This window comes from Nicotiana tomentosiformis, chromosome 5, assembly GCF_000390325.3.
Source record: "Nicotiana tomentosiformis chromosome 5, ASM39032v3, whole genome shotgun sequence".
Taxonomy (NCBI): Eukaryota; Viridiplantae; Streptophyta; class Magnoliopsida; order Solanales; family Solanaceae; genus Nicotiana; species Nicotiana tomentosiformis.
Window position 1 is genome coordinate 21,952,796 of NC_090816.1, and position 62,483 is coordinate 22,015,278.

Consider the following 62,483-nt stretch of genomic DNA (forward strand, 5'->3'; position numbering starts at 1 on the left):
CAATGACAAACGAATCAATATATGGCCTGAATACCCAGTTCATCAGATCCATAAACGCTGCCGAGGCATTAGTTAAATCGAAAGACATTACTAGAAACTCATAATGACCATATCTAGTAAGGAAAGCAGTTTTCGGAACATCCGAATCTCGAATCTTCAACTAATGATACCCTGACCTCAATTTGATCTTAGAGAACACCCTAGCACCCTGCAACTGGTCAAATAGGTCATCACTACGCGGCAACGGGTACTTGTTCTTAATAGTGGCTTTGTTCAATTAGCGATAATCAATACACATCCGCATTGTTTCATCCTTATTTTTCACAAATAATATCGGTGCACCCCAAGGCGATACACTCGGTCTGACGAACCCTTTGGCTAGTAACTCTTCAAGTTGTTCTTTCAATTCTTTCGGAGCGATGCGATACGGTGGGATAGATATAGGCTGAGTAACTGGAGCCAAGTCAATACAAAAATCAATATCACGATCAGGTGGCATACCTGGAAGATCTGAAGGAAATACATCGGAGAACTCTCGAACTACTGGCACTGAATCAATAGCCGGAGTCTCTGCAGTAGTATCCCAAACATATGCTAGATAAGCCAAATAACCCTTCTCAACTATGTGTTGAGCCTTTATAAAAGAAATAACCCGATTAAATGAACTAACCGACGAACCCTTCCACTCTAGTCTAGGCAAAGATGGAATAGCCAAGGTAACAGTTTTCGCATGACAATCTAGAATAGCATGATATGGAGATAACTAGTCCATACCCAGAATAATTTCAAACTCGATCATCTCGAGCAATAAGAGATTTGCTCTAGTTTCATAACCACAAAATGTAATAAAACAGGACCGGTAGATCCGGTTCACAATAACAGAATCGCCTACATGAATGGACACATAAACAGGAGTACTCAAGGATGCACAAAAAATACCCAGGAATGGAGCAAATAGAGACGACACATATGAATACGTGGATCCTGGATCAAATAATACTGAGGCATCTTTGCCACAAACAGAAATAATACCTATAATCACAGCATCTGAGGCCTCTACATCTGGTCTAGCCAGAAAAGCATAGAACCGAGCTGGAGCGCCAACTGGCTGGCCTCCGCCTGGCTGACCTCCACATCTAGGATGGCCCCTACCCACATGTCCTCCACCTCTTGGTGGTCGGACTACTAGTGGAGCAACTGGTCCAGTAAGCATAGGCTGCTGACCCTGCTGTACTGGTCTACCCCGAAGTCTGGGGAAAAACCTCCGCATGTGACTAGGATCCCCGCACTCATAACAACTCTTCGGTGCGATGGGCTGCTGACTAAGCGTCTGGACCTGGGGAACTGAATACCAACTGGGAGGACTCTGAATAGCTGGTGGGCGGTAAGAACTCTCTGGTATAGCACTGAAATAAGGTCGCACTAGAGCACCTCGAGGAGGTGGTGGTGCTGGATATGTGGGTCTGCTGGACTGCCCCCTCACAAACTGACCTCTGCCCCCAGACGGAGCACCTTTGAACTCTCCAGAGTACCTGAACCGCTTATCTCTCATAATCTGCTATCGGCTCCGCTGACACACACCCTCAATCCTCCGGGCTATCTCCAAAACTCGCTCATAAGAAATACCCATCTCAACCTCTCGAGCCATAGTGTCCTGAATACCAGTATATAAACTGGCTACAAACCTCCGCACTCTCTCCACCTCAGTAGGGAGTATCATAAGTGCATGGCGAGATAATTTAGAAAACCTCGCCTCATAATCAGTCACTGACATCTAACCCTGCTAAAGCTGCTTAAACTAAAACCGCAACTCTTCCCTCTGGGAGAGTGGAATATACCTATCCAGGAAGATACGGGTGAACCTGTCCCAAGTCATGGGAGGAGAATCTGCTGGTCTGCCAAGAGCATAAGACTGCCACCATCTACGGGCTCTGCCCTCTAGCTGAAAAGTAGCAAAGTCAACCCCATGAGATTCCAATATCCTCATGTTGTGCAGTCTGTCCCTGAAACGATCAATGAAGTCTTGTGGATCCTCATATAGCTCACCCCCAAAGACAGGAGGATGTAGTCTAGTCCATCTGTCCAATAATTTCTGAGGATCGGCGGCTACAGCTGGCCTGGGCTCAGGTGTAGCTGTTGCCACTGGCTGGGCTCCACCCACGAGTAGTGCACCCTGGGTCTGATATACAGCAGCTGCATATCCATGAGCCTGCGCGGTAGGGGTCTGTGCTCCCCCGCCCGCCTGAGATGTGGCTGGGTCTGCCGGAAATAAACTGGCCTGAGTCATATTTTCCATGAACCGCAACATACGACCCATGACATACTGAAATTCCGGTGCAGATGTGAAATCCACCGGAGCTGGCTCTGCCACAGGCACCTCACCATGCTCCTCAATAATGGGATTCTCTGCTGGACCCACTAGCGGCATAACTGGAACAGTCCTGGGACGTCCTTACCCTCTACCACGGGCTGGAGCCCTCCCGCGGCCTCGGCCTCTAGCAACTGAAGGAAAAGCTCTTCCCTGGTCTGGAACTTCATTCGAGCGCATTCTCACCATCTGTGAGAGAATAAGAGAAGGATATTTAGTACTACATTAATTGCATGATGGAATATGAAGAAAGGTAATTTCCTAACACCCTATAGCCTCTTGAAGATAAGTACAGACGTCTCTGTACCGATCCGCAAGACTCTATTAGGCCTTCTCATAACTTGTGAGACCTAAGTGAAACTAGTGCTCTGATACCATGTTGTCACGACCCAATTTCACCTATAAGTCATGATGGCGCCCAACATTACAGCTAGGCAAGCCAACTAATAAATTAAGCATACATTGATAAAATTTAAAACTAAGAAAAATATAATAAAACCCAAACTCTACCAATGTGTGTGCCAAGACCTGGTGTCACAAGTGTATGAGCATCTAGTACATTATACAAAACCTCAAATACTGTATGAAATAAAAATAGACAGAATGAAAATACAAAGAGAGACACTAGTAGCTGCAGAACGGATCAGAGAAACAGCTCACCACTATTCCCCTGGATAACGTGGGTGCAACACGATATGTCCCCCACTAGTACTTGCCTCAGTTCCTGGACAAAAAGTACAGCAAGTGTAGTATGAGTACGTAAACAACGTGTACCAAGTAAGTATCAAGCCTAATCTCGAAGTGTTAGAGACGAGATGGCCGACTTTGACACTCATTATGGGTCAATGGTAATAATTAAAATACAACTAGGATATTTAAATCGGTATGATTTACAGAGTTTAAAATAATTTATTTAATCAACGAAAATAATCAAATTTCTTCAAATGCAACAATTCTCAATATATCAATTAAATTCCTTCAATTCAAATAATTTCAAATTTATCAATTGAATATCATTTACAGGAATAACAATTAATTCTTTAACAAGCAAGAATAATAATTCATTAAATTCTAAGGATTTATTTTTCAATTTATCAATTAGCTTCGCAAGCTCAAATAAATATTAAAGTATCGTGTAATTATTAATATTATTAAGCAAGATTTTTGCCGAGGACGTACGGCCCGATCCAGAGTATCGTGTACACTGTCGAGGGACGTGCGGCGCGATCCATAGATGCATCTATCCTGCCGAGGCGTTCGGCTCGCTCCACAAGAAAGGAGGACATTTTCTTATGTACCTCCAGAAGGAGAGTATATTTATTATGGGATAAATTCAGGAGGAAGAATACTTTCTTTTAACAATTAATTAATTTAAACAGAAAATCAAACATATAAATTTTCCATCCTTTAATATTTTGATCTAACAATTCACAATATATATATATATATATATATATATATATATATAAAATATTAATTAAATAAAAAATACAATTTACACAAGTAATTCATGCTTTGAGTCCTAAACTACCCAGACTTTAGCATTAATAGTAGCTACACACGGACTCTCGTCACCTCGTGCATATGTAGCCCTCCGCAATTATCAATAATTATTCAATTTAATCCCTATAGGGTAATTTTCCCCTCACAAGATTAGACAAGAGACTTACCTCGTCTCAAAGTCCACTTTTCGATTATCGCGTCGCGTAAAATTCTCGATTCAATGCCGAAAAATCTGAAACTATCCAAAAGTTATATAAAATAATTAATATATGTTCAATAATTCGAAATTCATCTATTAAATAAATTACCCTATCCAAAATGGTAAAATTCCTAAAATTCACCCCGAGCCCACGTGCCCGGATTCTGGAAATTTTCAGATGGAAACGTTACCCATAATCTCAAGAACTCAAATATATAATTTCTACCCAATTCCATAACTATTTTCGTGGTTAAAATCTCATTTTTATAAAAATCTAGGTTTTTCATCTAAACCTTTGATTTCTAAGATTTACTAATTATAATCTACTTATAATCTATGTATTTAACTCAAGGGGTGTAGAATTAACTTACCTTTCAATTGCTTGTTGAAATCTCCTCTCAAAAAGCTCCAAAATCGCCCAAGAATGAAAGAAAATGGGCTCAAAATGATTGAGCCCCGATTTTTTAACACATTCTGCCCAACAGTATTTTTCGCACCTGTGGACAGTGTACCGCACCTGCGGAAAATCCTCGCAGGTGCGAGTCTCACTAGCCTTGGCCAAATCCGCATCTGCGCACACTGCTTCGCACATGCGCGAATCGTAGGTGCGCCAAAATTCCGCATCTACGGCGATTGCCTCCCCTTCCCTTTTCCGCTTCTGCGAAGAAATCTCGCATCTACGAGTTCCGCTCCTGCGAGCTTCTGTCGCATCTGCGAGTGTCGCACCTGCGACTGACCAAGCGCAGGTGCGATTCTGACAGTAGCTAGGAGCTTCAGTCTTGGCTCCCAACTTCCAACTTGGTCCGAGCCTCGTCTGATTGACACTCGGGATCCCCGGGACCCCGCTCGAACATACCAACAGGTTTGAAATCATAAAACGAACTTGCTCGAACTTACGGAATGTGTAAAACAATATCAAATCTAAGAATCATACCCCCAAACCAAATTGAATCAAACTTAAGAATTTCAAGTTCTTCAATTTACTTCCAATACGTCGAAACGTACTTAAGCTACCCGGAATGACACGAAATTTTGCGTGAAAGTATTAAATCACTATACGGAACTATTCCCAAACTCGAAATTCCAAACGGACTTCAATTTCTCAAAAACCTACTCCAAACCAAATTTAAATAACTTTAAACCTTCAAATAATTGATTTTTACTATTAAGCGCCAAAATGCTCCCGGGTTATCCAAAACCCGATTCGAACATACGCCCAAGTCCGAAATCATCATACGAACCTATTGGAACCGTCAAATCCCGATTCCGGGGTAGTTTTCTCAAAATGTTGACCGAAGTCAAATTTGTCCATTTAAAGCTAACTTAAGGAACCAAGTGTTCCGATTTCAACCCAAACGCTTCCAAATCCCGAACCAACCATCCCCTCAAGTCATAAATTAATAAAAGCATATTCGGTGAGTTTTATTTTAGGGAACGGATTTCTAAAAGTTAAAATGACCGATTGGGCCATTACATAGATGCTTTAGCGACATTGGATCCAATGGCATTTAATCAATTGCCGGTAAATATTTTTGCAGCAATAACTATTGCCGTTAAAAGAAAATTTTATTGCCACTAAAAGCCTCTTTTGGTGTAGTGCGAAGTAAGTATGGTAGTGTTTTCACCTTCTGATCTTAGCTTAATTAAGCCTAATAATAACAATGCTAGTTTGACTCTGAAGCAGGTATCATGCAATTTAGCCTAGTCCAAAATAACATATAAAGATGCATTTGTTTTTCGATAGTCCTGACATTCTATTTGGATAATAACATAAAAAATAGTCACAAAGTATCAGATTATATTTTGAACGACAAATCATAATTGCTCCGCGTCGTTCCAAGAAAACAAGCACTGAATTTGGGAGCATAGCTCTCTTCAGAAACTTCAGACCCTGTGCATTGCCAAATATTAAAGCCGAGAAATATATGTTGAAGAGTTTTCACCCTATGCCTGATTATACTATACTATTGAGTGCTCTTGAGCAGCTATCAACAGCATCATCTTTTACACAGTATTTCAAAAAGCCGGGTGTGAGGCGACGCATTTTACTTAACGTGTGGTGAGGCGCAAGCCTTAAGACTTGAGGGTAAGCTCCATTTATCTTTAAAATTTTTAATATATAAATTAATAAAATAGCACAATAACCAATAGCATATATACACACACACATAAGTACATTAAAAATTTAAGAAAATCAAAATAACTCATAAAAAATAAAATGTTTAACATTTTCTTATTAATATAAATAATGCAATACAGTCAAAGTTAATATGAGACAAAAATCAACTATAATGTCTTATCTTTCGAATAATCAAAAAATCATACTTTCTTAAAAAAAATATTATCAAACTACACTGATCTCTCTAAAAGTTAATAATCAATATACTTCATCAGTATTATAATTTAAAATAGCATTCCTTATCAGTAAATATAAAAGTGCTTGCAAATAGCAAAATGATAAAATTTTAATAATTTTGAGAGACATGAACTAAGATATGAAGATCTTGTTGGGAAAATAATATCCCGCCCAGGAATAATATCTACGATAAATAATAATAACACAAGAGAGTAACAAAGACACCAAATTTTTTAACATGGTAAAATACAATACCCTAGCGGAGCAATATTACCACTATAATATTATAACTTAGTAGTGTCAAGAGATTACTATAACTTCGAAAGAAATAACACTCTTTATTTTAAATATCTCACTATAATATTACCCATGCTCACTATTTATCTCACAGACTACGATATGTGGATTACTCGCTTTAATTTCTGTTACTTCTCTCTGCTTTTTGGTGTGTTTAACATTGAGAGAATGTTCTCCTTTTATAAGGCAAAAGAGCCGGGCTCAAAGTATTCTACAGGAACAATTTGATTCTCCTCTACATCTTTCCAAACTTGGTCACCAAGTATTATTTAATAGGCACATGCCTATATTGATGGGATGGACCCCACAATCTCTCCCTTAATTTTTATTTTTATTTTTCATTCCAAGTCTTCATCTCAATCTCTGAAAATCTTCAAACTTGAGAGGCTTTGTAAAGATATTCGCAGCTTGATCATGAGACTTCACATATTTAACCTCGACTTACTTCTTGGCAATATATTCTCTGATAAAGTGATACCTTATATCTATATGCTTGCTTCGATCATGATACACTAGATTCTTCGCGAGTGCTTGTGCGGATTTGTTGTTAATACAAATCTCTATAGCTTCAATCTTTTGTAAATTGAGCTCCTTCAGTAATCTTCTCAGTCAAATAGCATGACATGTATAGGATGTTGTTGCTACATATTCAACTTCACAAGTCGAGAGAGTAACAATTGATTGTTTCTTTGAACTCCAAGAAATAACAGAATTATCCAAGAAAAACACAAAAACAGTTGTGCCTTTTCTATCATCAATATCTCCCGCATAATCACTATCACAAAATCTCACAGGGTTGAAATCACTAGAAGAAGAGTAAAATAACCCAAAATTAATTGTACCTTTTAGGTAACGAAGAATTTTTCTAGAGACTTTTAAGTGAGTGGAGTTAGGAGCTTCCATGAAATGACTTATTACTCCAACTGCAAAGAATATATCTGGCCTATTACAAATCAAGTACCTCAAACTTCCCACAAGACTTTTGAAAAATGTGGGATCCACTTTTTCTCCTTCATCAAACTTGGACAATTTTGTTCCACTCTCCATTGGCGTGTTCACGGGGTTGCAATCGAGCATGTTGAACTTCTTCAATATCTCTTTTATATAGCTTTCTTGAGAGATAAAAATTACATCCTCCATCTGCTTCACTTCTAGGCCCAAGTAGTATGACATGAGCCTTACATCCATCATCTCAAACTCACGGGACATATCTTTCTTAAAAGCTTCAAATAAACTTGGGTTATTACCCGTAAAAATAAAATTATTTACATAGAGACAAACAAGCAAGATATCCCTATTAGTATAAACTTTAAGGTAAAGAGCATATTCATGGAGACAACGAGTAAACCCATTGTCTTGAAAATACTTGTCGATGCAACTATTCCATGCTCGTGGGGCTTGCTTCAATCCATATAAAGCTTTCTTCAACCGCAACACTTTATCTTCATGGTTTTTTTACCATAAATTCAGTGGTTGTTCAACATAGACTTCTTCTTCAAGATAGACATTCAAGAATGCTGGCTTGACGTCTAGTTGATGGATCTTCTACCTCATTTGCGCCGCCAAAGAGATCAACAAACAAATTATCTCCATGCGGGCAAAAGGTGCATAGACTTTCTTCATAGTCAATGCCTTGCCTTTGCTTGTAGCCTTTAGCCACAAGTCGTGCTTTGTATCTCTCCATTTCTCTATCAGCATTCTTCTTTTTCTTGTATACTCATTTCACTCCAATTTCTCGCTGTCCCTTGGAAAGAGTTGCTAACTCCCAAGTGTTGTTCTTCTCTATTGACTCGATCTCCTCCTCTATGGCTTGTCTCCACCTTTTGTCTGTAACAACTTCATCAAAGTTCATTAGTTCACTATCAGCAAAGAGACAATATAAAAAATCAAAATTAGTAACTTCTTTTGTGTCCTCATAGAACTCTTGAATACTCTTCATCCTTTGCAGTTGTTCATTTTAACTTTCTTGAGAAGAAGGAGATACAACATTGATTGGAGAAGGAGGTGGAGTTATATGCTGCACAGGTTCCACGGTCTCTGGTTCTTCTCCATTACCAAAGTATGGAAGAAAATCATATGAAGTTTCTTCCTGAACTTCCCAATTCCATACCAATTCGTCATCAAATTCAACATCGCGACTTACCACCACTTTGCCGCTACTTGGGTTGTATAATTTGTAGCCTTTTGAACTCATATCATAGCCAACAAACACATGCTTGACACTTCGATCGTCAAGCTTCGTTCTCCCTTACTGTGGCACATGAGCATAGGCTATACTCCCAAAGATTCTCAAGTGCTTAACACTTGACTTTCTTTCACTCCATGCTTCTTGAGAGGTTTGATCTTTAACATTTCTTGTTGGAAACCTGTTGTTCAAATAAACTACACAAGAAATAGTTTCGGCTCAAAATTCCTTGGGCATACTTTTAGCTTTCAACATACATCTAGCCATATTAAGAATCGTTCGATTCTTTCTCTCTGCAACTCCATTTTGTTGGGGTGAGTAAGGTACCGTTAGAGGGCGACGAATTCCATGAGACTGACAGAAGTTATTAAATTCTTTTCACGTGAATTCGCCTCCTCTATTGGACCTTAAAAATTTTATTTCATAGTCACTTTCTTTCTCCACAAGTACTTTGAAATTTTTAAAAGCAGCAAAAGATTCAGATTTTTGGTTCAAGAAATAAATTCAAGTCTTTCTACTTAAGTCATCAATAAAGAGAAGAAAGCATTTACTTTTACCAAATGAATGTTGATTGATTGGCCCACACATATCAGTGTGAACAAGTTGGAGTGGCATGGTTGTTCTTGACATGGACTCCTTCGAAAAACTCCTCCTTGCATGTTTTCCAAGAAGACAAGATTCACACAATTGATTGGGATAGTTGATTGATGGTATCCCATGCACCATGTTCTTTTCTCCCATTGATTTGAGCGCTTCAAAATTCAAGTGCCCAAATCACATGTGCCAACACCATGATTCATCTTGCACATTAGCCTTCAAACACTTTGCATCAATTGTCTTAAGATTCAGAGAAAAAAATATATTCTTTGCCATATGAACTTTAGCAATTAGAATCCCACTTGAATCTCTAAGCCAAAGATGCATATCTTTCATATGAATATCATATCCCTTTTCAAGAAATTATCCCAAACTCAAAAAATACTTTTTAATTTTGGCACATAATAAACATCTTGAATTAACTTGTGGCCACCATTTTTACAGGAGATCAGAATTGTACCTATTCCTTCGATTTGAATCTTTGAAATATCTCCAAAGGACACATTACTTTTCACCGTCTTATTGATCTCCACAAATTTCTCTTTACATCCACACATATGATTGCTTGCTCCATTATCCAATACCACGAGCTACAATCATCCTTATCTTCTTCCTTGAGTGCCAACAACAATGTCGACTCTTCTTCTTCTTTCTTGTTCTTAACAAGGTTAGCTTTCTCTTCAACATTGCTATGACATTCCCAAGAGTAATGGCCAAATTTATGACAATTATAACACTCAATTTTTGATTTGTCATACCTTTGTCCATTATTTTTTTGATTGTAGCCACGTCATCTTCCTCCTCTTTGTCTACGACCACGACCTCTTAATGTTTGGTAGATTTTAACTTCATTATTAAAGTTGTTACCATTACTTCTTCCTCTTCCATGACCGCCACGGCCTCGTCCCCGTCCATTCCCTCGATAGCTTTTTTTACCTCCATAATCCTTGAAGGATGCCTGAGTTTTAAGAAGTTGCTCCAGTGGCATTTCTTGTCTCCTTTTGATCTATTCTTCGTGGGCCTGTAAAGAACCCTCCAATTGCTCCACCATCATAGAGTCTAAATCTTTAGATTCCTCAATAGCATACATCACAAAATCAAATTTAGGTGTTAAAGTGCGAAGTTTTTTTTGTACCATGCGGACATCTTCTATGTCCTCCCCGTATCTTCTTAATTGATTCACAATAGCCTTCACTTTTGAACAATAATCCGAAATGCATTTGGATTCTTTCATTTTTAAAATTTCAAAATCAGCCCTTAGAGTTTGAAGTTTTACCTTCCTCACCTTGTCAACTCCTTGGAGAGAATTTTGTAAAATCTCCCAAGCTTCCTTTGAGGTGGTAGCATCTGCCACCTTCTCAAACATGGCATCATCCAAACATTGGTGGATGAGCGTGAGAGCTTGTTGATCCTTCTTCCTTGTCTTTGCCAAGACATCTTTTTCATTTTGAGGCAGAACTTCCTCATTATCGGGTTTTGCATACCCTTTGTCTACGATTTTCTACACATCCTGGGAGCCAAGAATGGCTTTCATGCGTAGACACCATTTCTCATAATTATCTTTTATGAGACGGGGGTATTGAAAAGATAGCGGACCATTATTTGCCATGGCTCTGATACTACATTGTCGAAAAAATAATATCCCGCCCAGGAATAATATCCAAAATAAATAATAATAACACAAGAGAGTAACAAAGACACCAAATCTTTTAACAAGGTAAAATATAATACCCTAGCGGAGCAATATTACTATTATAATATTACAACTTAGTAGTGTCAAGAGACTACTACAATTTCGAAAGAAATAATACTCTATATTTTAAATACCTCACTACAATATTACTCACACTCACTATTTATCTTACAGACTACGATCTGTGGATTACTCTCTCTAGCTTATGTTACTTCTCTCTGCTTTTTGATGTGTTTAACATTGAGAGAATACCTCCTTTTATAAGGCAAAAGAGTCGTGGGTTCAAAGTATTCTACAGGAGCAATTTGATTCTCCTCCACATCTTTCCAAACTTGGTCACCAAGTATTATTATATAGGCACGTGCCTATATTGATGGGATGGACTCCACAGATCTGTAGTAAGGGAAGATGTAAATCTTGACTATCTATTTACGGAAGAAATATTTAAATAATATTTACTATCGTGATGTTCTCAATTAGTAAATATGCAATATCATGACTCATTATTTTGAGTTACTGTCAATCTTCATATTTCTATAGATAAATAAAACTTTAATCATTTATTTGTTAAAGAATTTGAGTGTCGACAATGTTAATTAGCAAATTTGGTGCATGATTCATTGATTTGTATTAGGAATTATTAGGCAAGCCTCGAACGTTGAGCGTTAAACGTGTTTCAAATGCACAGTAGAGCGTTTAGAGTGTAAGCTTCACAAAACTAAGCCCCGCCCATGAGCCTCCGAATGTTTTGTTAGTGCCTCGACCAGGAGCTCGCGTGACAAGTCTCAAAAAAGTCTTTTAAAACACTGCATTTACATAATCACATAAAAGAGTCTGTTCTCGATTCTAGGGAGGCTGTCTCAACAGCTTCACAACTTTTAAAATTTGTTATATGAAAGATTAATTAGATAAGTTTTACCATGTTGAGAATAACAAGACCACATTCGTTAAACTAACAGATCTCTCATGTCAAATAGACCACAATATCTCCACATCTTTTGAATCCTTGACACCTAGTTTTCCCAAAGAGTAAGGCGAGAGATAAGACATTGGCATTACTGCTCAGTGAACCATGATTGAATACCCTTGCAGCGCTTCAGGAAATTCTCTTGTCATTCCAAATCTCTAGAAGTATGTCACTTACAATTCTATAAATGGCATTAGAGGAATAGCATATAGTACTAGCAAAAAAGATTGAAGAGTCTGTCAGACAGCCGTTAGACCATCCGAGCACCAATGGTTGGGGCTGAGTACGATCCTCTACGGTTCCACAACCCGAAGGCCATGGAGGCTGTTAATCACGCTCTGATCTAACGGCCAGAATTCATCCACCAGCAAAAAAGAATGAAGTTTTATAAGACTGCGTATAGTACTAGCAAAAAAGATTGAAGAGTCAGTCAGACAGACAGCCATTAGACCATCTCAACGCACCGAAGTAGGAGCTAGAACAATCATCTACGGCTCCATGACCCGAAGGATATGGGGGTTGTTAATCACAGCTCTGGTCAAATAGCCACAATTCATCCACCAGACTTGGTTTTCTATCTCCTTAGAATTCAAGGATAAAGTGGAGTATGGTTTTCTATCTCCTTAGAACTCAAGGATACAGTGGTACGAGCCTATAGGACAGATCCTGTTCAAGTAAGGCCGTGTCCATCCAAGTTGCTGCAGTAATATATAAATACTTCCCTGCCCTGGTAGCTTAGCAATGTGGTACGCAAGGAGAAAACATAATGTAGTAGTAGCAAAAACGCCGCAACTTCCTATTCTTATCTGAATGATGCTTCTTTTCTCCGTTGTTTTCTTTTCTTTTCCCCCTTTTTTTACGTTTATGGCTACTGCCTACAGAAATTCCGAGTAATCATTTTCCATTTAATTCCTGTGATATCTGAAAAATTCAAGGATTTAAATTCTAAAGTTTCTTCTTAAAAGATGCATTGAGTAGTATGAGGTGACTGGAAATGGTGAAAACAAAACTATTGAGAATGTATGCTCAAGCAATCATAAATCACAAGTCTATAAATGAGTCTCAAGAAAGAATTATACTTTGAATTAGGTAGGGGCCGCGCGATCGCATGCCTCTGCTGTCACAAATTATGACGTAGGCTCGACCACTTGGGCTGACCTTAGGCAAGCGCCCCTCCGAAGCGCAATGGAGATCACCAACCTAGGCCATGGATCTTCTTGATCGCCCATTGACCTAGTCCAGGTAAGTATGTCTCTCAGTTGTCCTTGGCCTTATTTTATAGTATCTCCTTACCACTCTTCTATCTTCTCCGCTTAACGATGTGGGACTGAGTGTTCATTCTTCGATTTGCATATCAATATTGGATTTCAGTTTTTCAGAGACTTCCCACAGTAACCACATCTGATATGTAACTCAACCTTTGACCAAACACTATGCATCTTCCTTGTGCATATTTCTCTCTGTATTAAAAGAAGAAATTAATAACAAATCATGACTGAGAGTATTTCTCCGACTCCTTCTGCTTAGCTTAATACAGCGGTTAACAATACGGGTCAAGTTATCTCATTGATTAATTATCCGGGATTAGTTATCTCACCCTCTCATAGGGATAAAAAAATACTACAATCCCGAATAACTAATCTCGGGATTAGTTATACCACGATTTTATTCCAACCAAACATGGAATAAACTTATCTCAAATTTAATCCCAGAATTAATTATCCTTTATCCCTCGTAACATCAACAATAGTCACACACACAAAAAAAAATACTTCTACAAAGCCTCCTTGAAATAGGATAAAATATGAAACATCAGGTATAAAGTATAAACTATTGACCATTGGATCTTTCCGTAATTATTTCTAAGTAGTCGTAAATCAGAAATCAAGATTGAAGCCTATAGAACAGATCTTGTTCAAGTAAGGCCGTGTCTGTTCGCGTTACGTGCAACTTAATATAAAGAATTACCTGTCTGGGTAACTTGTCGATGTGGGAGGCAAGGCGTAAAAAAGGAAGGAGTATTTAATTCTTCTACCATCTTTATGAGTCAACAACTATGACCAAAATAAACTACAACTACCTTATTGTTTATTCTTAACTATATTTTAAAGTTTCTTCTTAAAAGTTTCATTGAGTAGACGAGTTTGATTGGAGTTGGACAAGATATAATGTATTTTCTACATGTATAAGCTTGTTTAATATATTTAAAGATATTTTCTCAAAAATATCTTTAAAGTTCCTCAATTACTAAATTTAAAGTTGTTCCAAACTATGTAAGAATTATAATGTTTTTCACTATTGTTTTTTTTACATAGAGGGTAGGGGAAGGGGAAGTGGAAACGGGGAAGGGATTACAAGGTGGAGAATCAAATCTACGGGAGTCAATGGTTCGGTTCGGCCGATTATTTTATAAAATTTATACCATACCAATCTTTCGGTTGTTATATTATATATAACCAAAATTACACTTTTCAAAATCGTCACAATTATGTCGGTTTCTCTTTGCTATCGATATCGGCATTGTTCGGTTAATTTTCGATATTTTTTAAATATCATGTAAAAGTCACTAGTAGAAGTAGAACGCAATAACATATATACTTTTATAAAACTTATCAAAACTGTCAAGATATTTTTACTGTTTAAAGGGTGATAAATTAAGAAAACATGAAAGATGGCCAGCGTATAAATCCAGACTATTCTACAGCAGCGGAAAAGAAACTAAGCAAAGACAAAAAAAATATAAATCACACGAGTGGAAAGATATTAACCAAGTTGGGACTCAATAATAAAGTCTATAGAAGATTAAATATTCAAAAAGACAAATCTAAATCATACGGAAGGAAACATATTCAATAGATTATTGTTTGCTACTCATAATCGCTAGAATATTGTGTCTTGCTAGTGAATATGCTGGAAATAATTTAGTTTCAACAGGAGTAGCATAATAGATTTGGGAATTAGGATTTTGAGTTTAATTACTTGTTGACTTGTAACCGTTTTCATAATTCCAATGCCAAGGAAAAAAATTTAATGCTTTATTATTTTTAAACTTAATATATAAATATATTTTTTACATGTAAATTTATTCGGTACGATTTAGTAATTTTTTTATTTATTTTCATAAAATAAAAGACCTACCCTAATTATCGGTATGGTTATAGATTTATATAAAAACCTACGGTTTTATTTTAAAAAAAAATTAAAAATCGGTTCGGTCGATTTTTAAATATCCATCGACACCCCTAATCAAACCCTCAACGAGGTTATATAGAATTTGTTTTACAAAAAAAGGAAGACACAATTTTGCCTACAAGTAAATAGAGAAGAAATCCCTAAGGCCCTTCCAAAACTCAGAAAACAGGACATCACTGTAAGAGTGGAGTTGAGAATGTGTGCCCAATTGATATGCCTGTTAATGAGACACTAAAAAAAAATTAGCTTTGGATTGGGTAGGGGCTGAGCGAATGCAATCCCTCACTACTACAAATTATCACTTAGGTTCGACTACTTGGGTCGACCTTAGGTGGGCACCCCTCCAAAGTGCAATGAAGGTTACCGGCCTGGGCCATGGGCCTTCCTAATCACCCATTGACCCCGCCTAGGTAAGTATATTTTTATGTGGTCCTTAGACCTCTGTTATAGTATGTCTTCACTACTATTTTATCTTCTTCACTAAACGATGTGTGATAAAGTACTTTAATCTTCGTAACATTATCACTTCAGTTGTTCCGAGACTTTCTGCAATTACTGCATTATTTCCTTTTCACAAACATTATTCCAGATTGCAGACTATGCTACTTCCTTGTGAATCTTTTAGTTGTATTAAATGAAGAAATTATTAACAAAATCATGAAGGGTAGTATTTCTCTAAACTATTGAATCTTTCCATAGTCATTTTCAAGTTGTCCTAATTCTGTTTCTGAACAACAAATGTACCAAGAGTTCATCTTCATTCCAAGAAAAAAACATATGTCAACACCGATTCTGAGTGAAGTCTGTACCAACATTTTAATTCTCCATAACAAACAAAACTAAAAAAAATGGCAGCCCAGTGCACTAAACTTACTATGCGCGGGGTTCGGGGAAGGGCCGAATCACCAGGGTCTATTAAAGACAGACTTACCCTGTATTTCTGTATGAGATTATTTCTACGGCTCGAACATATGGCAGCAACTTTACGAGTTACGCCAACTATAACAAAAAAAATTTAAGAGTCGATCAGCTACGGCACCATGACCCGAGGGCCGTGGGGGCTGTTAATCACGCTCTGGTCCAATAGCCATGCCTCATCAACCGACTTGGTTTTCTGTCTCCTTAGAACTCAAGGATACAGTGGTACGAGCCTATAGAACAGATCCTGTTCAAGTAAGGTCGTATCCATTCAAGTTGCTTTACTGATATATAAATACTTCCTTAGCTGAGTTGCTTGGCAATGTGGCACTCTGGCCAAAAAAAGTAAGGAGTATTTAATTATTATTTTTTATTGTCTTTACAAGTCGACAATGCTGACAAAAAGGCAAAACCACAACTATGTTATTGTATAATTCGGACGTTTGTGGCTGCAGAATTCTACAACTTCCGGGTATTCAGTTTCCAAATAAATCATGTGAATTCTTAGTTGAAAAATTAAGGGATTTATACATAATCCGAAAGTTTCTTTTTAATATATTCAGTAAATATATACATATTATAGGTTTCTAGATGTAACTTTATTTTGAAGATATTTCCCTCAATATATCTTTTTACTCCAAAAAACTACAATGTACCTTCCATCAGCTATATAAATTATTAAATAAGTGATTTGCATGTAATAAACGTAGATTTTTCCTTTAAAACACGTATTATACACATTATTTGAGATAACATCTTTTAGATACATATCATACCTATGCCTGCTGCTTCACAGATTTATGGAATTTCTGATGCATTTCAAAAACTTGGCAACAGTTTAGTATTGCCCTAAACTCCTAACAAAATGCTGAATGGTTTAGAGATTGTTTGGTACGAAGAAAATATTTTTCTATTTTTCCATGGCTTAAATATTTTGGAAAATATTTTTCTCTATCAAGAGAAGGGAAAATATTTTTCAAAACTCTTTTTTAACCTTCCCCATCATATTCCCTATTCCCCTTCCCCATCCCCACCTACCCACCCCCAACCCCATCCCATCCCTACTCATTCACCCCCCACCCTACCTCATCCTAAATAGAAATATTATTAATAGTATTTTCTTTTCATGTTATAGATAGAGTAATTTTTTTTTCATTTTACAAATGAACATTTTCTTTTCATTATATAAAAAAAAATACTTTTTTCATTTTAACAAAAATAGTATTTTCTTTTCATGATGTAGAAAAAATATTTTCTTTCATTTGAACAAAATGAGTATTTTCTTTTCATGATGTGAAAAAAGTAATTTTTTTTTTTTATTTCAACAAAATAAGTACTTTATTTTTTAACCAAAAAAAAAATATTTTCTTTTTAGTTATGGAGCACAAATTTCAACATTGTTTTTGCGTAAAAAAGTAAAGCAACACATTAGTTCATTTGGGTTTGTGTGAATTTTTAGAAAAATAATTAAATTCTTGAAAAAAATAGAGTCATAAAAACGTTGGATATTTGTGGTGGAAGGGGAGAGCACATGAAACATGGGGACTTGAGGGAATGGGGGTGAGGAGAGTAGCATAAAAAATTATTTTCCACAAAAAATATTTTCTTACTCTCTAACCAAACACTAAAAAATATTTTCTCTCACCAACCAAACAGGAAAAAATAAGTGATAAAACCACTCATTTTTCATGAAAACATTTTCCGTCATGCCAAACACACCCTTAGTGAAACATTCACTACTGATTTACTGCCAAGGGTTGTGAGATGAATATAAACCGTCCACCCTTAACCAGAAGTCTCAGGTTCGAGCCTGAGAATGGGAAAAATCAGGTAAAGAACGCTTCCTTCTTTAATGGCCTTATGCAGCGTGAATCCTGATTAGCCAAAGCGGGTACCAAAAAAAAATTTTGATCGCAGGCTCGCAGCTGCCTACTTGTTCCTTATTTGAATGTATTAAGCATATAGCTAGTCAAAAATTGATCAAACACATTCACCAGTTGAACATAGGATAATAACTTAATCATTAAGTTTGGAATAAGTGATGATTGTAAAATACTAAATACCATCTTACCGTTAAAATGGCTTAGAACCAACAGCAATTTTGCACATCATTGGCACAAAAGCAATGTACAGAGGGGGAAGGAGGAAGTAAATATAAAATAAGAACTATGCTTTGCCTAAACTGGCTTTTGAAATTTCTAAATTCTAAGTCATGGCAAATGTACAATGAAAGTTAAAGTCAGCAAATCGCGTCAAAGGTTATCGGGTGTTCAGCACTGTACATGTACATTCTCAGGTAAACCACCTCTGACAACTTCTAAATCAGCCTCCTGCAGTAGAAACAGCAAAAATTTGAGCAACAAAGATAACTTATGATTATTTCAACCACATTAATATAACGGACTGATCTGTAGTTTAAGAAAGAAAGACCGACTTTTGGCACATAACAAAAGTAGATTTAGAACTTGTGGTCTTGAACATACCATGACATTTCTATGGCTGCAAAGAGCTTGTCATTAACGGCAAAATAGAAAGTTTAAAGTTAAAAGTTTCCAAATGTACCAAGATATCGTTCTTTTTGAAACAGACTAAAAATAAAAGAATGACATATGAAATGGATGAGGGGGCAAAAACAGGCAACCCGATGCACTAAGCTCCCGCTATGCGGGGGATGCGGGGAAAGACTGGACCACAAGGCTCTATTGTACGCAATCTTACTCCACATGACTGCAAGAGGCTGTTTCCACGGCTCGAACCCGTGACCTCCTGGTCGCATGGAGGCAACTTTACCAGTTACGCCAAGGCTCCCCTTCCGAGGGTAATAATATTTCAAACACATTAAGGTAACAACTGTGCCACCTATGCTTTTTGCTTCTTTTTTCGGTTCTGACTATGCTTTTGCTATTAAAACATGACTTTGAGTATAATAAACAAAAGCATACTCCCCAGTGAATGATCAAAAGATAGCATCATAATCCAAATCTAAAGAGCTTTCTTTTAGATAACAATGAAGAATTCCTTTTGTTTTATAAGAAGGTAGTTCCCAAAAATCTCAAGCCAAGCTAAATGTCGTTCATACTATATTTGTACAAGTATTTTGGATACATACCTCCACATTATAGTCAGGTGGACTTTACTCAAAAGCTAGAAAATGTTGCAGGAAAATTGTGGAAGCTGAAAACATAAGAAAGAGGCAGTGATCTACTGGAATTCTTGATGCGTCCTCAATCATGTTAGCATTACCGGGAACTCAACAATGCTAGGAACTCAGCCGGTTCTTCATTTTCTTTCACAACCTAGTTGAACATTGAGAAAAAACACATCATACCACAATATAATACAACACAAATCTAGATAAGACACCACCCCCACTCGCCCCCCAAACAACAAAATCCCCTAAATTAAGAAAAAATGAAGGGAACACAAGCAAAATACGCATCTTCTGCAAATTGTGAGTGCTTATGCAACCAACAAATTAGCAAAGCTATTATCTTATAGTATTCTTAAATAATAATATAGAAGAGAGAATTGTAAGGACATGTAATTAGCGCTTGTGCTTTTCCAAGGACATAACATGCAGTTTCAACTCTGAATTCTAGCAACATTACCAAATGCTCTATAGCCACTAGATGAAGTACTGCATGTTATTAGTTAACCCATCAATCAAAAGCACGACAAGCTTCGCACTGAACTCAATGCTAAAATATGCCTTCATAAGAAAATTAATCAAGTACAAGTGCCAAAAACTTTTCCTATAATGGTGGTGTTGGTGGTATTGGGGCAAGAAGACGACAACGGGCATCATATGACAAAATATATCATATGCTAAAATTAAATAAAAATTACAGACTGATCAGAAAAAATTAACTAAAAATTAGAGAAGCTCAAAGGTGAAGGATGAAAAGCAATTTCCTGATTCTAGCCACATACTACTACATAAATGCTTTCATTTGTTTCTTCTTCTTATTTTCTGGGGGGGGGGGGGGGGGGGGTGAATGTTACAACTGAAACACAGAAGAACTCATATATCAAAAACTACGAGCAGCTGAACAAAGAAATAATCATACATGAAAATTGTGAGAACAGTAGAGGCTCTAGAACTTAGATCAAGAAACGAAGCAACAACAGTAGTAGAAGAGTATGAAATAGAAATATACCTTAATGTTAGTGTCAATTGGCAAAACCATATGATGAAGAACATCAGTAGCAACCTGTTTCCAGTCAATCTCCCCTGGATCATCAAGGCCTTTGTGGTTTACTTGCCAAATCTTGCTAGTCTCACAACTAAAAGACCTTCCTACCCAAACAAAAACAGTTCTACCTGCATCTTTTCCAAAACCCGAAGTCGGAGTAACGAAAATATATGCACCCTTAGAATCCAAATCATCGATGCTACAACTAGCAAGTTTCTCCAAGCCGGGCCAACGATATACAACTGGTTGCATTAGGTAACAAGATGCTGCACCGGTATCCGTAATTCCATTTAAAACAGCCGTGCAGCTCCTTTCATTGCATGGTGTTTCCTTCCGTGACTCATGAAAGCCACTAAACAAATCAGTTTCTTTATCAGATGGATTAACCATGCTTAGAATACCTAAAGACCTGTGCAACTCATCAATTCGACTCCCATTTATCTCTTGTGGAGACTGTAAAATCTCTCCCACAGTCGATGATTCATTTGAAAAAACATTTGTCACTTCTGCTATGCCAATGTCACGGCCTTGTTCATTAGCAACACTTTTCGAAGGACCAGCTTTCCTCTCAAAATCGTCAGTCAGCATTGGCAGCTTGAGACACTTCGACAAGCTACCTCTCCGCTCCGCAATAGAAAGGGGAAACTTTTTAGATAACACAGGAGATGATTGTGAAGAAGCCTGGGAAGTGAAGTTGACATCAATATACTTTGAAGTTTTAGATATGGACTGTGGAGAAATCTTGGAGGGGAGAACAGACACACTGGAGTTAGATGGAGTTGAAGAAGTTAAATCTGCACAAAAGATAACTGAAGGTGAAACCACCGGAGAATCAGACAAACATTTTGAATTGATGCTCGAATCAGACGAGATAGAGTCCGGAGAGAGATAAGGAGGTGACGAGGTTGATGATGATGAAGACGAAGATGACGTTGAAGATAAGGATATTGTAGATGGCGAAGAAGATGAACACGAAGACGATGAGGACAACATAGAAGAAGAATGTAGCTGTTTAGTTGCACAATTATCTAATGTTATAAACATAGAATCAGGATAGATTCTAGAGATGCCTGACTTTGATGAAAAGACAAAATCCCTCATATTCCCCGACACAAACTTTCGCCTTAGCATGCTCCAAGAACTTTCTCTAACGGGAAGGCGGGTTTCATGATCAGTCTCACATGACGCAAAAGGAGGCACAAAGCCGCCTGAAGTAGCTTTCTGGAAAATCTCAAAGTCAACATTGTACATATCCACCTTTCTTTCCCCTGGACAGACCTTACTTGATGAGTCAACAACATCCCCTCCATTCTTTAATTTGTCCATCAACGGCAGGAAATTGGAGAAAGCATCCCAGAAGTACAAAGGTTCCTCACCTTCTGTAACCGTTATGATCGGGCACTGCACTTTCTCGTAACGAACAATCTGGCAGACAGCCCCTCTGGCATCTCTTTCCATGATTGTTTCACATTTCTTACCGATCCAAACATATATCGCAGAAGGTATATGTATAATGAATGCACCTCTGGAATCTAATACTGACGGAGAGGGGTCATTTAACATTTTTGGGACGAGATGCAAAGGATCGTATGGAGAATGAGGTGCGACTCTGTACATCCTCAACAATGAACTTGGGCTCAAAGGAAAGGCGTGAACTCTTTTTTGGCATTGTAACAACTGGCAGGCAAAACCCATATTTGGATCCGCAATACCCCTTGCTGCCTTTACATACTCAAAGGCATCGTCGAAACTTTGTCCTTCTCTCCACATACGATAAGCTATAACCAACGAGGTTGACCGAGAGACCCCTTGGCAGCAATGAACAAAAACCTTTCCATGTTGCTCCCTGACATCTTCAAAGTAGTCAAAAACATCATAAAGAATGCTCGTAATATCTTCTGACGGGCTATCCTGCAACCACAATGTCCGGTACACGAAATCAGACTTAAAATACTCGGGGCAGACAAACCCCACACAGTTAAGAACATGGGTAATCCCATTTTGCTTTAGTATATCCTTATCTCGTGCAACTGCATCCCCACCGAGATAAATGTGATCTGCCACCTTTGAACACTCTTTATCGAAGAAAGCAATCTTTTCTCTTCTCACAAGCCCGCCATTCGTCTCTGGATTTCTATGTATGTTAGACAAATCCAGCTTAAGCCTCTCACTGTTGCTACTCGAATCCCTCCCACTTGGGGTAGAAGGAAGTGGCCACTCTCCAATATCATCAGATCCTGCTCTCGGCCACTCATCTAGACTTCTTCGAGCAATTGCTAATGGCTGCAACGGTGGAAGACATGACCTAGCCTTGAAACTCTGTTGTGATCTAGGGGTTAAAGGCCTCCTACCCTGCGAATTATTAGGATCCAATCCATCCCTATCAATATCCGGGTTCAGCGGAGGCAGTGAAGTCCTCGAAGACGACCATGATGCTGACCGCCAGTACATTCTACTCCGACCATTTATCAGTTGGCATGGCTCCTGAGAACCACCATCAGCCCCACCAGCCGAGGCATCTTCCTTTCCCGGCATTCCAACAATCAAAAATTAGGGGCAATGTCTAACAGCCAGAGTAAAACTTCAAGATACTAAAATCCCAAAAATCTTTTAAATTTTTGATTTTTAAGTTCACATCCAGTAAAACTAACCCAAAAACCAAGAAAATCAGACCCAATTCAGTAAACAGAACCACACTAAGCTAAAGCTAGAACCCCAACTTTCATACCACAAATTTCACCTGCAAAAAGCAGTTAAACAAACAATAAGTCAAACTAAGTCAAAATACTCCACAAAACCAATTACTGAATATTAACCAATCAATCTACTAAACTTCAATCCGAAACAAGTTGGGGTCAGCTATATTAATCTTTAAGCACCCATTTTGCTGTATTCAAAAAAGAAAAAACTAAATCTTTTTACAAATCTGAGATTCAGAAGAAAAAAAAACAAGAACCTAGCAGCATAACACATAAACAGTAACAAGCCAAGATCTAAAAAACCCAAACACAAAAAAGACACAATAATTTCAAGAAAAATCCATATTTTTTAAAGATTCAAAAAACCCAAGTGCTATAGAAAGTGTCCGAATATATTTTTACAGTCTCTAAGTAAATCCATACAGTAAAAAATAAATATGCACACAGTATATATTATGTACAGAGATTAAAGAAAAGGGAAAATCTTGAATTTGTAACTTACTCAACAGAAAGTTAAAGTAACCATCGTTTGAAACCCAGAAGAACAATTTGTCTTGGGGGGGGGGGGGGGGGGGGAGTGAAGAGTATAAACGAGGACGATGAAAGGTCTAATACTGTAGCTCAAAGGAAATGATAGAAGAGGTAAAAAGAGGGCGATGTAGCGGCCTTTTTTTCTTTTCTTTTGCCTTTTATTTTACTTGCAAGTCTTATTAAATACCTTCGTCTAGCATTTTATTTTGTTGTCACTATTATTATTTGAGTAGATAATTAACTATATAGATTATAATATACTTTATGGAGATTTCAAATAACTATGTTTTAATTCCAAAAAACTTGAAATTAAGTAGATTTTAAATTTACGTCTTAATTTATATAAAAAATTAAGTAATTTAATCCTCGTACATCAAACAGTGTCACATAAATATAATATAGAGAATACGAGGTATTTGAGAAATTAAATTTAAAATATTGATGTATATTATATATTAGGATAATGATAATAATATTAAAAAAAAAATGCTAAAGTAATAGTTTGATTGAAAAGATGTTGAACCGAAATTTTAAAATTTAAATAGCCTAATAGATTCAAAATTTTCAAATTGTTAAATCTAAAGAATGATTCTCTAATAGGAAGAAATTATATATTAAATCTCGACTCTCGACCAAGACTCATCGGTCAATTTTACTTCGGAGTCATCCTCGACTTTATCATTATAATAGAGGGATGGAATTCGAGAAAAAGAAAGATAAAAAAAGTAAATGAGTTATTCCTTTATAATTTATTGGATATGTTTATATATTTGACCTTTTCAGAAATAGAAATAACTTATTTACAAATTTTATTAATTACGAGAGTCGACTTGAAACACAAATTCTATCAATATTTTGAAATTTCTAAACATTGGATCGTCATATTAATTGGAGTAGAATACATACTAAAATTGTTTAATTTAGTAGTAGAAGTAAATATTTACATTTTTAGAGTCAATACAAGTAATAGTACGGTGGGAATAAATGTGGTCTCTCTATATTACCCTCCTTGTACGTCTGAGAAAATGCCCACAAGTAATGTGAAAAGTAACTCTTACTATAAAAGTGGCTTCTGTTGCTTTTTTAATTTACCATTATTTACTTGTGACTTTGTAAAAGACACTATATTTTGTTCTTGGAATAATATAGTTGTCAAAAGTCATCCTATAGGCTAATGTAGTTACTTTTTTATAATCGCGGTGTTAGAATTTGCTTGCATGCATCTCGACTAATTTCGAGCGATACGTATTACCTTTCATCAGCATAAATACTGAATTCATAGCTAATTAGTTATTATTTAGTTTTACTCATTTAACTATTATCCGTCGGATTAATAGAAAAGGCAGAGGCGGATCTAGAATTACTAAAATATGGATGCACCGCTAAGAAAAGCAAAAAAAAAGTGCAAACTTGGAATTTATCATTGTTTCTCTAGGTAAATAACTCAGTATTAACCAAGTGCACCTTTCAGTCTTTTTGAAGCACGAGGCCAACAAATAATATTAAATCAATTCTAAAAAAATATGTACATAAAATATTTAATTTGGCGGCAGAGGCAGATGCAATATGTACAGGGTTCATCTGAACCTAGTACTTTTATTATGGAGCATAAATTTATAGGTGAAAATCTACTAAAATTGTATAATTATATGTATGAACCCATAATTTTAGAAATATAATAAGTTCAATGCTTATAATCTTAAAAAGTTGAACTCATAAAAATTAAATCCTAGAACCGCCTCTGTTTGGCAAGAGATCATAAGTTCAGGTGCCCAATATTTTGGGAAGTGAATCTGCCCATGAGAAAAAGGTCACCCCGTGACTATTACTACTAATCGTTTATTTCTTCCCCTTGTATTTATTTATTTCCCTATTCTTTGAAATATTAGCAGAATTTTTAAAAAAAAAATTCTCCTGTAATAAAAAAGATTTTTACACAAAAATCACAGGAAACGAACAATTATATTCTCCTCTTTCTTGTAGGAGGACAGCCTTTGAATGTCACAAAAATTGTGTTTATTGGATATTGTTGAGTTTCCAGGACTCATGTTCATGATATGATATGACTTTTGTGTTAAATAGTATTGCAAGAAATTTGTATTTACATTTAATACTAGTTATTGAATGGTTTTATATTTTGTTTTTAAAAGTATGAGGGATATATGAAGTGAAAATGAAACGCTAAAATTATTTTTCCCCCTAATATATGTATCCAATTAACTAAACATCGTTCATTTGAGATAGATGAGATGTAATTTAACTGTTAATATTGGAGGCTACTAAGCTTAAGAGGACAATATGTCTCATAGCTAGTAGCTCTTTGCTTAGGACAGAAAAAATAAAATAAAATAAAATAATACCCTTTGGATTTGATGGTTAGAAAAGCAAGTGATCACAAAAAGAATAAATGAATTTATGTAATGTTCACTAATCGACCATGTAAAAAATACTCAAGCTCCTTAATCTTCGACTATTCTTTTCTTTTTCTATTTAAATTTTGATGGATAAAGTTATTCAGTATCTACGCTGACCGGAAATAAAAATTACCCAATAAAATAATCGAGGTGCGTACAAATTGACCTCCATATTGTTATTATCAAAAAAATAAATCTTCAACTTTTATTCGACATCGATATTTAAAACAGGACCCGAGTATCATTCCCCACCCCCACTCCTTTCTCAAAATAAGAAAAGTAGAATATCTTGTAGCCATGGCAAATAGCTTGGTACTACTCCCTATTTGATAATCAAATAGAAGAATCTGATACTGTCACTTGAAAAAGAAATTTTGGAGAAATCACAAGAGAAATGTGAATGCCGTGTGGAATAATTTGAGCTTGCAATAATGCAAATGTGAGTCATATTTCAAACTTCAGCAGCAAGCAGTGCTTCTTTTTCACTCAATTTATTTATTGAGTGGGAAGACACTTTAAGCAACTAACTTCAGGAATTAGGGAAGACCATTTGCTGAAAAACCTAAAACTGTTGTGAATAGTTTGAGAGAGTGGATGTCAACGTTCCTTCTCCGTTATCTCCATAACTCACACTACTCTAATATTTATGGAGTTATGATTGTAACTTCATAACCTCCCCATGATCTTCTCTTCAAATGTTTAATGACATGTTCAATAACATATTTACAATAGTGATTCTTCACTTTTCATGCCTATATAAAGGCCTTGTAATAGATAGTAAAAGATACTCAATTGAAGAAGAAAATCTTTTCCTTCTCTATATCTCTATTTCTTGTTCATATTTTACTAAGCTGATTTTATTTTATAACACGTTATCAACACGAATTAACTTCTACTCAAGTCCGATCCGGCACATACTAGCTACCACTAGGGGTATACAAATAAAACCGACAAACCGCACCAACCCGATAATCCGAGTCAAATCGAGAAAAAAATCCGACTATGGTTTGGTTTGGTTCGGTTTGGTGTTGGAAAAACAAAACTAACCATATTTGGTTTGGTTTGGTTTTAACTAAAAAAAAATCAAACCGAAACCAAATCAACCCGACATTATATGTATAGAAGTTTTAAATATATTTAATACATAAAAATATTTATGTTAGTGTAGTTTATAAATATTTCTCAAGCTTTTTCATAGTTTTATCTTTTAACGTATTATTTTAAGTTTGGGCTTATAATTTTTGGATGCTCCAATAAGTTTGATAGTCCATAAATATTAGTAACTCAAATAAATCCTAAACCAAAATCAAATCAATATTAATGCTAATAAAATACATTCAATTCAATTGTACTATGAATGAAAATAGTGTTGGATATCTATTTTTTAGTTTTTCCATGGTTTAGATAAAATGTATAACTTATTTTTCTTTTAGTGATTAGTCATGTAAATAATAGTACTTATTAGTCATAATTTTAAATTATGTTTGTTTTTATTATGGCTTATTAATAATATTTATTTTATGTTATTTTATTATCTTTATTGTTGAATATTTTAGTACAATACCATGACTAATCTCATATTTACGTTATTTTATTAAAAACACCTTATATAGTTCTGTCTTACTAGGATTAAAGAAATATTTGGAGCACAAATTTTACGTTTTGTGCTATGAAGACGTTATGGAAAAAAACTCGAAAATCCGAAAAATCCGAGAAAATCCGAGATTAAAAAATCCGACTTTTATTGGTTTGGTTTGATATTTAGATTTAATAACCCGATACAATTGGTTTGGTTTAGTAATTAGAAAATCTGAACCAACCCGACCCATGTACACCCCTAACTACCACCAATCTGCTTTCTGGTATGTTGCTTTTAAAGTTATCATAGCTTTGTTATTACATCTAGAGAATTTTCTTTTTCCCAAGGTTGATTGCTAATCTGCACATATGCCAGTTAATTTAAATGTTACCATTCTTTAAATATTTTTAACCAATCAATTTTATGCTTATGTAAGCTCCATTACATGGACTTAATTATTCTGATAACTACATAAAAGTGATGCATCCGTATAATTTGTGATTTAAGACACTATGCAGTTATTTTTTTGAGTATATTACCAAGTTTTAAAATAATTATAGGTTGGCATTTTATTCAAATTTTAAAAAATATATACAGATGTCGTCAGTATAAAATTGTTATTAAGATATTAAAAGAAAATATAGAATACGTATATTAAATTATTATGTAACAAGACTTTGCCATAATTACAGCTGAGCTTTATCTCTCTTTTTGTTTATTTTTCTCTTAATTCAATTAAGAATTTGCTACAGAAATTTTCGGTTAATTTTATTGATTTAAAAAAAGGAAAAAAAAATTATTAAATTCTGTTTATATAAATATGAATACCATATTACATGACTTATTATTATTTTTTTTCTTGTTTCATAATTACCTAAGTTTGCTTCTAATTTATCTATTTTTTTAATGATAGTTTTCATTATGTCGAATTTATCAAAGCTTGAATTTGTGGCACTTGACATCTCCGGAAAGAATTATTTATCATGGGTCCTTGATGCTGAAATTCACCTTGCTGCAAAAGCTCTTGAAAATACTATTATACAAGGAAATGAAGCATCAGACCAGGATAAAGCAAAGGCTATGATTTGCCTTCGTAATCATCTCGATGAAAGGTTAAAGACTGAATACTTAACCCTAAAAGATCCATTTGAATTATGGAGCAGTTTGAAGGAACGATATGACCATCTTAAGGCAACGGTATTGCCAAGAGCTCGATATGAATGGATTCATTTACGGTTACAAGATTTTAAAACTGTAAGTGAATAAAATTTTGTTGTATTCAGGATAACTTCCCAACTTAAATTATGTGAAAAAATTGTGAATGATGAGGATTTACTAGAAAAAAACTCTTTCTACTTTTCATACCTCAAATATGGTATTGCAGTAATAATATCGTGAAAAGGATTTAAAGAAATATTCTGAATTAATCTCATGCCTCCTGGTGGCTGAGCAACATAATACCCTTTTAATGAAAAATTATGAAGCCCGTCCACTGGATCTGCACTATTTTCCGAAGTGAATATGGTAACAGCTACTCAAAAGTCTGAAAGAAGACAAAATAATTATCGTGGTCGTGATCGTGGCCATAGTCGTGGACGGGGACATGGACATGGAAGGGGACGAAATAATTATCGTTATCATGGTGGAAGTAAATAAGAGAACAATAAGGATCCTCAAAATAATCCTTTAAAAGACAGAGTTAATATTTGCCACAGATGTGGTATGAAAGATCATTGGGCACGTGTTTATCGTACACCTGATAATTTTGTCAAACTTTATCAAGAATCCATTAAAAGAAACGATAACAATGTAGAGGCACACTTTACTTTTCAAAATAATGATGATAAAGCAGGTTCCTCAAACAAATATGATGATGCTGAGGCAAATCTTGTATATAAAGATGATGATTTTGGAGGCTTTGCAAATATTACTCATTTAGAAGTTGAAGACTTCTTTGAGGATATTAACTGAAGAAGTGATTATCTTACTGGAGAATAAAACTTTAAGAAAAGTTGTTATTATGTCTTTATGTAGTTTGTTCTTCTTAGTGTACTTTCCTAAAGCATTATATACATTAGTTTCTACATTCCTAGTATAATTTCTAATGTTTCTTTTATTTATAGTCTTTTATATTTCTTATGATGTACTTTTTGTTTATTTATGAAGAATATAAAAATTTCTCAGTCTTCAGTTAGATCCAAGATCAATAAAGATGATATATGTCTTTTGGATAGGGTTACAACACATACTATTTTAAGAGATACGAGATATTTCTCTTATTTGGTGATGAAAGAAGTCAATGTTAATACAATATCTTGAAGTACAAAATTAATTGAAGGCTCAGGAAGAGCAAATTTTTTACTACCCGGAGGAACAAATTTGGCTATTAATGAAGCATTATATTGTAGTAAGTCTCAAAGAAACTTACTAAGTTCCAAAGATATTCACCAAAATAGATATCACATTGAGACTACAAATAATGAAAAAATGAATATCTTTATATTACTACAATAAAGTCGGGTAAGAAATATGTGCTTGAAATGTTACCTGCTCTTTCCTCCGACTTATATTACACAAGTATTAGCAGGATTGAAACACATGCCATAGTAAATGAGAAGTTTACTAATCAAGATAAGTTTATTATTTGGCATGACCGATAGGGTCATCCTGGTTCTACTATGATACGTAAAATAATTGAGAATTCACATGGACATTCAATGAAAAATCAAAAGATTCTTCAATTTAAGGAATTTTCTTGTGCTGCATGTTCTCAAGACAAATTAATTATTAGACCATCAACGATTAAAATTAGGATGGAATCTCCTACATTTCTGGAACGTATACATGGTGATATATGTGGTCTCATTCACCCTTCATGTGGACCATTCAGATATTATATGATTTTGGTAGATGCATCTACAAGATGGTCACATGTGTGCTTATTATCAACCCGTAATATGGCATTTGTGAGACTATTGGCTCAAATAATAAAGCTAAGAGCACAATTTCTAGATTATACAATTAAGACAATTCGTCTTGATAATGCTGGTGAGTTTACATCTCATGCCTTTACTGATTATTGTATATCAACTGGGATAACAATTGAGCATCTGGTTGCTCATGTTCATACACAAAATGGTCTAGCGGAATCATTGATCAAACACCTTCAATTAATTACTAGTCTAATGCTTATGAGAACAAAACTCCCCATTTCAGTATGGGGTCATGCTATTTTGCATGCAACAACACTTGTGCGGATAAGGCCCACAAGTTATCATAAAGCCTCCCCATTGCAATTGGCTTTTGGTCAGGAGCCAAATATTTTCCATCTTAGAATCTTTGGTTATTCGGTATATGTTCCAATTGCTCCACCACAACGCACAAAGATGGATCCCCAAAGAAGATTGGGGATATATGTTGGGTATGAATCTCCTTCTATTATAAAATATCTGGAGCCTATGACTGGAGATTTATTTACGACAAGATTTTCTGATTGTCATTTTGATGAATCAGTATACCCAACATTAGGGGGAGAAAATAAGCAGATGAGAAAGGAGATAGATTGGAATGTATTATCACTATCTCATTTAGATCCTCGAACAAATTAATGTGAACTTCTTAGAGGTTCAAAAGATAATTTATTTGTAAAATATTGTAAATCAACTGCCATATGCATTCACTGACCTACCAAGGGTGACTAAATCACATATTCCAGCTGCTAATGCTCCAATTCGAGTTGATATCCCGGTAGGATAATCAATTAAAGCAAATGAGTTTAAACCACGCTTGAAACGTGGTAGACCAATCGGTTCTAAGGATAAAAACTTTTGAAAAAGAAAAAGGAGCAAATGATCAAAGTGATCATAATACGGAGGTAGTGGCTCGAGAAGAGCATAAAGACATAACAAATGATAAGATCTCAAGAGAGGTACAAGTACCTGAAAATGATGAGAATGGAGATATCTTAATAAGTTATGTCTCGACGGGAAAAAGATGGAATCGAAATAATATTGTTATCGATAACGTTTTTGCTTATAAAGTCGCTGTTGAAATAATACAATAAGATGAGGATCTTGAACCAAAATCTGTCGATGAATGTAGACAGAGAAATGATTGGCCAAAATGAAAAGACGCTATCCAGGCAGAATTAATTTCACTTGAAAAACGTGAAGTTTTCGGACATATAGTTCGAACACCTGAAGGAATGAAGCCAGTAGGGCACAAATGGGTTTTTGTACGAAAACGAAATGATAAAAATGAAGTCGTTAGATATAAAGCGCGACTTGTAGCACAAGGATTTTCACAAAGACCTGGCATTGATTATATGGAGACATTCTCCTGTGGTGGATGCTATCACGATCAGGTATCTTATAAATCTGACAGTGCATGAAAAACTTGATATGCGTCTAATAGATGTTGTCACAACCTATTTGTATGGCTCATTAGACAATGAAATTTGTATGAAAATTTCAGAAGGATTTAAAGTGCCTGAAGCATATAAAGTTTTCGAGAAACTTGTTCAATAAAGTTTCAAAAATCCTTATACGGATTGAAACAATCAGGGCGCATGTGGTATAATCGCCTGAGTGAGTACCTGTTGAAAGAAGGGTACAAGAATGATTCAATTTGTCCTTGTGTCTTTATAAAAAGGTCTGGATCTGAATTTGTTATAATCGTTGTGTATGTTGATGATTTAAACATCATTGGAACTCTTGGGAGCTTCCTAAAGCAGTAGACTATATAAAGAAAGAATTTGAAATGAAAGATCTTGGAAAGACAAAATTTTGTCTTGGTCTACAAATTGAGAATATGAAAGATGAAATTTTAGTCCATCAATCAGCATACGCTGAAAAGATTTTAAAGCGATTCTATATGGATAAAGTACATCCATTGAGTACCCCTGATGCTTGTGAGATCACTCGATATAAATAAAGATCCATTCTGACCTCATGAAAATAATGAAGAGCTTCTTGGTGCCGAAATACCATATCTTAGTGCAATTGGGGCATTAATGTATCTTGCTAATAATTCCCGACCAGATATAGCTTTCTCGGTGAACTTGTTAGCAAGATTTAGTTCTTCCCCAACACAAAGACACCGGAATGGTATTAAGCATATATTCAGATACCTCCGAGGGACCATTGATATGGGTTTATTTTATTCAAATGAATCCAAGTCATCATTGATTGGTTATGCAGATGTAAGATAGTTGTCTGATCCACACAAAGGTCGATCTCAGACAGACTATTTATTTATAAGTGGAGGTACAACCATATCACGGCATTCAACGAAACAAACTATGATTGCTACTTCTTCAAATCATGCAGAGATAATAGCAATTCACGAAGCAAGTCGAATGCGTTTGGTTGAGATCGATAACACAACATATTCAGAAAACATGTGGTAGTTCTTCGAAAGGAAATATTCCAACAATATTGTATGAAGATAATGTTGCATGCATAGCTCAACTGAAAGGAGGATACATCAAAGGAGATAGAACAAAACACATTTCACCGAAATTCTTTTTCACTCATGATCTTCAAAAGAATGGTAAAATAGATGTTCAACAAATTCGTTCAAGTGATAATTTGGTTGATCTGTTTACTAAAGCATTACCAACCTCAACATTTGAAAAGCTGATATACAAGATTAGAATGCGCCGTCTTCGAGACATTAAGTGATGATTTCTTCAGGGGGAGTAACTACGCGCTGTACTCTTTTTTTCTTAACCAAGATTTTGTCCCACTAGGTTTTCCTGGTAAGGTTTTTAACGAGGTAACTAGTAATGCGTATTACATATAACTACGTACTTTTTCTAGTAAATTACATGGACATCCAAGGGGGGTGTTGTGAATAGTTTGAGATAGTGGATGTCAATGTACCTTCTCCATTATCTCCATAACCACACTACTCTAATATTTATGGAGTTATGATTGTAATTCCATAACCTTCTCCATGATCTTCCTCCATGATTTTTCCCTCAAATGATTAATGACATGTTCAATGACACATTTACAATAGTTATTCTTCACTTTTCATGCCTATATAAATGCCTTATAATAGATAGAAAAAGACACACAATTGAAGAAGAAAATCTCTTCCTTCTCTATATCTCTATTTCTTGTTCATGTTTTACTAAACTGTTTTTATTTTATAACAAAAACAAGTTTAGTAAAGATTTAGGATTTTATTGTTAATGGATGTGTAGTATTATTGCATCAACTACTCTTTTATAACAACGGGTGCGATGCAAATTTTAAATTTTATTCAACTATATAAATGTATTTATAGTACATACAATAGACAACAGATGCAATCGTATGTTGTATCTGCCGTGGAATAATTATTTGCACATGAGTTTTATTAGTAGCGGAGCCAGAAATTTCAGTAAGAAGGTTCAAACTATAAAGATGTAAACACATGAGAAAATCAAGGGAATTCAATATCTACTATATATACATAAAAAATAATTTTGACCTAATACAGTATAATTTTACAGCGAAAGAATGCACCCCTTCCGCCCGCTTGGTTCGGCACCAGACCGAATAATTTAAATATAAAAAGTCACAATTAAAGAGAAAATGTATTATTACTTAACCATTGCCAAGTGATTAAAGCTTATATGCAAGATACATGTCTTACATTTACACTAATGCGGATACGTATCTAGTAGTGTTTGATTGTTTGACTTAAGTCAGAAGGGGAATTGGAATATTCAATTCAAATGTCTTGTCTAATGACCTGCTATGTCAATAATGTATACATTCTTTATCTCTTAACCACGACTCTTTTCCAGATTTAACTCCACTAATGCTTTCAATAAGATTGTATAGTCAATTTTGTCTTTTTTATGCTGTCATTTTCTATGCTATAATCCCAATGACTTATAGCATGCAGTATTCTAAGGTCAGTAGGTCACTGTCACTGCCAATTCTAGAACCCTTTTTGTCCGCAAAATTTCTTCCATAGTTGGTTAGTACACATGTTAAGTCAAAATTGGGGAGCTACAATTTATGTTTATTTCAGTTACCCAATACCTAAGCCTATACATGGTAAAATAGTCGAAATATGTGAAAATTGATCAGGACACTACGCTTATTAAAAAAATCTTCTTTCTTTCCAGCTCTCTTCTTATCCCCTTATCTCCCCTCAACCCACCAAAAATAAAGAAAAGAAAAAAGAAAACAGAATAAATAGCAAACCTTTATGTTCCAAATTTTTGAAATGGATTGTTTGAATAATCCAGTAGCAAATTATGGAGATTTACGTTTTGCGTAACCTGAAAAATGTTTTTCCTGAGGTCTGAGTACACATTACTCTCTCCAGACCTGACCTCACATTGTGGGAATATATTGTGTATATTGTTGTTGTTACTTTTAGCGTAATATATGAAAATAGGAAAGGAATGAACCAAGAATATGAAATTACAAGTTTGAATGTAATACCTGAGGCGAAATAATGTCAAATCCCAAGTCTATAAGCATGGAAGTCTTGCAAAGATCATCCATTTTTCTCTTATTCACATTAACAAACCACTATAAAATTACAGTGAAGAGCCCAAGAACTAGAGAGTAACTGACAGACAATCTCAAAGTAGAATCCTTCCTAAGCCCTGGAGACTATACAGCAGCGCCAAAGATGACAAGATTTACTAGTTCACAAACTTACCAGTTCCAGAACACGGATCACACTTGATGATACAACACAAGTTATTGTTCATAACATGATCCTGGCCCTATTGGAGGACGTCGAGCATAAAAATTGGTAACTGGAGCAGCTGGAACCCCACGCCTCGTCAAGAGGCATCGAAAGTATTCTAACCTTTGCAATGCAGCTGACGTAGTATTTGTTGAAGATGTGGCCTCCTTGTCGCTCCACAACCGTTCTGGAAGTAAACACAAAGCAGTACCAATAGTAAGATTGAAATTTCTTCTGGAGAAAGAACACCAAAAATATGACAGCAAAATACTAAGTGGAAGACCCGGTATCAGGCATGATTGAGCACTGTTTCCTAGCCGGTCTAGTGAAACAAAGATGTCAATACCAAAACGAAAAGAAAAAAAAAGGTATTGGTTTCAGAAAAGAAGATGCCATACGTCTGCCACTTTGGCCAAACGCTCCTTTGAGGAATTACCATCACAACTAAGGTTGTAGAACACTATATATTCGTGATATGCAACATAGTTGAACTAAAATAAGTCCCATGTAATCCAACACATCCAAGAGAATACCTGCTACAGCTGCAGCCCGTGGCCATATGGTTTGTTGAACATCTGAAGCATCTGCGGTTTCACCCCACATACACGCTTCACCTCCAAGGACAAGTTTTTGCGCGGAAATACTCTTTATTCCTTCCAGCGGCTCCGTGTAATAGACTTTATCCCAAGGGACATCTAGGTGGTCCAGATACCAAAACCCCTGATTGCTATAAATGCATCTAAAACCTTTTGCAACTGCCTTTTGACAAACATCACCACGTAACCTACATTAACAAGATATTCAGATGGTTGCATATTAACCAAAAAAGCCCCATCATATAACCAGTAGATTGATCCTCACCAGTTATGCACCACAGTCTGCGGGTTAAGTTTAGACGGAAACGTATTGAAGGTTTCTTCCCTACAATAATAAATTCACACACCATGTCATACATTAGAAGAAGAAAAAACAAATGGCTGTCTTAAACCCGAAATAAATGCTCGTGATTGTTTTTGAATTAAGCAAATACTTCTCTAGAAAACAAACTTTTAGTATGCATTATAAAACAGAAAGCGTCACATCGGTCTCTCTTTACTTATTGGCATCTCCTAATAAATCTAAAGTACAAGAAACTAAATAAAGGGCCCGACATGTCCTTCAATTAATATATTTGCAACACATATTTTCAACTCTAATTTTAATACCTTTGCCAAGTCGCACAAAGGAGATAACCCACAGGACTGTATCTTACTTCATTAAGTTCAAAGGAACCACAGTCCAGCAATATCTTCACTGATTTTATTGTAGCTAATTTTTTTAACCATTATTTAGTTTATCTTCATCATTCCTTTTGTAAGTTGCAACTGATAATGAAGAAAAACATGAATTAACAAGTATAACAGGGCCCTTTCTTTGTGATAGAGGAGAGCATTTATAAGCGAAATTACCAGTTAACAGGTGTCCAGCTATGTGATATAGCTATTTCTTGAGCTCTGAGTACAAAATACTCATACGCATCCTTCGAAGTCATATTATGATCTTGAAGCCTGCAAACAGAATGAGGGTATGAACAGCACTGCAGAGAAAAAATCAAGATAGCTTACATAATTAAAGAGATGCCACTGGGCATGTTTTCAACAAAGGAAGAAGTCATCTAAATCTAAAACACAAAATACCATAATAACACTACATACATAGTGAATAATTACTCCAACAGCCTTTTATTGGTATAAAAACGGATGACATTTCAACTACAGCTTGGTCTCCATACGTAATATAAATGTGTGAAACATAAGATGCATATTTGTAAACATAGGAGTCCCTATAATCACTCGAGATTTTCAGCTTCCTGATATAAGTCCACGACTGAAACACTAAGTGCATCATTTTTTGGAACTTCAGAAAGGACATAAGAAGAGAGAGGTTACCATTGCTTGATGTGTGGCGTAGTTGTCCAACAAGCTGCAAAAAATAACAGCTTTCAATACTTCTTTTTAATCATTCCTCCCATCCTTTTCTGGGAGAGCTGGAACGGAGTGGGCAGTTGGTCATGACATCCAACCACAAAAAAATGCCAATAAACAAAAATTCTTTTCATGTGTGTGAGTGCATGCATGGCGAGAAAGATATGCATATAGTGAGAGTTCTTTTTTAACAAGAGAAAATGGACAAAAGCCACCGTCAAAAGAAAAATGATCAAAAGATGTTAATATATTTTCTTCTTAACAACTAATATAAAGCATATCACCATCAAATGTTTGATAGCAGCCTAGAAGAAAGGGAAAAAAATATTTGCAGTGCTAATGAAAGAAGAAATCCTAAGTTATCAGTCTTATGGATGACATGATCCACAGAAAAGAAGTTCCGGAAACACAAATTATAACATGATACAGCACTGAAAGTTCTGGGACTCTCAAATGAAGGATAGGCTGCCACGACATGCCCATGAGTGGCTATCACTATGTACTTGCAGCATCTAAATTCTATTCTAGAGGTCTCTTCTTCTTTTGCTTCCCCACTGTTGGGAGATGTGTGACCATCTCATCTAAAAGCTTAAGCTTTTAGAGAGAGCACACTTTTGTTTACTTAATTATATCTTCAGTATGCCTCCGCACGTGCGAACCTACTTCTTTTTCATGGGCCAAAGCACGTGAAAATTATTTTTGATAATATATGGCGGTGAGACTCAAACCTACGACCTCTGCCTGCTCTAGTACCAAGCTGAAAGGTGTGACCATCACATCCAAAATCTTTTAGAGAGAGCACACTTTTAATTCATGTAATTATGTCTTCAATACCCACAAATAGAAAGAAAAAAGAAAAACAGCACTGTTGTCTAGTTCATGCATTCTACATAATTTCTTTATCTAAGAGAAGAGACATAGTAGTTTAACCCTTACGAAGACATAATTACATGAATTAAAAGTGTGCTCTCTCTAAAAGATTACCCTTACGAAGAATTTCAGTATACTTCTAGACCAATGATTCCTAAATCTTCACAATTTTGACTCTGACGAAATGAGTTATCTTGACTTGACATTTGTGGATATACAGATAATCGTTTTCTATTCCTTTTGCTCAAAAGAAATTAGCTAAAATTAGTAAAGCAGCAAAACATAAGGAAATTTCTGCAAATATATCGAAAGGATACTAACTTGTGTTGACCTCGTCACCACCTAAGTGGAAGAGCTCAAATGGAAAAATCTTCCTCATGTCTGCAAAAAAATATTAAAAAAATAAATAAATAAATAATTGGTAATTTCGGACAACGAAAGGGGTGCCACAAAACTGAAAAGGAAACTGATCTTCATTTTCAAGTTTTTGCGAAGTGTGATAAGTCCCGATAAAGTTTTTTTTTCAAGCGTGTAAGCTGTAATCATGAAATCCATCAACTAGGTGCTCCAAATAGCTATGTTTTACTACGAGATTCGGATCCGCGTACAACTAAGTGAAACATTTTGACGGATAAGAATAGAGGGTGCTAACAAATAAAATATTCCAGGATACAAGGTACATAGCGAAAGAGATAGAGATGTCATACAGAAAGGGAGAAAGGCAAGGAAAGAAATGAGAAAGGTGACAAAGAGAGAAGGATAAGAGATAGAGAAGACACAGACGGAAAGAAAGAGAAAGGGAATGAGACCAAAGAATAAGAGAGTAGACAAAAGTGGGGGGAGAGAGAATGAGAGAGGGGAAAAGAAAGGAGAAGAGGGCAAGAAGCAGGAGTTAAAGAGAGAAGATCATGTGATACTCAAATCAATTATCATGTGTCCTACAATTGTCCCAGAGACAAAGTACACGAGGCCCTATCTTCAAAGTCTAACTATAAGAAAAGATTATCTCTAACTAATAAATAGGCTCTAATAAAAGATAATGATAAATCCAATCAAATATCAGTACATAGGGAAAATATACCCTTCATAGCTACATCAAATAGGGGAAGATATGCAATTACATAACTCCTGAAAAAATGGGAGAATTCTTCAAGAGAAACCTTCCGAACTAACCTGCCAGGATGCCAGCAATGGCATCAAAAGTGTAGTTTTTTGAGACATCTAGTGGCTCTTTACAAGATGGAGAAGGCCAAAGATCAGGGTACCCTACACCCCTGCATAGTGAATAAAACCAAATTGAGACATGAAATAAATTTATAACACAACTAAAGGGACTGATGACCTATACTGAATAAGAAAATATTCATATTCCTTATAATATTCTAACTTAAATTTTACATCTTTTTTGGCAAAACATTATTACCACCAAAAATGTCCTGGCAAAACTAACAAGACAAAGCTCATCTGGAATATTCTCCATGGACCATTCTGTCAATATCTTTTCCAATGTATGTTTATCAACCAAGTTCTTTTAGTGGTTTTAAGCTTCTTAGTTAGGAGGGAGGACTGGGATTCAAAAGAATTAGGCGAAGTGTTTATTCCCTGGTATCTCTGTTCTGCTTAGAGGTACAACTACTTTCCCCATGCAAATATCAGATTCTTCTATATTTCTTTCTGTCTTTTCTCTTTATTTTCGTTTAACATTTCGCTTTCAAAAAAAAGCAGGGCACCTTCCTTTATTTCAAAAATCATAGTTTGACTGTTGGAATGGTGAACAAATATGACTGATCTGAAAAGTAAAGATCTCGCCTCTTTTACATCTCCTTGTGCCGAGGGTCTTTCGGAAACAGCCTCTCTACCCAGAGGTAGGGGTAAGGTCTGCGTACACACTACCCTCTCCAGACCCCACACGTGGGATTATACTGGGTCGTTGTTGTTGTTGAAAAGTAAAGATCTCAATACACAGGAAAAACTCTTCCACTATACATCTCTCAATGTTTTTGTGCTTTTTGCCTAAGCACTGATATCTTAATGCAATACCAAGAAAAACCATACTGGCCGACTTAGTTTAAAACCTGAAGGAGATTTAGCCAGATAAGAGTTAAAGAGCAATTAAGGCAAAGCAGCAGCAATTCAAAATCTCAAAGATCCATAGTTTGCTAAAAAGAAGATCAATAGACCCAAAATAGTACGAGGGAAACACCAATTCTCTAAAGCACTTACCATGATTCTGCATGACCTGGAACATCGACTTCTGCCATAACACTGATACCTGTGCAGGTAATATTGCGGTTTAGAAAAGGACAAAATACTCATTCTATTAACTTATCAAGAAAAGTGCAGCCGCATTGCATTAACCAACAATCAAAAAGCTTTTAAAGATGAGGTAATGAAACATTTGCATAGACTTCAAAGATGTCACATACCTCTCATCTTAGCAAAGCTTCAATTTGATAAGACATCATGAAGACAAGAAACAAGGAGAACTCTGTCAGCATCAGTTTCTAATATAGGAACATCTGATGAGAAGCAAAAACAGAACAAACAACTGAAACAAATAATAACATAACAGATTATCATAGTTCTAGGAACAAAGAATTGTTTCAATTTTTCCTGGAAGCTTTAACAATACCCAGAAACAATTTGAATAAGAGCCTACGTATTAAAATTAAATAATCAATGTTGCCAGCACTTATTCCTTGCACTCTCCACCCTCTCTCTACCGCCCTTTCCTTTTCTTTTCGACGGGTGGAAGGTTGCTAAAGTTTGTGTCCGATTCAGATTTGAAATGTTACATTAATCCATTGGTAGTTTATTCAGTAAACTTCTCTCATCGGCCTCCAGATTACAAGTAACAGGCCAGAGCACCCTTTACGCTATGGCTCTTCTGGGATGGTATGAGAAACAACCTTTTTTTGACCGTCTTTAAATGAAAGGATAAGCTTGCAACTTTAAGTTCATAGTACTCATTCAATTCAACACCAGTTTGCAAGCTTGCAACGTTTATGAAAGTTTCCCAACTAATTGGATACTTTTAACCTATACTCTAGATGGTACAAAATGATCCTTTTGACGTGTTGAACTAGATCTCAATATAAACTTTTTGACTAAAGCTAAGCGTTAGATTTAGTAGTACTCCAATATTTGGTTTGGATAAAATGGAATGTAATGCGAATAACCAAAAGGGACGACTCCAGACCGTTCTAATCTTTCGGCATGAGAGGATCAACCAAATACAATGTGGATCAATTCACCAACCCCATAACCCCCCCCCCCCCCCCCCAAAACCAACTACCAAATCCTGATCAAACTAGAATTTGGATCCAGTGTGATATGAGTACTTCACAAAATTGGCCTCTCTAAAGCCATATGAACAATTGTCTAGGATACTATATTTGGTTTACTAACAGCCACTTGAGATGAAGATTTTAACACCTCCAGTCACCACCCTTTAATTTTTTTTCTTTCTTCTATAAGAAATACGGAATAAATGCTCATGCCTTTGTCCAAAACATATAGGAAATAAAAGAAAAAATCACTTCCTGTGTTCAAGGTTATTGAAGAAGTTTTGGGGGAAGATCCTTCATACCAAAAAGACTGTAAATTAGCTAAGCCGGGGGGAAATTCTTACTCAACAATTTCATAAGCATCCTCGACAGTGTAGCGTTCCCACTTTGTATATGACCCTTTCCACAAGTTTGGATATGAAGGCACTTCTAGAGGAAATGACTCTTCATCTATGATGTGCCAATGAAGAACATTCTACTGATTCCAATCAGCAATATCAGAAAAGCAGAACCACCCAATTCAAAACTGGGTCAGAAAAATAGGATTCACCAACTTACAAGTTTAGCGTAGGACATGGATTCAATAATTTGCTTGATAATTTCAATTGGCAAATAGTGCCTTGACGTATCTGCACAACAATTCAGCAATACAACAAGTAGATCAGTTAGTGTATCTACAGAAAGCAATGTCCATATGTTTTGACTCATTCTCAGAAGTATAACCAGTTACATATTAGATGACCACCAAGTCAAGAATTACATGGATCAGTTTAAAGCATGAAAGATTGGATCTTACCTAGCAGAAGCCCGCGATATGCAAATCTTGGCTTGTCTTGAATAAACCATGGAGCCTTGTGAATTTGCACTGTTTTAACCCCATAATCAAAAATACATAACTGACTCATTGTCTGCAGAAGAGAGTTTGAACTTTTTGTTATCGGTAAGCATATGAAACTAACAGTCATTAATTCCCTGATGCCACAAAGATAAACCAATTCATAATCATGTTCATCCAACGTACGTACCTCAAGTCCTCTTAGTGCACCATAAACAGAATTTGCCTGCAGTATTGACAAAAAATTATTCATGCACTTCTAGGTGTAGGACTCCAACTAAAGAATGTACACTCTAGCACCCTCATTATGTAATGGTCAAACGCAGGGTAAGTGATGACGACAAGACTTTTTCTTTTTTCTTTTTCTTGATAAGTGGGTTAACACTACGGATATAACTAGCTAGTTAACTAAGCTATCAGAGATAAACAAAAGAGATGATAAAATACGCTAAGTTTATTATCAGGAGCTAGAGCAAGAGTTATGACCAAAGTTCTCCAAAGATAAGAGAAAGAGTAGCAATGCGACCATAAGAAGAATATATCGATAGGAAAGAAGAAAGAATACTAGAAAGTTTTAATAAAGCATAGAATTTTATCTTTCACTTGGGGTGAAAAACAATAAGAACTACAAATGCTTATGTTTTTTAATTTAAACCCCATTATTTAAAACACCATGTGCAAGTCATTTTTCCTCTCCCTATACTGCTCCACCAATCATCTCACAGAGTGAATGGCTTCTGTAGTTAACCGTCCCGGCATAAATCCGAACTGGTTCTCAGAGATAGATACACTTGTCCTCACTCTCTTCTCCACCACCCTATCCCAAACCTTCATAGTGTGACTCATCAGCTTGATACCCTTATAGTTGTTGCAGTTCTGGATATCACCTTTGTTTTTGTACAACGGAATCATCAAACTCCACCTCCAATCTTCGGGCATCTTCTTCGTCTTGAAAATGACGTTAAACAAGCTAGTAAGCCACTCCACACCTACCCTACCCGCTTATTTTCAAAATTCCACCGGGATCTCGTCAGGCCCAGTCGCCCTGCTCATCTTCCGTATTGCCATTTTTTTTTTTTTGATAAGGTATCTTCCGTATTGCCATATCAACCTCCTCACACTTAATACGCTTACAAAACCCAAAATCTCTCCGACTCTCTGAGTTCTCCAATTCACCCAGCACGATGTTCCTATCCCCTTCCTCGTTCAAGAGACTATGGAAGTACTCTTGCCATCTACGCCTGATACACGCCTCTTCCACCAATACCTTACCGTCTTCGTCTTTGAAGCACCTCACTCGATCCAGGCCCCGAGCCTTCCTCTCCCTAATCTTGGCTAACTTGTACAACTTCCTATCCCCTCCTTTCCCCAAGATCCTCATACAATCTTTCAAAAGCTGCAGTCTTAGCCGCCGTGACCGCGAGCTTCGCCTCTTTCCTTGCCTTCTTATAACACTCCCTATACGACCTCTGCTCTTCTTCATCCGTGCTCCCCACTAGCTTCAAATACGTCGCTTTCTTAGCTTCCACTTTTCCTTAGACCTCCCCATTCCACTACCAGTCCCCTTTGTGGCCACCCGAGTAACCATTCGAGACCCTTAACACCTCCCTAGCAGCTTTCCTAATGCAGTTCGTTGTCGTGGTCCACATACTACTCGCGTCCCCACTACTACTCCAGGCCCTATAGCCAACAACTTCTCCCCCAACTCCTGAGCCTTTCCCTTAGTCAAGGCTCCCCACCTGATCTTAGGTTGGTCATACACCGCTGTCTTCTTCCTTGCTCCCTTGACCTTCAAGTCCATTACCAAGGGCATATGCTGCGTCGACAGACACTCACTCGGGATAACCTTGCAATCCGTACAAAGGCCCTTATCACCTCTCTTGAGGAGAAGATAATCAATCTGAGTCTTGGCAACCCTATTCCGGAAAGTGACCAAGTGTTCCTCCCTCTTCTTAAAACCCGTGTTAGCTAGCACCAAGTCAAAAGTTTTAGCAAACTCCAACAACGAAGTACCGCCCTCGTTCCTAACCCCAAAACTGAACCCGCCATGCACCTCGTCATAACCCTTAGTCATCTCCCCAACATGACCATTAAAGTCACCCCATATGAAAATCTTCTCGAACTGCGGGATACCACACACAACCTCGTCCAAATCCTCCCAGAAGCGCCTTTTGACCTCGCTCAGTCCCGTTTGAGGCGCGTAAGCACTAATCACGTTAAAAGTGAACCCATTAACCACTAGCTTAATAATCAACAACCTATCATTCACCCTCCTGACATCTACCACTAACTCCCTGAGATCCTTATCAACTAAAATACCTACCCCGTTCTTGCCTCCAACACCCCTCGAATACCAAAGCTTATACCCATTAACATCCCGAGCCTTCGTACCCCCATCTACTCTCCTGGACACATGATATATTAATCTTCCTCTTCCATGAGGTGTGAGAGGTTGACCATGGCGGGCTTGAGAAAGGGCAAGGGTAGGCCAAAGAAGTATTCGGGAGAGGTGATTAGGTAGGACATGTCGGTGCTTCACCTTAATAACAATAGTAGTAAGTTATCTCCTTCTGTATATGACTCTTTGTTATTCTGTTTTTTAATATCTCTTTTGGTGCTTATCAGATTCCTTTTGTTTAGGATTGTTATTCACATAGGTTTCTCCGTATCCTAGATTCTCTCTAATTTGTTACATTATTCACAGCTTTTATGTACTACACTTGGCTATATAAAGCCAACCTTATAATCAATACAACGTAAGTTCTTCTTCTGCCTTTATCACTCTTTACACCTAACCGAGAACATGACTAGCGATAGGAAGGTGTGGAGGTCGAGGATTAAGGTGGTGGGTTGACAGGTAATTGTGAGTTTCTCCTAGGTTTACCAGTAGTACTAGTATTATTCTTGTTGTTGGTTGAAAGTTACTTCCTTCTCGTTTGTTATTATATCTGGTACTTAGCACCCACGTCCATTGTTTTTTAAAATTGCTACTGGAATTGTTGCTCCGTGATTGTTACTATTTGATGTTACTCAAATTGTTGCTCCCTGCTTGTTAATATCTGATGCTACTTTTTCTCCTCTTTTTCCTTGTCGTCTTTTGTCTCCCTCTTCTTTCTTTCTCCCTCCTCTTTCTTCTTCTTCTTCTTCCCTTTTCTTCCTTTCCGTCTTTTCTTGAGTTGAGGGTCTATCGGAAATAGCCTCTCTACCTCTCCAGATAAGGGTAAGGTCTGCGTACACATTACCCTTCCCAGACCTCACCTGTGGGATTATACTGGGTAATGGGTATGTTGTTGTTGGTGTTGTATTACTCCACATTCTTCCGACTCCTTATATCTCTACCTAATAATTTTCTTTCAGCATAAACTTCTCTTCGGATTCTCCAGATACATTTGAGATGAATGTATGTTTTGAAGTAGAGTGAGTGAATCATTCTCTACATCCTAAGCATTAGATGCATTCTTTAAATTCAACGGAGATTTTGATCTAGTTCTACTTCCTATAAGAGCTTGTGGGCAGAAAAAGGGTTTTAGCATAAAAGAACTTATAGCTCAAATTAGATTGAACAAGAAATGCAGGGGGATACACCTTGCCCCAAGTGGTGACACGCTATAGTAATTTATTCATTTATTCAAATGTTGATACTGGTTATGAAACATGTGTATGCAACTGAAAAAATGAAGAAGAATTCCATGACCTTAGTGTTATTAACATTACTCAACTGTAACTTTACCTCAATCGAGACTTCCCCGATAATCGAATGCTCATTGCTCTTCGTCACCAATAACGAATAGCTCTCATCAACACCAAGTTGCAGCTGGAAAATGAAATAACGCGATTCAAATCACCAACATAAATCACTTCTAATTTAAATAAGGTGGTTCACACAATTCAACATAATATCATAATAAAGGTTCAAAATTGAAGTATTAGGCCATACAGAATGTCGTATTGCAAACATAAATAGATACAAAGAGAGTTAAGCTCTATTTAGGTGTAAAAAACATTTCCACAATCAGGTAAATTCTAGATATGCATTAATTGGTAATCGGGTAAAAATGGTAAGTAACATGCTAAAAATTCACTGAATCTTTACACTATTAGTCCATATAACATCCATAAAAATCATATATTTTTTAGATGACACAGTTCACATAATTCAACACAATACTCATCCCAACAATAAGATAAACAAATAAGTAACTATTTTCGAAAAATAAAATTACCTCGTCGTTATCGGAATGAACAATGACAGTAAGCTGAGTAACATCAAAAAATTCACCAGACTTAGAACCATGCTTGAAAATAATCTTTTTGTATCTCTCAAACGCTTCTTTAACAATAACAGACCCAACACCATTGCCAGTAAAAACAATTGACAAATTGGGATCAACAGTAAGCGTATCGTTTCCGAAAGTGAATTGAGAAGGCAAAGGCCATAGATATGTTAATGATTCGTCGAGCTCTGTAGTTTTATGAAACGTTGACTTTATAGAACGAGAGTTGACCAATGGGAAAATGAAGAGTAAGATGAGGGTTTTGAATAGAAATTGGGAATTTGAGGACATTTTTTTGGAGGATGAAATTGATTATTGGAAATGGAGACTGTGGAATATATATATGAAGATATGGTTTTAGTTTTTTGTTTTGAAAAGATAGGTTAGTAGTTAGGTCAATTGAATGACTGATGAAAGTACTTGTGTATGTCACTGTTTTTAACTGTTGGCGGTTTCTGTTGTACTTTTATCTGTATCTTTTTCGTCTCTGTTGCACTTCATCTGCTTCTCGGAGTTTTAACTGAGTTACTATTTGGATATAGATTTGGATGAATTAAGGGAGTTTTAACCAGGAAACTAAGATTACTGTTTAGATATATATTTGGTTCACAGGCAGGGCTAGTATTTCAAGTTTATAGGTTTAAAATTTTAAGCATTTTAAGTTATTGGGTTCTAAATTATCTATACTATATTAAAAGTATGAATGTCTTTAGTGAAATGTCATTAGCCTTTTTTACCCTTTAAAAATAAGTTTTGCATTAGATAAATATGTAATTTAAGTTACTATTCTAATATTTAGAATTTTGAAATCAAGTAAAATTTTAATTATGACCTAATATTTAGGAGTTCAAAAATAACTAAATAAGGACAAAAAATATTTAAAACAATAGTAGAGATAATAAAGAAGTAAAAGGTAGTAAGATTCTTATCAAACAAGGAAATCCCTGACAAATATTGTGTAATTTTTTGTAAATATACATAATATGCACGCAAAAACTACACATAAATCTTAGATAACATAAATGTATTTTTCTTATTGAACTATACATTCCAAAATTATAATATATATATTCCTAAGATTTGCTACCTTGAATGTATTCTCACGTAGTATGTATCTTCAACGACTTGACAAAACAAAAAAGTTCTTATTTGAGTATTATTAATTGACTTTGCCTGGATTAATTCAAATTGAGTTTTATGAAATTTCAATTTATTCTTTATTTCTCTGCCAATAAGTTCTTTTTCCATAAAAGCAGGAAGAATGAATTTAAAATTTGATAGTGTTTATTTATTTCTTACTAATTCTTATTTTATGTATTTTATAGTTAAAAAAGATGATGAATTTGATAGTTTTTTGCTAAGGATTTTCAATTGCTTCTTTTAAATACTTGTAATTATAGAAATATTGTTTGTATAATATCTAAAATTTATAAATTAAAATTTTATTTTCAAAACTTAAGATAAAAATTAAATAGTTTGACTTTCACGTTGAGAAGTCCAATGAAATTAAAGGAGATAGTAATATACTTTACAACAACAATTACCCAGTATAATTCCACTAGTGGGGTCTGGGAAGGGTAGTGTGTACGCAGACTTTACCCCTACCATGAGGTAGAGAGGCTGTTTCCAATAGACCCTCGGCATCCTTCCCTCCAAGAACTCCCCACCTTGCTCTTGGGGTGACTCGAACTCACAACCTATTTAATCAATGTAAATTTTTAATAATTTATTCTAGAACATTGACTCACCATTAGTCATTTTCAGATAATATATTCATCTTTTTCACGAGTTTATACCTTTTAATTTTATTTTATATTTTAAATACATTGTTTAAAATAATTTATCTGATTTTAAAAATTTATCTTCATTATTATGGATTCACGCGCAACGCGCGTACTCCAAGACTAGTTAAATTATAAGTAATTAATAAACTGTTCTAGACAAATACAGAGTTTAAACCAAAGCTACTGAATTCGTCGAACCCGTAACTAGAACACTCGCTCCACCCCTATTTGGGTCAGAACAAATATTATCCAGAATTATAATTTCATATTTATTATCTCACATTCAATATGAAATAAATAATACTAAAATGTTACTATAACAATATATACTGATATTAATTAATACTCATGATAACCAAATATGGAAAAAAAATCGAATTTATTGGAGTCTTTTATCACTTGTATTGCTAGAAGATGGCACGATATCAATTTCACGCACAGAAACTTGATTAATTTTGTGTAGTGAAATATCCAATTTGATCCTTAATATTTTAGTAGGCGTTTGGACATAAAAATTATAATTTAAAAAAAAATATTTGGAGTTAAGTTGAAAAATGGTATTTGGAATTTGAAATTATGTTTGGACATGCATTTCACTTAAAAAAATATTACAGTTCTATGAGCGGAGAAGAAAGTTTTTTTTGAAAATTTTGAAAAAGTAATCAAAATCACTTTTTGGTTTTTGAAAAACCTGTTTTCGAAAAAAATTCAAAAAACTTATAAAATTTCACGGACAAACAAATTTCTAAAAATAATTTTTTTTAAAAATATTATCGACAAATGGGACCCAAATTTGGCAAGATGAAATTTGCTTGCCAAATGAGTATCAATCATTTCAAATATTTCCTTTTGTCATCTGCCAGCCAAAAACGCATGTGCACCCCACTCTGAGCATTTTTTCATCTCTTTCTTTCTTTTTAGTTGGTCTTTTGTTTTTCAATCACTTAGCTCCCTGTTTGGCTATAAATTGTGGTATTTTGTTTTTCAAATTTATTTAGAAAATATTATTTGTTCATGGAATATAATCAGTTTTTGAAAACGTTTTGACAATAAAATTCAAGTTCCCAAAAAATGGTTTAGGGCAATTTTTTGGTAAAATTTTTTCTTCTACTCACAAAATTTTAAGTTTTTGTTTTTTTAAATAAAATACATGTCCAAACACAACTTCAACTTCTAAAATTTATTTTTAGACACAACCTTGAAACTTGAGACTCTATATATGTATGTTGTTTTATTCATACTTGGAATAATTACCAATTGTAAAAAGAAACTCTAGCGTACCACCATACATATTGCCTAGATATAATATGTGTTTAACTTAAAAATAGATTTCTCGGTCAAAGTCAATATTTAGAATAAATCGGGTTACTGATAACCAAGATTTACTTCACTTTCCCAATAATTTTAAAGAATAGATCAAGGAATGGAAATAATTGACAAAGAAAATATGAAATGAAGTGGTAATCACTCCCAAAATTACGGCTTAGAACTTTGAGAGTAAAGTAGAGAATAATTGTATAAATTTCAATAATTGTCCCATCTATTACAAATGAGATTTCAGCCCTTATATAGGAGCATACAATTATAACGGTTCCCTTACTTAATTCGGGCTCACTAATGATATTAATTGCCTTAATTTTCCATTACCATATACAATTGTAACGAAAATATTTATGATTAAAGATTCTTTGTAACTGTACCGATTTTCCTTCCTTATTTATGTCAGATTCGTGTATCTTCTCTTCTTCACATCCTTTATTCATTTCGTTCTTGTTTCTCCTTTTATAGCTGTCATGTTTGTGCCTTTTCTGCATTCCTTAACTCATCTAATTAAGAACGTCACTTGTCATTATATCGATGTTCTGCGTACCATGATCTGTCAGTTTGTTGATAGTCCACATGTCATGTCTTTTTTCTACCAATACAAATAGTCTCCCCACTTTCTGAATATTCTAAACTAATAATTCGGGAAGTGGTAAGTTTTTATGGCGAAAATTCTTTGCCTCCGTTTTTCGAGTATCATTATGCCTCCTTCAGAATCGATGCGGCATATGTCGCATTAATTTAATGCACATGCACGTGGCTTCTCATGATTGGTTCGGCAGTTTCTCAGCTTTTTTTAGGATTTTTTCTGCGGCTGCGTCAGTCACGAAGTGACGGTTCTATTATGACACTTCATAATGATCAATTTTAATGACGGTTGTATCTCCTTAAAAATACTTCGTCCTTTTTTATTTATTGAAACCTTCTTCCTTCTTCTATGTATCCATCGTCTTAACCCTTCTTCGTAGTTCTATACCTTTCCTCTGTATTTTTTTTGTTAAACATGTCTTCTTCAACACCAGACCCTCGCAAAGTTGTGATCGTCGATGAGCTTGCTTATTCGACTGCCCCTACTATGAGTAGAAGAGGTGGTAGACTCTGCAGCCTTAGTTCGTTATCTACTCGTTGTTCTACTTCTCAAAGTAATTTCGCTATGCCATCTTCTTCTAGACCTCTTATCATTAGCTTGCATTTCATTCACTACCCTCAGTAAAATGATGTTCACTGAGCTACCTGGATCAATCAAAACTCATTTTACATTAGTATCATGTACAAGTAAAGATATTACCAATGCATCATTGTGAGGAATCATCATGTCGGCCATGTTTTCATCGTCGAATGTTATACTGTCGCCATCTAAGACTTGGCGAACGCACTTTCCGTGAGTAACCATGACTTTTGATGTCTTTTTCACAGATGTATATGTTACTCCATTGACCTCATCTCCTCCAGTTATAACGTTGACTACTCTCTTTGGTGATGGAGGTTTTGGGGCTCTTGTTTGTTCTTCATGTATGCTTATCTCCCTTTCTCACTAAACATATCAGTAAGATAACCCTGTTTCAATAAATGCTCGACCTCTCCTTGCAAAAGCCTACAATCTGATGTTCTATGGCCATGATCATTATGAAACTCGCACCAGAAATTTGAATTTCTTTTGCTTATCAGATCTCATTTCTTTAGGCCATCGCACCTTATCCCTCGTACCTCTTAAAACAGCCACTAACTCGGAGGTGCTGATGTTAAAGTTACAATCTCTTATTCTTGCTTGTGTATTGGAATCATTGATCCGGGCATCTTATTCATTTTTGAACCTGGATGAAGAACTCGTGTCTTTTTGCCTTTGTCTTTAATCGAATCGTGCATTCTCCTGTTTAGTTCTAGAGTCTCGCCCTGCAGGTCCCATGTACGGCTCGTACCTATTTTTATCGGACCTTCTTTCTGATTATGAACGTCTCGATCCTGGTATTTCATCGGCCCTTGGCTGTACGCCCGTATCTTCGTCTATCTGCAACTTCGTAGTGTATCTGTTGTACACATCGTTCCAAGTTATTACAGGAAATTCTCGCAACTTTCTTTCAACCTCCCCGTGGCTTCTAAACTTTTCTCGTTCAAGTTGCTCGCGAATACCATAGCCGCCCAGTTATCAGGTACTCGAGGCAACATCATCCTCTCCCGCTGGAATCTATCTACGAATTCCCTTAGCAATTATGTACTCCCTTGTTTAACCTTAAAGATGTCTTCCATCCTCTTTTCAACCTTTTGAGTTCCCGAATGTGCTTTTATAAATGAATCTGCAAGCTAAGCAAAAGAATTAATAGAATTTTCAGGTAAAAGAGAATACCGCATTAACGCTCCCTTTGTGAGTGTTTCACCAAACTTTTTAACCAAAAACCGATTCGATTTCTTACTTTGTAAAATCATTATCTTTCATGCTGGTAGTGAACGCAATTACGCGATCTCGAGGGTCAGTTGTTCCATCATGTTTGGAAATATCATGCATTTTAAACTTTTTGAGAATTGGTAATGATGCCGCACTTGGCTTCCAGGGTTATTGTGAATACCTATCAATATCCACCCCTTTGATTACGGAGGGCACGCCAGGTATGTGCTCTATACGGTTGTTTTGTTCCTTCAACTGTTTCTGCAAAGTTAGCACTAAACTTTATAAATTAGAATTATTTGGTGTACCGGACCCTCTATCACGAGATTCATTAAGAATTTATCTACTTCCAGAATTATCAAGCCCCGAACGCGGGTTCTCCAAAGTCGTTGTATTAATTGATGGAGGAATTTGCGTCGCATTGGGTAATCCTATGACAAAAGCATGTGGTGCACTGTTCACGTGTTCCGTAATCAATTGCTTTAGAGCTCGGTTTGGTCGTTTCCATGCTGATCATGAACGTGTGAAGCAGACCTTTAAGGTGAACTTTCACGGGACTGCCGAGGGGATCCTGTATGTGTGTAGTGTGGTGGAGTTGCACCTTGTTGGTTCAACTTGTTGTTGTCGTTAAGGGTTGACATACTTGGTTGTTAAAAATTAGAAAGTGAACAGATTATCAGATTTTCGGTAACGGAACCAATGTGTTTAACCCAAAAATAGATTTCTCGGTTAAAGTCAATATCTAGAAGAAATCGGGTTACTGATAACCAAGATTTACTTCACTTTCTCAACAATTTTGAAGAATCGATCAAGGAATGAAAATAATTGAGAAAGAAAATATGATATGAACTGGTAATCACTCCCACAGTTATGGCTTAGAACCTTGAGAGTAAAGTAAAGAATAATTGTATAAATTTCAATATGTGTCCCCTCTATTACAAATGAGATTTGAGTCCTTATATAGGAGCATACAATTATAACGGTTCTCTTACTCAATCTGGGCTCACTAATGGTATTATTTGCCTTGATTGCCCATTATCATATACAACTGTAACGGAAACATTTATGATTAAAGATTCCTTGTAACTGTACCGATTTTCCTTCCTTATTTATTACAGGTTTGTGTATCTTCCCTTCTTCATAACCTTTATTCATTTCGTTCATGTTTCTTCTTTTACAGCTGCCAGGTCCGATTTTTTTCCTTAATATCCCGTGGGTGTTTCTCACGTGCCTTTTCTGCATTCTTTAACTCGTCTAATTAAAACGCCACTTGTCATTATATCGATGTTCCATGTACCTTGTGCCATGTCTTTTTTCCACCAATACATTTGAAAAATATACAATCCAATCCATCTATCATTATTTTTAATTTTTTAAGATGATCCATGTGCTGGCGTGGATATTAAAATAATCTTTTTATTTAAAGGATTCTACATTATCTAGTTATCATATGTTTTACGAAAATATATAACTTTGAAATTTTCCAATATGATCCATGTGTAGGTGCATTTTTATGCGTTATAATATTTATTTATTTTTGGTAAGTATGCGCTATAATATTAATGTTTGCGTGTATAGCATGCTTGTCTGAGACGTGCATGCACTCAACTAAGCTTTGTTTAATATTATAAGTACCTTATTATCAAAACTTGCAACTTGGTTAAAACAATATAATCTGGTTCTAGTCATAATACATTCTCTTTGTTATAATTGAAGCGTCCTATTTAATATCTTGTTACTTCAAAATGATGTTGAATTTCTTTAAATGAAAGTTATCTTTTATGCTATGTAAAATACTGGAGTATTATTATTATTAATAGATGAATGGAAAAATAGTACCCCAACTAACCATATCATTATTTTTATAAAAACCAGGTGTATAAGCAATAACCTTTTCATATGTTACATCGTTTTAATTACACGTATCATATAAGTATTGTCAAATCATTATAAATCATCATCATCTTATACTCTAGACGATACAATAATATCCTTGTTTAAAAATGCATCTATATGTGGGGATACACCACTTCCATATAGAGTTCATAATAGGTAATGAAATTTACATTTTTAGAGATACTCAAGCTAAACTTACGTATAACTGATTGTTACCAGGGTTTTTACGACGATCGTCTAATTGTCCTATAAGCTAGATTCTCTTATAGAGATTACAAGTGTGTTAGGTAATACATAGCTAATTTTTATCTTTATTTACGGAAATATAATATATCATACGATGTGCACCATACCTTTTTTTAGATAGAGAACTTTGACAGAGTTGACTATCATACTTTTTTTAAAATTACATCTAACTTTTTTAATATAAATTTCATGTTCAATAGCACGTTCATAACATATACATCGACATAAGGGTCATTCTTTATTTCAACATATCAATCATATTATTACTTGATCCATATGGAGAAGTTTAAAGCATAATGTAAATCAACCATTTGTTCAAAAGCATTTTTTGCAACAGAACCAAGTCCCAAAAAAGCGATTGGTTTAAAACAAACAATTGGCCAAATTATCATTGACAGTATATGCGTCAAACTTCAAATACATTGTTGAGAGTAAAGTACCAGTTACATCCATTTGGCTGATTTACGCAAATGTCCCTTTTATAAGCCACAGTTAGCTTTAGTCCCTATTTTTTTTAAAAAAAATGCTGATGTAGCTCTTGATAAATGATTCATTTTGGAAAACGTTAGATCCGAATCTAATATTTGTTCATACAATTTTAGTTTGTTCACGTAATATTACACTCTGGTCTAACGTTTGTAATAACTTACAAAATTTTAAAGCATGGTCTAACTTTTATCATAAGATTTTCATTTAGACCATGGCCTAAAAGGTCTACCAATTAAAAGAGAAATAAAAAAGAATCATTTACCAAACAGCTGATACAAGAAAATCAACAAAAAATTTACCATTCATTTAGGATTTATTCTTTTAACTTTTGGTCTTTTCTTACTGGACTGGTTCGACCCATACCAATCCGCGAGTTTGCACTAGTCTCATTATGGTTCTATTGGAGAGGGTGGCAAATGACACTAGGTAGCCACTCTAAAGGGCTGCTGTTTAAAAATTAGTCGGTGCATCTTGAATTTTAGTTTTTAAGTTCAATTTTTCAGGAAAAAAGTTTGTCCTGAAGTTAAAATTTTAAAACTTCGGGACAAAATAAGTGTTGGCTAATATCTAAATAACATCCTTAAAAATGGCTATTCCTATGTAGAAAACAGACTTGCCCATATGCCTTAAGAATGAGCCTCTGTCGGTAATATGGGCAATGGCTTATCAGGTTGGACTTGCCGGTCATTGGCTAACCTAGCCACTTGACATGTAATGTAAGATTAAGATGTAAAAGAAGAATGAACCTAAATACTCATTTATCCAACCGTTTAAATCAGAAATAGTTCGATTGATGCATAATATATGTATACTTTATGTATAATATATATGTTTGACCAAAAATATAGATCTTGGTTCAAATAATTAAATTTATATAAATGAAGGTTAATCTTAGCTAACAATAATATCTCTAAGACGGAGTTCTTAAAAATACAACAAATACTATGTAGATATATTCGAATAGCGGCGTTAGTATGCAATAAATATTCCAGAAATCAAAGGCAATAATGTAGTATTCAATATCAATGAATAACAATAAATGATATTTAAGTCAATAGAATGAGTGAGTCACCCAAGAGAGGATGGAATCAATGAATGTTCTTTCTCAAAATGATGAGTGATGGACAATCCTTTGAATATTTGAGTTATTCTCAGATCTAGTAAAAAAGTGTAGACAAGAATCTTAGTGAAATGTGATGTTTGTATATTTGCAATGAGATCTGATTCTCTTCAAGTCAAAGTGTATTTTTACAAATGAATATCACATGTCCCATATCATTGTGTCTCTTTCTATTTATAGGGAACATGTACCTAAAATCCCTAACAATACAAGTGCAAAGAATATTCACTAGAATATTCTCTTTTGTATCATATCTCGAAACTAGTTGTTACAGCTCTATTAAGGGTGCTCGACCTCGGCCTCGATGACAACTCCTAGACTTCGGTCTTGCTCACTCTTTGACCGCGACTTTCGTTGATAATTAGGACGTGTGACATCCCAGAAATGTTTTACTAATACCATTTCAACTAAAGATGGATTTTAACCCATACGGTTAGTCCCTCCGCTTATCAAGGTCGTTCCCGCGGACGAGATTGGTGAGCGGACAATGTCGTTCATAACCTGAGGTCATAGTCGTGGAGATAGGGCTACGTGTCCTTCTGAGGTCCGCATATTTTAATTTTTTTGAATTACCCAAGAAGTCTATTGGAGCCTTCTAGTCCAAGAGAAGAAGTGACGTCACGACACCATGCGACATAACGATGTCGTTTCCTGACGCATTACATCAATTAAGTTGTGACCCTTGATTGTCTCTGTCATTTTGATTTCCGTGCTAATCATGACCCGCCGTTTTGATTCCGGTGCCTCTCAAACCTTATAAATAGGGGAAAGTTTGCTGGTTTTGAAACTTTTCCAAAATCTTCCTTCCCTTTAAGCAATAGTCTCTCCATTATCTTCTTTGCGTAACTCTTTTTACTCCTTGTTTCAGCAACTTACATCGTTCGTCATTCCATTTTGCTTGTTATCCTTCTTCGTTACATTGAATCATATCTAATATACCTTTTGAGGTTGGCGTGGGGAGTCATATTGCTCCCTAGGTAGTGGTGTTCCCCTCCCATGAGGAGAGTATTTCTGCCACCGTTGAAGATGAAACCTTCTCGTTGGTGGAAGGGATAATCCTATGCAACCTAACTCCAGATCTGATTTCACCAAATCACCATATGCCGAACCTGGAGCCTTTCAGTCAGTGATGACGGTGAAGAAATTGGTGGAGCTTAAGGCTAAATTCGGCCTCTCCAATCACGTCGAGTTGATCCGGCGGGGTGGGATACGGTGCAAATCCACCGTCCTGGGTATTGCGCCTTCTACACCTACCTCTTCTAAGTCGACTGTTCTCTCCTCCTCCTTCCGCTGGCGGAGGAATTCTGTCGTCAGTATGGCGTTTGCCCTGCACAGTTCACGCCGTACATTTTCAAAGTCATAAAGATGCTCGCCAAGTTTGCTGAGCTGGCCAGGGTCGAAGTGACATTACGGCATGTAATTCATATGTTCGCTCCTAGCTATTTTAGAGGGACAATGTTGAACCTTTGCCACCAAGCGAGCAAATGCCTGGTGGTGAAGATGAACGATAAGGCCTATCGTCAATGCTGGTTTAACTTCTTCTATGTCAGGACCGAGGACGTTGTGACCAACGTCGACGACTTTCCCGAGGCTTGGAACTATACTTGTAAGTATTTTGGTCTCTCTCTCTCATGTTTGGTCCTGAATTTTGACTTCTCGCCTTCTTATTTTGCAGCCAAGACCTCGCCTCCTCCTTTGGTCACTCGTATTTCCGACAGGGTCGATCGGCTCCTCCTTCACATCGTAGGGATTCATGAATAGCCAAGTGTTTTCAAGAAGTTTGGGCCCTCCCTCCCTTTAACTGGTAATTTCCTTTTTACCATCAGTGTCTAAACTCTTTTTTATGTTTAGCTTCGTTGATTTTCCCTTTCCTTATTTTTTCTTAGCTTCGGCCAGGGGATCTACGTGGAGGTCTATAGCTCCCGCACCCTCGTTCTGAAAGAGGAAAGCTACTCCGTCCTCGATTTATTCCCATGCTTCGACTGCGGCGAATCCTACCTTTGTTCCAGTCCCTCTTGTTGCTGCATCCAAATCTGTCCATACTTCGGTTGTCGAGACTTCCTCCTTGGAGACCTCAGCTTCTCCTTTATATTCTCTCATCGACGAGGACGATGAACCCTTGCCTGGTGATGGAGATTTGATGCCACGTAAAAGGAGGGCCGTAGACATCGGGGGAGAGAGGTCGGCGGCAGTCGGTGTAGGATATTGTGGCCTTGTCTTTCAGGAAAAAGCCACAATGCATATCAAAGAGAGCCCAGAGGCAAGTCCCGAGGTCACTTGTTTGGAGGATACGAATATGCGTCCTATAGAGGATGCAGTAGAAGGCGTGGTGAGCGGTGACAACCCTGTGCTTCCAAGATGCAAATATGCCTCGTCTTCAAGGGTAGCAACGGGCATGCCTTATTCGACTGATGATAGAGGGAAGGTTGTTACTGAGGAGGATGTTGGATCCGATTCTGACATGCATGTAGACGAGTTGAGGATGATCGATGAGGGTCTTACTCAACTTGAAGTGATGTTGGATGGGGGTCCAAGGACTATTACGATCCTGATGGATCGTAATCTTCTTGTGGACACCGAAAAGATTATCCCTTCCCTTGTCCCTCTTTGTTCTGAGATTGAGGGTACGACCCTAAAGAATATAGATGACAACGCCATATCAAATAACATTGTTGGTCTCGCCCTTCGAGTAAGTACATTTGTTATTAGTTATTTTCCTTAGGTTTTGTTCTTTCGTGGTCTCTAACTTCCTTAATTCATTTTGTAGACGGTCGTCTTGGAAATTGAGAGTTCTCGTAGGGAGAAAAACGTAAAGATATCTATGTGAAATTGAAGTACAAGTACTTCAGATGCCTTGATAAGTACCAGGAGCTTAGATGCCAGTTTTGTGAAGGCGGCGATGTGCGCCAACTGAGGGGGGACTTAAAGGCAAGAGATGAGGATCTGGTGCGGATGATGGGGAAGTGTAGTGTCCTGGAGGGGACATTGAGGAGAAAAGAGGAATAGATTGAGCTTAGCAAGGGGATCTAAGTCCAGTGTAGTGATCTCTAAGCTCAGGTAGTCATGTTGCGAGGCCAATTTGAGGAAAGTCAATTTAGGGCGAAAGCTCTTACCGGCGAGGTCGCTGAGAAGCAAGAGAAGATAGAGAAGATGGAGTCTACGCGGTTGGAGTCTTTGAGGAAGGCGGAGTCCCTTGAGGTGGTGATCCAGACTCTCCGTTCAGAGCGAGAAAATGATTTAACGATGGCAAGGCTCAAAGAAGAACGGGTCGATAAAAGGATTGGAAAGTTAGAGAAAGAGACTCATGGTCTCTACTATCGAGTTATCGCTCTGGAGGCCGAGAAGGCCTAATTACTGGCACAATCGTCCTCTTCCCTTACTTCAAATTTTCCCAATGTCCCCCCCCGAAGATATATGAGGAGAGGATTCATACCGATGCCTAGTTAGATGTCTTTCTAGATTTGCATGCGGCAGGATCTGTTTTTGAGGCTGCCATAGAAGATGTTCGTGTTAAGGCTCATGAAACTTGAGTCGCTTGTGGGTATGATCCCGCTACGCTTGAGGCCGGTGAGGACGGGGGGGATTAGGGTGTAGACCAGCTCGAGGAGAACACCTGGTATGATTTCGCATATCCTGAGGATGAAGGTGGTGATGGCAAGGGTATTAGTGGTTAGGGTGGCGACGCCGTTGAGGGCCAAGTTGGCGAGGGCACTGATGGTCGTGATAGTGGCGACCAACAGTTTTTTTTAATCTTTTAGTGTATTTTTTCCGGCATCTTCACGAGCCTTTGTAAACATGTATGAAATATCAAAGTTGTTCTTACGTCTTTTTCCCTTGTGGTTTATCATCTGTACTTGTATATTTTTTGCCTATATTGTTTGCTTATTTCGCTTTTGTCCTTCTTATTGTTATTGTCTTTTAGCTGACCGTGGCCTTGGTATCGACTATTCGTAGATTGCGTGTTTTTTTTGTTGAGATGGGGTCTATGGCCGATAGGTGTTTGTTCGAATGAGGTCGAACGTAACCTTTCGTTAGATTGCAGTCAGGGTCGGTAGGTATTTGTTCGAACGTAATAGAACATAACCTTTCGTTAAATTATCGTCGAGGGTCGGTAGGTGTTTGTTTGAGCGTAATCGAACATAACATTTCATTAAATCGCGGTCGAGGCCCAGTAGGTGTTTGTTCGAGCGTAATCAAACATAACCTTTCGTTGAGTCGCGGGCGAGGGCCGGTAGATACTTAATGAGCGGGGCCGAACATAACCTTTCATTAAGTTGCGGCCGAGGGCCGGTAGGTGTTTGTTCAAGCGGGGTTGAACATAACCTTTCGTTAAGTCGTGGCCAAAGGCTGGTACGTGTTTGTTTGAGCGGGATCAAACATAATATTTTGTTAAGTCACGGCTAAGGGCTGGTAGGTATTTGTTCGAGCGGGGTCGAACATAACCTTTCGTTAAGTCATCGCCAAGGGACGGAAGGTGTTTGTTCAAGCGGCATCGAACATAACCTTTCATTAAGTTGCGACCAAGGGTCGGTAGGTATTTGTTCGAGTGAGGTCGAATATAACCTTTCATTACATTGCGACCAAGGGTCGGTAGGCGTTCTGATAAACAAAAGTTTCTTATTGTTTTGACATTGTTGCTTTGGTTACATATTTGGAGAAAATTACAGATTTGGGTGTTGGTTGGTGTTCCAATCCCAGTCCAGTCTACCTAGTCCCTTCATTGTGTGACTTGGAGAGTATTGAGAAGTCGAGCAACAAAATGGTTACAATGGTCCTTCCCTCGCGTACTTTGACTCGAAGCATTACCTTCACCGCCTCGTTAAAAACCTCCCTGAGAAAACCCAAATGGGACAAAACTCAAGTGAGGGAAAAAGAGTATGACATTTGGGATGCTTTTTCTCTTAGAAGTTGAAATATTTGAGGTGGCTGATGTTTCAGTTGTTTGATAGTCGCTTTCCTTCCATTGTCTCTAGTTGGAATGACCCCTTGTTCGCTTTGGCTGTGATTTTGTACGGACCATCCCAATTCGTTCCCAGCTTGCCTTCTCGGGGGTCTTTGTTTGCTTGAGTTTTGGCTTTTAGTACGTAGTCCCCGACTTTCAGCGGTCGGACCTTTGCTTTTTTGTTATAATAGCGTTTTGCTTGTTGTTTTTGACCATTCTTATGTACGCCATATCTCTTTGTTCATCGATTTCGTCGAGTTCCCGTCTTATGCTCTCATCGTTACACGTGACGCTTTCGTGGAAGTACCTTAGGCTGGGTTCCCCATCCTCGACCGGTATTATTTTCTCTATCCCATAGACCAAAGAGTAGGGTGTCTCTCTTGTGCTAATCTTCGGAGTCGTTCGGTAGGCCCATAGTACTTCTGGTCATAGTCATTTGGCGTCTTCGAGCTTTTTCTTCATGAAGTTTAGTATGGACTTATTGGAGGATTCTGCTTGCCTGTTATCCGTTGGGTGATATGGGGTTGAGAGTATCCTCTTGATATGCCATTTCTCGAAGAACTCGACGGTTCACTTTCCTGTGAACTGGGTTCGTTATCACAGTTGATTTCCTTGGATAGGCCGAATCAGCAAATGATGTTTATCTATATAAAGGTGATTACTTCATGTTCCCGTATTTGGGCGAATGCTCCTGCTTCCACGAATTTAGAGAAATAGTCAGTTAAAACCAAAAGGAATAGTACATTACCTCGCCCTGTTGGGAGGGGACCCACGATGTCCATTCCTCATTTAATGAATGGCCAAGAGGAGGTGACTGAGTGGAGGTGTTCGCCTGCTTGATGAATCATTTGGGTGTACTTTTGGCACTGTTTGCATTTCCTCATGAAGTCTTCGGCGTCATTTTTCATGGTGGTCCAATAGTATCTTGCCCGTATGAGGCATCTGACCAGTGCTCGATTGCCGGAGTAAGCTCGGTAATGGCCTTCATGGACTTCTTCGAGAATGCGTTGGGTTTGGTTCGGGCCCAAACATTTCACTAGAGGGCCGCCGTAAGTCCTCTTGTACAGATCGCTATGGAGGAGATTGTATCTGCCGCGTGCATTCTTAGTTTCTTGGCTTCCTTTTTGTCGCATGGTAGCGTGCCATCCTTCAAATATGTGACAATACGATTGTGCCAGTCCCAAGTTAAGTTTATGGTTTTTACCTCGATTTGGTCCAGTGATGAGTTGAGGAGATGAACTACACTTTGATCTCCAGTCGTGATGCTTTTGGTAGCTGCGGCCAGTTTGGCGAGGTCATCTACTTTGGCATTCTGCGCACGTAGGATCTGATCGAGCTGGCACTCGTCGAACTCAGGCAATAGCTTATAGATTTCGGTCTAGTATTTTTGTAACCATTGTTCCTTGATTTGGAAGTCCATGTTACTTGGTTGATTACGAGCTGGGAATCACAACGGAGTTTCAACCGTTTCGCCCCGTACTTAAGTGCTAGCCTTAATCCTGCAAATATGGCCTCATACTCGGCCTCATTGTTACTCATATCCGGTCACCTTATGGACTTGCGAATTACTTCGCATGTTGGAACCTCGAGTACGAGTCCCAATCCAAACCTTGATGTGTTGGATGTGCCATCGGTGTACAGGACCTAGGGGCCATATGTTTGGAGGGAAGCTTGTACGACT

At 36.6% G+C, this 62,483-nt stretch overlaps 3 protein-coding genes, 2 non-coding genes and 2 pseudogenes across 5 annotated transcripts; all 7 read right to left on the minus strand.

The window, feature by feature from the left end:
* Positions 1-7,332: 7,332 nt before the first annotated feature.
* On the minus strand, positions 7,333-8,407 carry LOC138892010 (uncharacterized mitochondrial protein AtMg00810-like). Its single transcript, XM_070175701.1, has 2 exons — positions 8,230-8,407; positions 7,333-8,165 (listed from the first exon to the last, which is right to left on the minus strand). Exons 1-2 carry the CDS (start codon positions 8,405-8,407, stop codon positions 7,333-7,335), a joined length of 1,011 nt encoding a protein of 336 aa, XP_070031802.1.
* A 4,186-nt stretch (positions 8,408-12,593) lies between these two features.
* Positions 12,594-12,849, minus strand: LOC117273656 (small nucleolar RNA U3; annotated as a pseudogene).
* Positions 12,850-13,254: 405 nt separating this feature from the next.
* On the minus strand, positions 13,255-13,415 carry LOC117273652 (U1 spliceosomal RNA). The gene has a single exon (XR_004503660.1). It is a non-coding gene; the product is annotated as a U1 spliceosomal RNA (small nuclear RNA).
* Positions 13,416-15,614: 2,199 nt separating this feature from the next.
* LOC117273654 (U1 spliceosomal RNA) lies at positions 15,615-15,775 on the minus strand. The gene has a single exon (XR_004503662.1). It is a non-coding gene; the product is annotated as a U1 spliceosomal RNA (small nuclear RNA).
* Positions 15,776-16,345: 570 nt separating this feature from the next.
* Positions 16,346-16,540, minus strand: LOC117273653 (small nucleolar RNA U3; annotated as a pseudogene).
* A 1,732-nt stretch (positions 16,541-18,272) lies between these two features.
* LOC104121269 (protein-tyrosine-phosphatase MKP1) lies at positions 18,273-23,845 on the minus strand. Its single transcript, XM_009633222.4, has 4 exons — positions 23,670-23,845; positions 20,433-23,208; positions 19,385-19,571; positions 18,273-18,605 (listed from the first exon to the last, which is right to left on the minus strand). The coding sequence occupies exons 2-3, from the start codon at positions 23,001-23,003 to the stop codon at positions 19,515-19,517; spliced, it is 2,628 nt and encodes an 875-aa protein (XP_009631517.1). The 5' UTR covers positions 23,004-23,208; positions 23,670-23,845; the 3' UTR covers positions 18,273-18,605; positions 19,385-19,514.
* An 11,252-nt stretch (positions 23,846-35,097) lies between these two features.
* LOC104121268 (beta-hexosaminidase 1) lies at positions 35,098-46,990 on the minus strand. The gene is made up of 15 exons (XM_009633221.4): positions 46,569-46,990; positions 46,076-46,159; positions 42,536-42,571; positions 42,307-42,418; positions 42,069-42,139; positions 41,855-41,985; positions 40,650-40,666; positions 40,447-40,495; positions 39,397-39,497; positions 38,545-38,604; positions 37,318-37,351; positions 36,838-36,936; positions 36,251-36,310; positions 35,923-36,173; positions 35,098-35,576 (listed from the first exon to the last, which is right to left on the minus strand). The coding sequence occupies exons 1-15, from the start codon at positions 46,908-46,910 to the stop codon at positions 35,401-35,403; spliced, it is 1,623 nt and encodes a 540-aa protein (XP_009631516.1). The 5' UTR covers positions 46,911-46,990; the 3' UTR covers positions 35,098-35,400.
* Between the last annotated feature and the right edge of the window lie 15,493 nt (positions 46,991-62,483).

What these genes read in the sequence shown, in the direction of transcription:
- LOC104121268 (XM_009633221.4), bottom strand. Translation starts at nt 46,910, where the DNA reads ATGTCCTCAAATTCCCAATTTCTATTCAAAACCCTCATCTTACTCTTC. An exon ending in TGGTGACGAGGTCAACACAA is followed by an intron (nt 37,352 to 38,544) that starts GTTAGTATCCTT and finishes TATTTTTTGCAG; the next exon opens with CTTGTTGGACAACTACGCCA. An exon ending in CAGACTGTGGTGCATAACTG is followed by an intron (nt 36,174 to 36,250) that starts GTGAGGATCAAT and finishes TTGTTAATGTAG; the next exon opens with GTTACGTGGTGATGTTTGTC.
- LOC104121269 (XM_009633222.4), bottom strand. Translation starts at nt 23,003, where the DNA reads ATGCCGGGAAAGGAAGATGCCTCGGCTGGTGGGGCTGATGGTGGTTCT. An exon ending in CAATTGACACTAACATTAAG is followed by an intron (nt 19,572 to 20,432) that starts GTATATTTCTAT and finishes ATGTTCAACTAG; the next exon opens with GTTGTGAAAGAAAATGAAGA.
- LOC138892010 (XM_070175701.1), bottom strand. Translation starts at nt 8,407, where the DNA reads ATGGAGAGATACAAAGCACGACTTGTGGCTAAAGGCTACAAGCAAAGG. An exon ending in TCAAGCCAGCATTCTTGAAT is followed by an intron (nt 8,166 to 8,229) that starts GTCTATCTTGAA and finishes AAAACCATGAAG; the next exon opens with ATAAAGTGTTGCGGTTGAAG.